The sequence below is a fragment of the Pinus tabuliformis genome, chromosome X (genome assembly GCF_031772625.1).
Source record: "Pinus tabuliformis cultivar Carrire ecotype Pingquan chromosome X, CPIR1, whole genome shotgun sequence".
Lineage (NCBI taxonomy): Eukaryota > Viridiplantae > Streptophyta > Pinopsida > Pinales > Pinaceae > Pinus > Pinus tabuliformis.
In genome coordinates this window covers 17,603,210-17,675,298 of record NC_142308.1, presented here as the reverse complement: position 1 = coordinate 17,675,298, position 72,089 = coordinate 17,603,210, and the positions used below count along the sequence as shown (strand labels likewise).

Genomic DNA, 72,089 nt, shown 5'->3' with positions numbered 1-72,089 from the left:
CCGCTATTGAACATAATTATTTTAGAGATTACAATTTACGATTTGTCGGTGTTTTCTTAGTGATCCATCCCCTGCTCCCTTGTTTTGAATAAGTCATTGCTAGAATAGCATGATAGAGATTGTATTTAGTTTGTGAATCATCATTCATAATCTGCCTTTCAATAGGTAGTGGTAGCCTTTCCAGTCTCAATAGGTATTAAATGGTACTAGATCTAAATTTATACACAGACAAATGCTAATTACATTCCATGGTTGCCATATATAAATTTACAGACATCCCTGTTTATACGCTTGGTGTTGTCCAAGGAATACAATTGGGAAAGTTATGAGAGAATCTTGCAAATCTGGATATAACTATTAGTTACGCATTGAATGTAAATATTTTTTTAGTTGGCCATTTTTAATGTTTTACGATGATTATTGTTAAATTTTATTATCTTTTGATAAGTTTTAAACATGGATAATGATGGTTCCAGGTTAATGCGAGAAAGAAAAGGATTTAGTTAGGCAATGAGAATCACATGCTTATTCACACATAAAATACCAACAAATACTCTTCTCCTGTGTGTCGAGTATACATTTGCTGTCAAGTTCAAAATTTATGTAAAGTGTTGTTACTAGGATTGAACTTAGAATAATAAATCCCTGGAAGCCACAACTAGCCTTCATGACAGGGTTTCTTTGATTTGTTTCTCTCAGCTTTAAGTCTAACAAGGCCATCTCAGTCACATGACTGGGTTTATTAAATAAATATCTATTTTCCTAGGAACGCGACAAAAGGTTGGGAAAACTTTAAAATCCAATGCTTGTTTGGATATCTTGGACCTCATGAACAAGTTAGAGGACAGAAAAGTGTTATCTATAAATGCTAATGTTCTCACTATTTCTATTATAGTAAACTTTTTGGCCGCTATTGAACATAATTATTTTAGAGGTTACAATTTACGATTTTCGATGTTTTCTTAGTGATCATCCCATGCTCCCCTATTTTGAATAAGTCAACATTGAAGAGGAATTTAGATTAAATCCGGTAGCAGTAATGCCATTTATGATCCGGCAACCTTAGATTATAATTTTTTCTTATAAAAGAATGTTTAGTCTGAGGTGAAAGCCATAGCCTCTTCTCGAGACTACCTTTAAATGATTTCTAGAAACTTCATAAACTCTATTTCACACTCGAATCACTCTATTTGAAAGAATCAGTGCTCTATTCAAACATTAAAATCTCCAAATGCTTGAATATTGGCCTTTTCGTTGCACCATTTTATTAGAATAACCACTTAGTTCAACATTCTCTCCCTGCACACAAATACCATGCATACTGGAAATACTATTATGAGGTTATGATTTAATAATGTTGCAATCACCGTTGGAAATGGATCTCAAAGTTTCATCTTCACCTTTTGTGTAGAAGATTTGCCTGTTGCTTTATTTCCTACTTGCACACTAGGGTTTTGACTTCTTTTTCGATTTTTATGTTTGGAGTGTTTTCCAATGCTTCTTGTATTTTCTGCCAATTGACTTCTCCGACCACTCTAACACATCTTTGTCTTTATACAAAATGTCTGAAATGGTGACTGTGCATTCTGGACCAACACAATGGTGGCATTTTTGCATTGTGCTTTTTTCATTTTTTCATTTAGTTGCACTAATTATCACTGTGTTCTGCACAAAAGTTGTACTCCACGTTGAGTGAAATGTTTCACAATTTTACATTTGACAAACCTGTTGCCCTTCTTTTATTTCCAATCTCCTCACCAAAATCAAGGCATCTATAAGCATAGCTTGATAGGAGTGAATCAAGTATGATATCTTTGACAAACCTGTTGCTCTTCTTTTATTTCCAATCTCCTCACTAAAGTCAAGGCATCTATAAGCATAGCTTGATAGGAGTGAATCAAGTATGATATACTTGGTTCTGTCCAATTCAATGAATGCAGTTGTAAGTTATGTTTCCCTTGCACAACAGTGAGGGACTTGGGGCCATAGTCACGTAATCTATCATCTGTCTCTTGTTTATTGAGTCCTTGCAATTCACCATACCTACATTTCATTGAAAATCTACGCTCAGAACATGCGCAATAATTTAGAAATAGACGTAATCAACAGTCTATGATAAAAGAAAAACAAGCAAAAGAAAGTCCAAGGCCAAAGTCCAAAAGTATTTTACATGCGCTCATTGAGTTGCCAAGCTATTATTACTGGAATAGATTGTTTCTTAGTATCTTCACTATATATTGTACTCCATGCCTTCGCCTGCTGACTCTCATTATGTATTATCACTGGTACCTGAACCAATTGCATTGAAATGTTCAAGCTTCAGTCTTGTTGCATGTCATGATAGAGTTTTTTTGTCTAAACTATGAAAACCAAATATAGAATCCTTTCAATAATACAGTCAGATTATATTATCCTATAATGTCGAGAGTAAAGGTCGAGACTAATGATACTCAATATTGGAATATGGAATATTGAGTCCATAGGTCTGATGATAATTAATTTTACGTTTAAAAAATTACACTGATCCAAAAACTTTCGGAATAAACTTACGCACGCCATAATTACAAATTCCATCATTATAACTTCCATGACCATTAATGAATGTTTTAAAAACAACCCTATGTATTCATCTTTATCTTTTATTTTCTATGGTATTTAGTTGTTGATTTTCCTACAATTTTCTCGGAAATATGTTGATATTTCCTATTGGAGTAATGGAAATACCAGATGTTGATTGAACTATGGAACCCAACCACTCTTTGCAGCAATGTACTCGATTTTTAATCTCCATTCAATCAACAATTGCTTCCCAATATTACCAAACAGTACTTGTAGAATTATAGAAACACTACTTTTTGCACCTGTAAATATGATTTCTCAGCTTCGTCCTGTCGGCACTTGCTTCCTATTAATGTTTTCATGGAACTATCAAACAATGCAACAATTTATATTAAATAGAAATGTTCATCTTTAACATTCAGTACTGCAATGACTTCAAAATGAGAAAAAGTAAGTGATGAATGGTTGAGGATCCCACTATCATATGGAACTATCAAACAATGCAACAATTTATATTAAATAGAAATGTTCATCTTTAACATTTAGTATTGCAATGACTTCAAAATGAGAAAAAGTAAGTGATGAATGGTTGAGGATCCCACTATCATATGGTCTAAATTTCTCGTGTGAATTTATTCATTCTTGAATGATTTCAAGGTCAAATTCTAATTCACCAAATTCAATAAATTTGTGTATACCTCTTGGGACCAATGCCCTGTATACATGAAGTTAACAATAGGCATTACCATGATGAATTTTGGAATGTCACTGATAAATGAAGCTATGAAGTTGTTTAGAAATTAACACCAAGTTATGCATGTTTTGGTAAATTTCAAGCCATAAAATGTTTCAACCAACTGTTTAAAATGCATTTAGTGCAACGTCAATGCCCTCGACAATGCGTCACAAAAAGAATTACTCACTGTTTGAATGGGGAAGAGGAAGTTGCATTTTCCCATTATTAACTAAATTATGATGACGAATCTTTCTTCTATTCAATGACTCGAGGTTTCCATGCAACATGAGAAATCACACAAGAGAAATTAGATGTAGGATAATTTATCATAGCACTACGCATAATTGTTTCAAGAATTCTTTTAACAAAGTTCAAAAAAAGAACATAAAAAACAAGCAGGGGACATTTTGTTTACGATGGGGAAGTTGCAATAATTTCAGCCTCAAATTAGCAAATAGACACACCATCAAAGTCATGTTAGAATTTAAGGCGTCAGGTCTCTTAACAAACCCTACATTTTGTGCAGTGACACACCTGGGGAAAAATATGTACAGGCTTAGCACCAAAAAAGGCACAAACTTCTAGTCCATTTCTAAGACCACTGTTAACTTAAACTTGACACTTGATTGAATGCCAAGGAATTGAAGCAAATGGGCTTCTAACAATAGCCTAAATGTTAACAATAATAAGGATAGGATTACAGGCTACAACAATGCCCAATAAATATGAATGAGAGGTCTTCCGAGATTGATACATTAAGCTCTGAGATCAGACAAACCATGGTTAAATAAAGGCAAAACGAAAATACTTTAGCTACATATTATGATCTGTGAAAATAAGGATAGCTTCTTAGATGGGTCTGGTATATGAGCAAAAATAGGGAGCTTTACATAACAGTGGTTAAGAAGCAAATATGCGAAATCAGGTTTGAAAGCACAAGCATTAGGAATGAAGCTTTAATTGCTGGAAATTTGATCCCTTTTCAGTATATTTTTAATCTTAAATCACCTTTAACTCTGAAATTTGAAAGATGGATGACTTCGAGGAGGTGGAGAAGACAATGGGAAGCTGCCAATCAAGCACAGTGTCTATTAAATGCTATTGGAATACAGAGAGACCCTTGTTCACTGTAGAAACCAAAGCTAAGGTTAAATGAAATCCTCTGGATCCCTAGCTTTGACAAAATGTCATTGGATGTAAAGACATAGCTGTGGTTCTTTTAGATTCCCAACCAACGTGTTCATATCACATGGTGGCTTTCTCCCGAATATTGACTCTAGACTCGAGTCTTTGTTTACCTTGAACAGTCTACAATGTTTGAGCAATCCAATGTTGCCATTTGTGAATTCATGAATTTAGTAAAAGATTGAGACATGTTTATTTATGGGAAAATTCTATGTTCCCTCTACTTATCCATCGACTAAAAAAACAGTGACCATGATCTCTGTCCTTTTCACACTGGCAACATCTTAGACCAACATATAAAATAGTGAGCCATGTCTGAACGCATTCCTAATGTCTTAAACAATGATCACTAACCAACTTGCAACAATAAAATATTTCTACTTGACTAACAAAATCTCAGTGAGCCCCATCAATCCACCAGTCATGGCCTACTGGAATATTGAATTGATATTCACCAACATCCATAATCCTGTACACTCACCCATGGGATGGGCCTCGAGATGAGGGATTCAAATTCCTCACATCTGCCAACATCCTTCTTGCTGTAGATTTCTCACATTATGTTTTTTGGGATGTGAGAGCCAAGTTCTTTAACATGTGGCAACGTTCACATTTTTGTACATTTTTCACATGATTCATGTTGGGATGTAACAAGAAGTGCTTGTACATGTCTCATGACCTGGAATACATTTTATTTCTTTTTTGGCAAATCTATGCCATTGCCTTATGGTGTTTCCTTTGCAACATATGGTGCAAATGCTAATATATTTTCTCTACCAAGAAAATTATATAATAACAATCTTTATCTACATGCAGTAATATATTTTCTTTACCAAGAAAAATATATGATCACAATCTTTATCTACATGCAGTAATATGTTTTCTTTACCAAGAAAAATATATAATAATCAATATTTATCTACATGCAGTAATATATTTTCTTTACCAAGAAAAATGTATTACTAATCAATCTTTATCTGCATGCAGTAATATATTTTCTTTACCAAGAAAAATATATAGTAATCAATCTTTATCTACATGCAGTAATATCTTTTCTTTACCAAGAAATATGTATTACTAATCAATCTTTATCTTCATGCAGTAATATATTTTCTTTACCAAGAAATATATGATAATCATGCACATAGATATGTGTATAGATAATCATTAACACAAAAGCAATTTTTCATTTCTTTACCAAGAAATATATGATAATCATGCACATATATATGTGTATATATAATCACTAACACAAAAGCAATTTTTCAAGTTGCGTATAAACTTGTTTTTACTTTTAAGAAAATCACATTAATTTCTACTATTTTATGCACAAGATGCAAATGTGATTTTTTTTAAGGAGCATGATCGCTTATCTGGGCAGTCGACTCTCATAGGAGAAAAACGAATGGTTCTGAGCCCTTTTCATATGCAACCATGGGATCCATGTCTAAAAATATGACCGTACTCTTGCATGAAGTTCCACCCTCTGGTTTGAACATTGGCTCCTTCCACACAGTGCCACTAATCTTCGTGGAGTCCAGCCGAGGAACAACTTTCCTTTATCCTTTGTTACAATCTCCACCAGAAACAAAGCTTCATAAAACAAGACAGTAACTCCATAGTCCTCAACGACTAAAAATATTATCCAAAACCTCTCAAAAATGATTATTCCTCTCCCTCCGAGCCCCGATTCGTTGTGAGATCAAAAATATAAAAGGGTAATTTCCAAGAAGTAGTTTAACTGTTTCTTCGTGATTTGGCATATGATAGCAACCATTGTCAGATGTAAAATACTGATACACCTATTCTCCTTATCTCAATATCATCCCTTCATGTAAAAAAAATGGTTACTCTCTGGTAGTTTCACCATACCGAACCCTAACTACCTCATGGTATCACAAATTGAGAGGTTATTTCATGTTAATAATTAGTTATGCAACGTATGCTAGCTGGAGATGTTACATACTCCCCCCTTAAAGAGAACACCGTCCACGGTGTTCTTCTCTCACTAGGACTTAATTTCTACTCATTATATAACAATCCAAACAACTCAAAATGAGATCCTCTCCCATCAAAATGAACAATTCCATATTCAAATTCGTCAAATACAAGACAAAATATCTATATCAACTTACCATTACTTACCAATTACTCTTGCAAATCTTGGTCACATTTTTTCAAGTTCTCTAAGAATGGTTTGACGATGCATCCTCACTCCATGGAAAGCACCTTGTAATATATGACTAACAAATTCGATCACATTAGTCACAACATTTTTAATCAAATGAAATACTTTTAACTATCAATCAATTATGCAATGTCAAGTGATATTTAAATCATAGTACTTTTACAAGTACTTAGAGAGCACTAACACTCTAATCATCAAAATGATAAATCATTGCACCACATGCACACTGTCTTAGCTCCCGCTAAAGACATCCACATAGTACTTATAAAAGTACCCAAAGAGCACCTAGCTCTCTAATAATCAAAATAGTCAATAACTGCACCAAGTGCAAATTGTCTTAGCCCCTACTAAGACGTTCACAAGATTGGTAATACAATAAAGGAACTAAAATTCCAATAACTCCTTATTGAGCACTAAGCTCCTTTCGTGTTAAGATGTGCATAACATCTTTACACAATTATATATAAAATTCATTTTAACACAACACATAATTAATTAATTAATTAATTTGTTCTCTTACAAGAACCATAGTGGCAAAAGAATGCTCTTCCCAACCCATGGGAACTGGTTTCCACAACCAGATCGAGTCATTTTCGCATCCAGACAGTTCTTTGACAGAGACCATACCAGGTCTAGTATGGAATTCCACTGGCCAACCAGCTCAAGAATTCCAATGACCACATAGGGTCCAATATAAGATTCCTCTTGGCAGCGTCCTGCCTATTCCTCTGCGTCCCGTTTATGAAGAATTTGGGGCCTCCTCCAATAGGCTCCAAATCAACAGAGTTGCCTCAGGATTTTTACCCTCTTCACTATCTTGGCCAAGTCTTTTCCCTTACTAAGATCATTTATCTCTAGGGAGAGGAAATCTGGTCAGGCAAGTTCCATCAACCCCTCCGGGTAGGCAACCGCCATCAACCCAAGGCCTTCTAGCCTTTCACAATTGTCGACAACTGTCTAGCATGTTAAATTTATCTTTTAGCACTTTTTCCCATAATAATATACATAATGAACCATATGCACATTAGCATTAACAAAAGAAACATTCATGTACACCATGGATTTATACTTAGCCCTCAACATGGGTCCACAATATCTAGATTGACAGGAAACATAACTGTCATACATGTTGTATGCATTTTGATTTTCCAAGTAACGTAATCATGCATATCATATAACATTATTCTTTCTCATTTATGATTGCAATTCACATTGCAACATTTTACTTTCATAGTCTTGCTTATTTCCCATCAACATTTAGTCATAAATAAGTATTCACTTTCAAAATCATTTTAGTTTCATGTGTACAACATTATCATGCATAAAAGTATATGAAAATATTCATTAATGTGTAAATGTCAATAATAGTTAAGGTAACAATTCAAACATTTGCAATTTCCCATAGTATATTGTTACCAATAGACCAACACATGAACTACCATAATCACTTATTCACAACTTGCAATAAGCTTAAATAAAATCCAATTCATGCATACAAGTTTTATTAGTTAGTCAGGCAACACTAACCAATCACTGCTACCAACCATCTTAATGCGTAGTGCATTGTAGCTTCAGTCATGTTCATTAGATGTATCCTTAATATTTCCATATTTGCAAAAGTTGGTAGTTGATTGTCACTTTCCTTAGTGAGTGTTCAAAATTATTCATAAGTGTGACAAAGGTTTTATTGTCTTTTATCCTCATCAAGATTCCAATGTCATGAACATAGTTTTGCAGCAGACTTTATTACTTACTACTCAATGCAGTTATAAACATGAATCACACATTTCATGTCAAAAGTAGTCTACTGTATATATATCGATATGTAGATTGTTAGACTCATACTTGAGCTAAGTCCACTGGTGGCATACCTCAATTTCTTTTCCACTTACCAATTCCCAAAGGCACCAATGCTGCAACCTTTTGCTCTGATACCACTTGTAACATACCCTGATAGCCTCACATGAAAATGCAGGGAGTTAGAAAAATTTTACACAAATTACCCACCGGTAATTATCCAAACCACTATTCCACATTCCTCATTAACCATTAAATAGAATGTTCATCAATACATAAAGTAACTTTAGTAGAGGAATAGTAAGTTTTGTAACCATTAACCACCACTCTTGTAGTATATTAACATAAACTGTATGATGTAATATTGCATCCATTTCATGATTCCATTAACCACATTAATTAATCACATACTTGACATTATCAACATCACATTATGCAAGGAATCACATCATCAAACTGACATAATAAGCAATCACATCATTGAACACCGATATACCCTGGAAACCCCGTAGGGTGAAAACCAACAAACGTTTAATTTTATTATTAAACACTCGTGAGGGTGTTCACCCCTCACTCAATGGCTTATAAGGGAGTCCATCCCTTAACCATTGTCACAAAATATTACAATGAAATATCAATTAAAATACAACATACCTAGCTAAAATCTATTACAATGATCATGAAACCATTTACCCACAAATGACCACTCTTTATATGTTTGTGGCATGATTGTCCCATCAGTGGACCATCCTACAACTCGTACTCATCAGCATGGACCATTAGTTCTTATCTGTCACAATTTTAAACATAATTTGTCTTATTCACAAATCACTATCCTTTCATGTCATTGATGTCGTCAACAATCTTTGGTAACATGATTAGATAAAGTATTAATCAATCAATAATCATTCTTTGAAAGCGATCTTTTAACATCTATTCATGTGCATACATGAGATGTAAATATAATATCACAACATGCTTCTTCTTACAACATTATGCGTGTATAAACAAATAATTATCAAGCATGTCAAAATAATTACCTCATTACTATGATGATTCTCGCACCAACACACATTCATATCCAAAGGAAACCACTGTAACCATCCATTTCACTTAAAGGATACTAGAAACTTATCTTTGTTTTTCATGCATGTAAGTAGATAAAAACTTATTCAAAGAGAGCTAGCCCCTTAGCTTCTTCTTTGTGCATGTAACTAAGTAATCTTTCCAATACAATAGATGTTCCCTTCTAAGGGGAAGCTAACATGATAGACCTTATTATCATGCATGGAAATGTAAGTCCCTTTTCGAAAAAACATCTTTTTCAAGATAGATATATTTACAAAATCTATTGTATGCACAAAGACATGCATTGTTCTAAACTAGAAGTAATGTGTTAGTCATTATTTCTTGCATGCGGATATATGTATTTTACAAAGGAAAGCTAGTACATTTATTCCAACTACTTGTTTTACTTTCCATAATACTTACTCTTTTCTGCACACAAATCCATATTTCTCTTTAAAATATCTAACAAAATAGTTCTACAAATCCATGTTTCTCTTTAAAATATCTAACACAATAGTTATATCTTCATACATGTAATCAACTATGGTAATCAACTATTGTTTCTATGCTTCTGCATATGTGCATATGTGTTCTTTTCACATAGTTATTTTCAAAAACCTAACATAGTTATATCTTCATACATGTAATCAACTATGGTAATCAACTATTGTTTCTATGCTTCTGCATATGTGCATATGTGTTCTTTTCACATAGTTATTTTCAAGAACCCAACATAGTTTCTCTATCATTTATGTACAAAGTTATTATGCATTTGTTCCCAAGAAAGTATCATAACAAAGTTCTCATGCATTTGTTTTCAAGAAAGTATCATAATCAACCTTTCTTTTGGGCATAAGAACTAAGATAATAATAATGGTAACCTTTATGCATTAAACCATGCAATTAAATCAAACTATCCAATATGCAACACACAAATCATTTACTTTTTTACTCACCAAAACATGTAACTTTTGCAAATCTTGCAAATGAATTAACACCATTAAATTATCTTTCATGCCCAAAGAAAACATATTCTTTCCAAAGAAGATTCATATGACTTATATTATCTCCGTGCATTTCATCTATGCATAGGTTATTATATTTTATCGTAACTAAGTATTCTTTTTCAAAAGAACTCTCTTACCCATGAGAATATTTCACAAACTACCCTCTTTAATCCATATTCACTTCCGGAAAAATGACCTATCTTTTTTTACATAAAAGACATATTCAATGTTATATAAAGACAAGAAAGGTTACTCATCGCAAATATATTTATAATAACAATCTTTTCTATATATATAGTAATAACAATCTTTATCTACATGTAGTAATATATTTTCTCTACCAAGAAAAATATACAGTAACAATCTTTATCTACATGCAGTAATATATTTTATTTACCAAGAAAAATATATGATCACAATCTTTATCTACATGTATTACTAATCAATCATATTTTCTTTACCAAAAAAAATATATGATCACAATCTTTATCTACATATTTTCTTTACCAAGAAAAATATATTACTAACCAATATTTTCTTTACCAAGAAATTTATGATAATCATGCACATATATATGTATATATAATCACTAACACAAAAAAAAAAATTCATTTCTTTACCAAGAAATATATGATAATCATGCACATATATATATGTGTATATATAATCATTAACACAAAAAAACAATTTTTCAATTTGTGTATAAACTTGTTTTTACTTTTAAGAAAATCACATTAATTTCTACTATTTTATGCACAAGATGCAAATGTGAATTTTTTTTAAGGGGCACGATCGCTTATCTAGGTAGTCAACTCTCATAGGAAAAAAACGAATGGTTGTGAGCCCTTTTCATACGCAAGCATGGGATCCATGTCTAAAAATACGACCGTACTCTTGCATGAAGTTCAACCCTCTGGTTTGAACATTGGTTGTGAGCCCTTTTCATACATAACCATGGGATCTATGTCTAAAAATATGGCCGTACTATTGCATGAAGTTCCACCCTCTAGTTTGAACATTGGCTCCTTTCACGTAGTGCCACTAATATCCATGGAGTCCAACGGAGGAACAACTTTCCTTTGTCCTTTGTTACCATGTCCACCAGAAACGAAGCTTCATAAAACAAGACAGGAACTCCATAGTCCTCAACGACTGAACATATTATCCAAAACCTCTCAAAAATGATTATTCCTCTCCCTCTGAGCACAAGCTCGATTCATTGTGAGATCAAATATATAAAAGGAAAATTTCCAAGAAGTAGTTTAATTGAGTTCGCATATGATAGCAACTGTTGTCAGAGCTAAGAGACTAATATGCCTATTCTCCTTATCTCAAGATCATTCTTTCTTGTAAAAGCAAATGGTTATTCTCTGGTAGTTTCCCCATACCGAACCCTAACTACCTCATGGTATCACAAATTGAGAGTTTAATGGCATAATCTATGTAAAATCTATAATCATGCAACCCCTAGTTTTAAATTAATAACTTATAACCCAATGGAGTTAACTCAATCTCACACCCATGGAGCATGATCTGCATAACAAGCTAATAATACACAATAATCTACAATCAATTTAGTCTTGTTATAAAAAGAAAAATAACTAAAATTAACACAAGTTGTTAATATCTTGCCAAAACTATCGAAAGGCTGATTGTTTTTGTTTAGCTTGTTTCCACTATTCATATATTCCAACAATATGAATTTGTAATTTCTCAACTTTGCTATTTTGATTAAAGATTTCGAAACTTGAGCTATTAACTTTAGAATTTATTTTTCTAAATATAAAATTTTATGGTTTGAAATTTGACACATTTTAGTGCAAAAAATATCAAATTTGTTTAAAAATATGCACAATTCTTCTGGTGTGCGGGGTTCGAATCCCTTACATTAATTTTCCGCACAATATTTTGCTGTGGATGAAGAAATCTGAATGAATAAAATAGTTCTAACAGCAAACAAACGGATGCTTTTCCACAGCTGTGGATCTATTGAAAAAACAATCATTCTAATCATTCTATTTTTCAATCTTTGTTTTTAAAAAACACATATATGTATAATCTCAATATTTCCAACACCAAAAACTCCAATTGACCACTCTACTTTTCATTATAATTCAATATCTACGTCATAAGATGGATGAAAAGATTCATGTTCTAATTTCTTCTCTTCATGAAAAAAAAAAAAAAAATAGCCAGGTAAAAGAATCGATAAATTAGAATGGATTCGAACCAATGGAATTGGAGAAGATAGATCAGTCCGTTCGGGAACGAACCGGAGTGGGGATAGAGGGACTTGAACCCTCACGGTCTATAAAGCCAACGAATTTTCCTCCTACTGCAATTTGCATTGTTGTTTACATTGACATGTAGAATTGGGCATTTACACCCACTGTATCAACACTTTGTGACCTGAGATGAAAAAACACCACACAATCTTTGTTTCAAGCGTGACTTGGTAGAACCCACAATGCTTTTCTTAGGCGTAAATGACTATTAAGGCAGGAAGAGAAGTAGGCGAACTCCCAATCTATTTCTTTATTGAAGCGATCACCCACTCGAACTATCATCGTAGATAATTCTTAATCATAATCTGGCTTTTCGTGGTTCCGATAGATTAATTACGTTTGTAATTTGTAAATTTGATAGAGAGGAGATTTTTTTTTTGTGAGGATAAGTGCATTTTAACTCTTTCAAAAATGGAATATTATAAAATATTAATAATTTTATTTTTACTTTTTTTGGTTAGTTAGTTTAGTTGTTGTGTAAGCTATATTGTAATGTGAGGAGATGTTATAGAATTTGTAAAGAGTGTAAACATTTAAATGTCATCTCAATAAAAATAATATAGAGAAAATGTGGTAGTGCTTATAAATGAGTGTAAACATTTATTTAATAAAAAATTATTTTCAAAATTATAGATAGATCACTAATTAAAAGTTATTTAATAAAACTAGTCTTAGATCTATTTCAACTTTGAATCTATTAAGGCAATCGAATCTCTCCACGTGTAAATCTCTTTTTGAATGCGAAACTTGAGGAAAGATTTAAACTTAAAGAAATTTAATCTCTCTCATTCTTTCATGGATGAGAATTAGATAAATCTAGACTGGTTTTTAATTAATCAATTTAATTAAAAAGAAGAAAAATAACATAAATATTTTGGAGATAAATTTAAACTTTTGATTTAGATATTATTATAACAAAATCTATTTATAAATTAAGAATCTTCCCAATAAAGTGGGATGAATCATCATAATTTAAAATCTTGTTATATATTTTTTAAATAAATATATGTTAATTTTTTTAAATTAATAATAACACTAATTCACAATAAAATAACAATAAAATTTGATTTATTTTCAAGATATTTTTAATTTTAACACCATAAATACTTTATTTTTTAATTTTATAACTCATAGGACATCAACGCTTCCCATTTATTTGCCCAACCCTAATCTGTTGGTAATTCAACGAAACCATGAAAATTCAAGTAAACACGTTTCTTTTTCGTTCAAAGTCCTTCCTCTGTATATCATTGTCATCACATTATTCCAGAATCGAAGGTTTGACTGGGCTGTCGGTTTGGTCCGTCAAAAAGTATGGGCTTAGGAATCTGTCCCCGGCTGTAATTGATTTATAGGAAGGAAGAGAGGACTCAATGAATATGATTGATTTTTTCTCAAATCTACTGCCTGATTCAATTATTAGCATTGGGAGTAGGTTTAGTTTATGTAATTTGGTTTGTTCTTTGTTTTTTTTTTTTTTTAATTTATTTAATTTAATTTTAATGTATATGTTTGGTTTATTTTAATAAGATTAAAAAGCAGATGTTTTTTGGGAAATATTTTTAACTTTTATTAATTCACAACCTATTAATATAACTAATTTTGAAATTGTTAAATATATTTTTGATGTTATAATTATAATCATTAAATTTAATCTTATATTTAACTCAAACTACTCTAACAATGTCAATTCATCTTATTATCATATTATATATATATATATATATATATATATATATAACATCTAACTCTCATCTTCATGTATATTTATAAACAACCATGATGTCTTTTTTGTTAGCCAATAAAAATTATATGTTATATGTTTTGAACATATAATATATCTTCTTATATGTACATTTAAGAATCTTGTTATATATTTTTCTAAATGAATATATGTTTATTTAGAATTAATAATAGCAATAATTTAAAATAAAATTATATTTAGTTAATTTTGAAGATTTTTTTAATTTTAACAATATGAGATATATAGGACATCACCGACTCACATTCATAGGACATCAATGACTCACATTCATTTTCCCAACCCTAATCCGTTAGTAATTCCTATCTCCTCGCACATTTGGCTCATTCATTGTTGTTTTTTCTTACTGGTGGCACAATGCTTCCCACGGCTCCTTCCGAGCACCTAGCCCTCGGCGCTGGCACAAATGCCATGATGCTCGGTAACCACAACCCTTTTCCAGGTATACTTGTTTACTCCTATGTTTTTTTTGTGATCAATGTTTTCTTCTAATTGTTGGGCAGAACATTTAACATTTTTAACCCCCGTCACTTGCCCGTACAGGTTCTTCTTCAACCACCAACCACCGGCGGGGTTTTCTCCACTCCCTCCAAGAGAAGCTCACAAATCCAGGGTTGAATGTTGTTACAATATATATATATATATATATATATATATATATATATGCAGCAAGGTAAGTTGATCTCGACTTCGAACCCTTAAGCCTTTCTTTTAATTTATTCCATTCATGGTTTTATACTTGTTTCTTGTTTAAGGGTGAAGTTGTTGGCATCTTTTGTAAGAACACCTGAACCACCAAGGATGACGACATGGTTTCTTGGATGTCGGGTCTCTGCTTGTTGTTGGACTGTGTACCTCTATCTACCAGATACGACATTTATTCCTTGCATACTAAGCAAGAAAGAGATTTTCGTTTATGTTCATTGTCTGGTTAGCGACAACTTTGAAATTGATTTTCTGAGGGTTTCATTCCTACTTCCCTATATCAACAGTCTGGGTTTCCCTTTCTTGTTTTACTTTTACCCTGTTTAGAGGCATGGGGTTTCTGACCTAACTCTTGTGCCCTCACCTGTCCATCTTGGGCGAATCAAAAAATGGTATAGACATGTTCCTCATTTTTTTATATATTTTTTCTTTTCATGGCTGAATAGAAAGTTACAGTCATTTAACGAGTTCGTTGGAACTTTGCCCTTCATCCCTCTCTAAGGACACTCTTCTCATTTTCCCTTCTCAAATTATCATTTCCCCCTCTACATTTAACTCTATGGTCCCATAACTAGGTTGGCATCAATTCTTTGCTTCCCCAGCACAACTTGGTGGTGGAATTCAAGATAGAAGGGTAGGCGTCCTGCTGCTCATGCAAGAAAGGGTGACCTCTCTTCTATGTCCATTCCCCATGATAGGTTGAAAGCGTATTTCCCTTTTGTTAAATTCTAGAAATCTATAGGTTGTCGTGTGGTGTTTTTTTTTTTTTTTTTTCGCGCGTCTCGTTCTACATTTAAAGGCATCTGTTTCCTTATTCACACACCCTCATTCGATTATGCCTATTTGTTTTTCCATGGCATCACAGGTGGCTTATTGGCTTAGCTCACTTTCCCTTTTGGCTTCTCTATTGATAGCATTACTTCTACATTTTTCCTCCCGAGCGTATTCCCAACACTGGGTTCAGTACTATTAACGTACAACGGGTTGTGATTACAACTTCTCTTTAATTTTATGTTGTCGCTATTCTCCAGTTACAAATCATGTAATACTTTTTCCTAAAGATGTTGTTTGCACTGATATGCTACTCGGTATAAGTAACAATTTCGTATAATGTTATGTAAGGTGTAAATATTTTGGTTAACGATTGCTGGGCTATTTTCTTCCCTTGTAAATTCCAGGACTATTGTGTAATGTTATAATCGTTGTACTTAACTGTCAATTTAAAGAATGCTTATGCTTTGACATGACTGGTTGAGTTGTTTATAATATATGATGCTTGGATTCATATTAGTAGCTCATGGACACACAGATAGACCTTCGTATACTAATTTAATTCTCGTTTTCTCTATATGTAATTGGTTTCCATTTTTGTTCTTATGATTTATGTTTTCACAAACCCTTCATGCACAGTTTAATGTTTATGTGCTTATTTTCACAAGTGGATGAGCTCTTACAAGGATACTGTAATCATGAATTAATATTTTTGTGTTGCTACCAAATCGAAAGGAATATTTCTTTTGTTGATACTTCTAAGTCAGTCACTAAATGGTTTTATTTAAAAACTTCATGAATGCGAGATACACTCCAATTTCCAATATTGTCTCTTTCTTAAGAAATTGGTAAAGCATAAGTAGTGATATCGATATTGTAATAGCAGGCTTAGAAATTTACTAATATATGTCTGTTGGTTTTAATTCCAGAATTTCAAGGTTTCACTTATTTCTAATATTCTCGAATTCTCTTGGTATTTCTAGACTGGTTTTTATATAAATATATATGTAATGTATTAATGTATGTCTTGATAATCCTCAAATGACATCTAATGCATACGCTCATATTCTACTACATGCATTGATATATATTAAATTACATATCGCAGCTCTAGGTTTACTGACTTTCCATTACCCTTCAGGGTTGTGCCACTCATATAAATGCAACTGCCTAATTTAACAACGACGGGTTTAGCTATTAGTGCACACACAAACGATTTACATAAGAGAAAAGATCTATGCTATCACATCTAAAATTATCCTGAGAAAAATGAGGTGCCTTTTACCCTCTAATGTAATGTTCTACAATGACTTTTACTTTAGACAGTTAGAAAGTAGTTAAGTAGTTTGACAGTTTTGGTAGTTACCAACTGTCTCATGATGTATAAAAAGAGGGAAAATTATAGAAGAAAGGTCTGAATTTTGAAGAACTTGAAGACTATACTATTTTGTACTTGATAGACTGATGATTAATGAAAGAATCAGGAGTTTTCCATACAGTGTTGGGTATGATTTTGTAATTTCTCTGTTATGTGTCATTATGTCTCTTCCTCTCTTTAAATATGGTAATGAAGCTGCAGGTATTTGTTTGCTTATGTGAATAAAGTTAAAATTCCTTAAAAGAGCGCTCCCATATTTAAAACTCCTTTCTCTATGCTTCTTCTAAGTTACAGATGATAGTTTCTATCAAACACAACATATTGTCTTTAATTTCTCAAAATATTATTCACACAGCATTTATATTCAGCATCACATGGCATCTTGAGATTTTCATATCAGCTAAATATTAAGGGTTTAAGGTCAGGTCCTTCAGATCCTTCAAAAGAAGATACATTATACAAATAAGTGACATGCATAATAAAATTTAATGTCTTAAGCACAATTTCTCCACAGCCTAGAAATTGGTTTCTTAAGGGACAACATTAATTGGTGCCATTGCAGGGGATCGAAGGCAAGAACAATTTTCCCTAGGTTTTTAATATTTTCCTCTGGTTGTGCAGTGAGGAGGAAATATTTGGTTGTATTGAATAAGAATATCAAATCTGGCTTCAAAAAGGCCTCATACGAGGTTAGATACCTCACAGCAAAAAGCTTAAGCCCTTTCGGATCCTGAGAGATTAGTTTCCAAGAGGGTTGGAAGGCCAAAAACTCCATTTACACCAAATCCTACACTGTCTACACCTGGCAGCAGTTCTACACATCTTTCATCTAAACATTCACCTTTTCTTGATCAAGAATTGCCTTTTACATCCACTTTATTTCAAGAACCGAACTGCCAAGAATAGTCTTTAGAGTCTATTTCTTTTTCAGTATTTAAAAATATATCTGCTATAGTTGTTCAACCTGAACCTATATCTACATTACCCCCTTTTCGTACTCCATTTACCCCTCAGACAGGTTCTACATCTGTTGGTACTGAAGGTTCAGTAAGTTCAGGTGCAAACATGGCAGCACCTGCATTCTTGTTGAATAGGTATGCACCTATTCAGTTGCCTCAACAATTGAATCCAATGCCTCAAGAATACCTAAAAATTCTTCCTCGTTTCTCAAGGGAAGATGAACAAACAGCGAAGAAGCATATAGCAGTGTTTTGTAATTTTGCAGAAAATCTCAATTTTAAACACCTGGATGTTGTTTTAAGACTTTTTGTGCAATCCTTAGATGGTGAGGCAAGAAAGTGGTTTAAAGGGCTTGCTAATAACTCTATTCCTACATGGGGAGAGATGGAGCGCCAGTTCACCCAGAGATGGGGAGAGAAGCGAGATCACAGGTATTCACTTACAGAGTTGAATTCTATTAAAAGAAAATTTGATGAAAGCGTTGTTGATTTTATCAAAAGGTTTAATAAACTTTACAACAGTCTTCCAATGGAGATCAAGCCCCCTCCTACTAGTGCAAAAATAACTTTTGCAGGGGCATTTGAATCAGATTTTGGGTTTACATTAAGGGAGAGAAGATCCACAACCCTTGATCAGATTCAAACTGATGCTCTAGAAATAGAAGCAAATCTGGTGGCTGCAGGCAAAGAACCAAAGGCGCAGCCTACCCAAGATAAGGGAAAGGCCAAAGAGGAATCCTCTCAAAGTCAAACATTAGAGGATATGAACAAGGTGATTAAAAATTTGTCTAGGAAATTGATTAAATTGGAATTGGAGAGTAAAAATTCTCAAAGGAAAGTATAGAAAAACATAAACTTTAATCCCCAATATAGAAGACAACCTCTGCAGATTTTGCAAAAGGAAAGAAAAGACCAAGATCAGGTTCAAGCACCACTTTACTTAGAGGCAGATCCTAGTGAAATATCAGAAGAGCATTCTAAAGATCATGATGATCATATTTCCACATTGTATGCAGGAGATGAAGATGAACTAGGCGTTGAAGGAGAAGAATATACTGAAACAGATGCCACTTATGATGAATACTGGAAGCAATTTATTGATTTTATGTAGGCGGAATTGCATAAGAAATATGACTTGAGATCAAGAAAAAGATCTAGAGTTCAAGAAAATGAAAGTGAGCAGTGAGTTCCTGCTCCCTTACAAAAGGAGACTCCACAGGAAGCACAACCTGCAAAATAGTTAAATAAAGGAAAGCAATAACAGAGTACAAATAGAAAAACTCAGATGCATCAAGGTGAGCCTTCCCAGGATAAAACTGATAAACATCCTTTAGAAAAAATCGTTTCCATTTCAGAAGAGATTCCAATTATGAGGAAAGGTGAAGAAGAAACATAAAAAAATACCAAACAGGTCCATGCATTTAGTCTCACTAAAGAATTGGAAAAAAATAAAATTCAAGTACCTGCCCGAACCTACAGCCCAACGTTTTCAGGGATAGTATTGGCGGGGATGGAACAAACAAGCCCCTTCACAGAGTTGGTTAAGACACTAGTTTATAAAAGGGAGATTACTGAGTTTATTAACTTGTCCCAGAATGTCAATATAAATGACACTGTGAATCTACAAGAAGATAAACTAGTAGTTGTTTTTGGCCCACATGTGGAGGAGGTAGATTCTTCAACACCTCCTTTCTACATTTCTTTATTGATTCATGACTTCATCTTGCATAATTGTATGCTTGATTCTGGAGCTTCACACAACCTTATGCCACTATCAGTAATGAAACAGTTGAATTTACAAGTTACTAAGCCTTACAGAGACCTATATTCTTTTGATTCAAATAAAGTCAAGTGTCTCGGTGTCATTAAGGATATGGTGGTGTCATTAGCCCAGATCCCAGCTAGAAGCTTAGTAATGGATGTAGTAGTACTAGATATCCCTTATAGGTTCGGAATGTTGCTATCTAGGTCATGGGGGACTAAGTTGGGGGGAGTTCTGAAGTTGGATTTTACTTATGCTATCATACCAGCTTTTGGTGGAGAAGAGAGAAGGTTGTACAGAGAAACAAGGTTTGTTAAAACAATTACAAAGAATGGAGCAAGTAATTCACCTGTGTACAACCAAGAAAAATATGACTTTTCTTGTTTCATGCTGCATGACAATGCAGAATTGGCTGAAGATAATCAGAGGCAACTCACTTTAGCTTGTGCAAATACATAGCTACAAACAGAAGGAGTATGGAAGTGCTTCTTTGATGGGACCTACTCTAAGGAAGGAACAAGTGCTAGTTTTCTATTAATTACACCTGGAGTTAACATGATCCCATTTTATTTTAAATTAGAGTTTGAAGCAACTAACAATGTGGCATAATATGAGTCCTTAATCATTGCTCTTCAAACAACAAAACAAATGGAGGTTCAGCCTATTTCTGTTTTTGGAGATTCAAAATTGATTATAAAGCAAATTAAAAATCATTGTCAAACAAAACACCCTAGGCTTAGGGCATATAGAAATGAAGTTTGGGATTTAGTTGAGAATTTCTTTTAGGCTTTCAACATACAATTCATTCCAAGAGATGGGAACAGGTTAGCAAACTCCTTGGCTGTGGCATCCAGTACCTTTAGGCCTCCTATAAATCCAAGACTGAGATATGAGGTCGAAATGAACCACAATCCATTTGCTCCAGATAACATAAAACACTGACAGGTTTTTAATGATGATCAGTAGATTAAGGAATTCTTGACAATGATTGAAGACTTTCAAGGCACCAAAATTGATCAAGATGGGGATGAAGTAACAGAAGGTGCAGAAGTAAGTGATTTTAAAAATTCTATAGTTAATCAAAAAATTATTCAATTGAAAGATAATATTCTGCCAAGAGGACTTGTCCCTCTTGAAAGACTTTTTAATTCTAATGATGTAGCTATTAGTTCAGAGAAAGTTTCACAGGATGAACAGATCCAAGATTACAACATTGGAACCCAGAAGGAGCCCAAGTTAGTCAAATTGTTTAAGGGAGTTCCATTTAATTATAAAGAAAGGTATATTGAGCTTTTTAAGAAGTACACTGATGTTTTTGCTTGGTCCTATGAGGATCTCAAGAAATATGATGTGAACATCATTCAGCACAAGATTCCCCTGAAAGAAGGGATTATCATACTAGAGGTTGGAAGTTCTATTATTGTTTTTATATGATACCTCGATAGAGAATTTATTAATGGTGGTGCAAAGGGTTGTAGTGAAATCATGGTAGGTGAGATCAATGTTATCGTTATATGTTAAGTAACCAAGGTTCCTCTTTAAATCTTGTAAGAAGAGGTCATTTTCATTCTTGTTAAAACGAATGTGCTTTTGACTTTCACCATTCTTTTGCACCTGGTTGGTGTGTATGTCAAGCTTGAGGGTGAGAGATAAGAGTTTATGGTCATAATCGTGCTTGTGGTCATTTAGGATGTTAAGATTTACTATACAGTTGAGGATATGGGTGTCAGATATCACACAATCAACAACACTACTTCCCAACCAATGAATGCAATTCATCTAGCTAGAGGTAGGCTATTTACTAATCCCATTACAAATAATCAGGTCTTGCGAACTACAAAGTTTGATAAGCTCGGTACCAAATATGTTCTCAGTGGTGTCTTCGGAGTATTCTTTGAATCTATTAGCTAGGTCACAATCTTCATCAAGCCATAGGGGCTAGGGTTAAAGTTATTTCTTAGGAGAATAGCCTGGCTACTAGCAGTTCTAGCATTGAGGTCCCCAAGAAAAAATATATCACCTTCGCTTCGAAGATTATGGATATCTTGTTCTAAATTGTTGAAGGAAAAATTCTTATCCAGATTGTTTTTCTTATAGGAGGTAGAGTTGATAGGAGCGAAATAACAGATTGCAAGAAAGATCTTATTGGTGCTAGAATAAAAAAATTCGATCCACATGCACTGATTGAGGGAGTCTATCTTATAAATTTGAACGTGAGGAGAAATATTATCTTTTATATAACACACTATACCACCAAAACCTCTATGAGAAAATTTCTTGTTCCAGGTTGACCAGAGAATGAATCCATCCATGCGGGGGACCCTAGATTCATCATGCTCCTAGGTTTCAACTAAGAAAATAAGATTGGTATCACTCGGGATCTAGCTTAACGTAGGTCCTTTATGCCATGGGAAGCCACAACACTTCCAGAAGAGGATCCAGAGTGTTCTTAATTCCTATTTATTACTGTTGTTTTGAATTCTCTCCCTAATAATAGCTTTTGTATTTCTAATGATTGCCCATTTCCCTTCCCTTCTTGTCTCCTTTACCTTTTGGACTTATTTTCTTAGTTAAACTTGATCTTTTAAGATGAGATCTTCATTTATAAAGATTCCTGATCTTTTCAAGCTTGGTTATTTACTGAGTATATCTACTTTATGTTCATTACAATTTACCTTGATACATGTTAGTCATTGCTTATGTTTAAGTATTTTTCCCACCCTTTGTGCTTATGTTAGATAGGTTGTTTGAATTTGTGACTTAGGTTTTAGTTGTTCTTTTACTACTTCTAAAGTGTCCACACCATTTTTCTCTTGTAATGCTCATGGTCTAGCTCAATTAGCTTGGTCATTTCTTGTTTGTCATGCTACTTTGGGCTGAGTTATTATTCAAATTTTCTTTTAATACTTTAATCTGGTCTCTCATGGAGTAGTTTTATTCCACCATTAATTGTTTTTTGTATTTAAATTCTTGCATCTTATCTTTCATTCCTTGGATTTCAATCTCAAATGCTATTATTTTATTTCTAAAAAATTGTGAGTTAATATTAATCTTTAGAAACCTTAATCTTAATCCATAGCAAAATAAACCTTAATCTTAATACATAGCAAAATATTGTGTGGAAATCTTAATCTAATAGATTCGAACCCAAGACCTATTATTGTTTTTTTAATGTTTGTTTTCTTAATATACTTTTATTCATATTTATTTTTTAATTAAAGGTTTTTTCCTAATATTTTATATAATTAATATAATTGGGTGATATTTTTCTTATAATTCAAAATATATATATTTTCAATCTCTGGTGGTGGTTCGTAGATCTCTCCAGTGGGTTTTCTGTGGTACACCCTCGTGCTTTGTGGGTTTGACGTGGTTCATAAATTTCTGCGTTGGCTTTCTACGGTGAACCTACCTTAATCTCTAGTCTATAGAGCTTTCCTTCATGCTATCACCAGCGACTGCTCTACAGTCTTCGTGTATTAAGACGTTCGTGCTATCACCATGCGGTCTTCGTACTAATCTCCTGCCGTGTTCTTCCAAGGGCATTCTTTCTTTTCTTTTTATCTTGTGTTTGTTTGTTTGTTTTTTTTTTTTTAAATTATGAGTAATGTGTCTCATATTTTTTTTCTTTTCTTTTGTCTTTTTTTGATTGATTTCTTTTAAATTATGGTAATGTTCTTCATATTTCCAAATCTCTCTCTAGAAAATGGAGGCTTAGTAAAATTACTTCAGAGAAATTTTTTTATTACATTGAATTTTGAAGGAAGAAAAGAGAAAGAATCACAATTTAAACAAAAATTATACAATTACATTGAATTTATAGAAAAAGAAAAAAAAGACAATTGAAACAAGAATTACATACAATTTTTGTAAAGCATAAGCTCGAATTATCTACAATATTTGACAAAGTTATAAATCTTTAGAAAATAAAATAAAAACATTTGAAACTGAAATCCAAAGAACTAAAGATAAAATGCAAGAATTTGAATACAAAAATTCTTGTATCTTATTTTTCATTCCTTAGATTTCAGTCTCAAATGTTATTATTTTATTTTCTAAAATTTTATATGGAAACCTTAATTTAATAGATTAAGATTAGATTAAAATAAAGATATTTAAAAAAACAACAAAATTTATAGAAAACCTAATCCGCGAAAAAAACAAATAATATTCCAACTTAAAAATCATATTAAAATAGAGGATGATGATGATGGTGGTGGTGGTGGTGATTAACGTCCACTGAGACCAAACTTTGGTCTATCGGACCTAAAGAAACAAATTATTTAGTGGAGAGAAGCCTCCCGAGCTCACTATAATTTTGATAGCCTAAATGGCTAGGAAAGTCAGTATTGCAACAAAGATTATGACACTGAGAGCTAATGTGGTTATACGTTGGGCACTCTAAGAGGAAGTGATTTTCATCTTAAATATTCCAACTTAAAATTCATATTAAGAACATAAAGATAAAAGTTAATAAATATATTTAAAAATAAAATAATATATATATATATATATAGATATATGTATAAAATTAAAAATAATAATAAGAAGAAAAAATTAAATTTAAAATCTCAATAATAAATAAAAGAATCAATTAATATTATTATATTTAATTTTTCCATATTGCAGATAAAATAATTTATTTTTGTTTAGTTTGTTATTTTCTTAATGTTAAATATTCTGGTATATTTTGATTAAACAAAATATAATATAAACTTATTTATTAATTTATTATTTAGATAATCAAATTAATAATAAATGTATGGTATTTCTCTAAATAATTAAATTAATACAACCATATAAACTAAATAAAGAATAAATGTTAATAAAAATCAATTTATAAAAAAAAATCAAAACATCTACTTTATAATAAGTTTCATATTACTAAAAACTATATAACTAACTGAAATATGCTTATTTTATTATTATTATTAAATAAATAATATATTTCATATTACTAAAAACCTTATAACTCTTATTATTATTAAATAAACTAATATATAAATTAAAGATATATAAAAAATATGTAACAATGTTTTTTATTTAATTTATATACACTATGATGAATGAAAAAACTAGAAAAGAAAACCAGTATAACGATTTTATAAATAAATCTCACTTTTTAATTTAAGTTAGGTAAACTATAATGAATATTCTAAACTAATGCATAGAAGTTAAATCCCTCTCATCATTATTAATAATTATTTTAAATTTTAAATTTTAAAAGTGTTATAAAACATTAATCTACAAATAAAAACTTGAGTATGTTCTTAAAAAAATATAATTTATTTTATAGAATTATATCGAATTCCAGAAATTCTATAAAAAAAAAAATTATAGAATTATATAAAACAGTAAAATTTTATATTGTAATTTATTTGTTCTACTTTCAAAGTTATCTCGATTGCAACTTGTAGTTGCATCTGACCAGCTAAAGAAAGTCCATGTAATCTTATACGTCTGGTTTCATTCCAGAACGTCCACGAAACACATATTTGATTGTCTGGTTCTACGTGAGTCAAAATAAGAATGCATCTCTCAAGTGAACATCAACCATGAATTCTGGCTCCGCGTTTTGTTGGGTCAATAAGTACGGCATTGCGAGGAAGCTGATGATAAGGAAAAGTTAAGTTGTTCAGGTTCAATGATACCAATATATTCTTCAATAAACAATCACAACCGCTCAAATCTTGCCACACCATACCTGATAATCCTCGCAAGTCAATCCAGACAAAATAGCGGGTTTCTTTCCGCCTTCTGTTGACAAAATAGAGTTGCAGGGATCTATTTATCGAAATCTTTGGCTCCGGTTGTGGCTGCACACGGCAACGATCATGGCGGTTTCCATTCTGAAGTTCTTCGTCTGTCTTCTACTTTGTTTGGTGAATTTCTATGGAGAGGATGCAAGGAATGCTGTAGCAGCGGAAGATGGGAGGAGGGCAATTAATATAGGCGTCATACTAGACAAGGATTGGTACGGAATAGTGGCAAGAACGGCCTTTGAATTAGCTGCAGAAGACGTAAATAAGGAGAATAAGCTCCCCAACTCCAGTCGCTTAGCGCTCCAGTTTCGCTTTTCAGATTCTGATGGACAAAACGCAGTCATGGCCGCCTTTGCTGGTATTTATTAAATCCAATAATCACGGTTTAAAATTAGAATTGACTTTGATGGGATTTTATTTTCATAGCTTTTATATATCCATGTCCTTTGAATTTACATAAAAACATTTTATTATTTAAAAAAGAAGAAGTTGTTTGTCCCAAATTTTATACAACCGGTACAAAATTGCAAAATATGTGAGAGGAGTAGAATTCTTCTCAGGTGCGGGGTTCGAATCCCTTAGATTAAGATTTCTCGGATTCGAATATATTAGATTAAGGTTTCCACACAATATTTTGGTATGGTCATTTTCTACAAAACAGAAAGTGCATGCCAAAGCCTCGGATGCAAGAAATCTGAATGAGTAAAATAGCTCTAATAGCAAAATAAACTGCTTTTCTACAGCTGTGGATCTATTGAAAAAGCATGAAGTGGTGGCGATAATAGGACCACAAACATCGCAAGAAGCGGGCTTCGTAATAGATCTGTGTAATGCTTCAACGGTGCCAATGATTTCATTCTCTGTAACGGATCCCCTGCTATCTGCCCACCGCTCCCCATATTTCATCCGTTTGCCTCATAGCGACGCTGTCCAGGCCGACGCAATTGCAGCGCTGGTTGAATACTACGGCTGGAGAAAAGTCGTGGCCGTCTACGCTGACAATGATTACGGCACCGGCATGCTGCCCTTCTTGACTGATTCTCTCAGTAACGTGGGATGCGAAATCGCTTACAGATCAGCCATTCCAGCGAAAGCAAATAGAAGTGCTACAAGAGCGAAGCTTTCCGAGCTGAAGGACATGCAGATCACTAGAGTTTTCGTTGTTCACATGACTTTCGAACTGGACACTCATTTCTTCTCAGAAGCTCGGAACATGGGGATGATGAACAATAGTGAATATGCATGGATTATTACAGAGGGGTTGAGCGCCGTTCTCGACGTCATGAACGAATCAAGCATCGCGTCCATGGAAGGTGTTCTAGGAACCAGAAGTTATATTCCAAACTCTATTCAGTTGCTTGATTTTGATCGCAGGTGGAAACAACGGTTCATAGCCGAGAATCTCACTAAAGGAAAGCCGGCAAAGCTCAACATATACGGTTACTATGCCTACGATGCCGTTTGGATGATCGCTAAGGCTCTCAAACGTTATGGTAATGACGAATTTATTTTCTCGCAATCCCCAATTAACCCAAATTCACAGTTGTCGAATCTTCCAGTTTTCAAACAAGGGGAACGATTGCTACACCTACTCAGGAACACCAATTTCAGCGGTTTAAGCGGGCAATTGGAAATAAGTGAAGGGGAGGTTACAGGTGCCACATATGAAATACTCAACGTCTTGGGCAAAGGCAAAGGCTACCGCCCAATTGGGTGCTGGAGATCAACTGGGACTTCTAATTCCTCAGGGGTAATGAGTGAGCTTGAAAATGTTAATTGGCCAGGAGGGTCCACAAATATACCCCGCGGCTGGGCAACGCCTACCCAGCCGTTGAGAATCGCGGTCCCGATTAAACGCGGATTCCTCGAGTTTCTCCGTGTCGACAAAAATGCATCCGGCGGGCTAGTAGTCTCTAAGGATAAGCCGGGTTTTGTAATTGAAATATTTAGAGCCGTTCTCAAAAACCTTTCCTATGATGTTCCGCACGAATTCATTCCTTACAATCAGAACGGGTCAGAATTGCCGGGTTACTATGATGACCTAATCCAGCAAGTCTCCTTATCAAAGGTCAGCTGTTAAAAGATTTCTTCCTCTCTTTCTCCATTATCCAGTTCCAGCTATATAAGTGCCTCTTTTTTTCAACCAATCTAATTTGGAGTGTTTTTTTAATGCCCTGATCAGGAGTTCGATGCAGCTGTGGGGGATTTTACCATCCTTGCAAACCGCAGCATATATGTGGATTTCACTCATCCCTATTTTGAGTCAGGGCTGGTGATGGTAGTGCCAATAAAGGCAGCCAATTCGAGCAATGCTTGGACATTTCTCCGTCCTTTTACAGGAGCCATGTGGGGTACAACCGGAGCATTCTTCGTGTTTACAGGATTAGTTGTTTGGCTGCTTGAACATAAGGTCAACGATACTTTCAGAGGAAAGCCCAAAGAACAAGTTACAACCTTTCTATGGTAATCATCTCTTTCCAATTTATTTCCATCGTTAATGCATTTTCATTTATGATTTTTTCAAATTAAATGTAAAAAAACTATGTTGATAGCTTTGGTGTTAACTCATGTTTGCAGGTTCTCATTTTCCACGCTCTTTTTCTCTCAGAGTAAGTGTGTTCTTTACCTTCAATTTTTATTATATCATTAATGCTTTGATGAATTTCCTGCCCCAAAGTAAGTAGATCCCACATTAAAAATGTATTGTATATTAGACATTGAACTACTACATTGACATTTCATAGGATTAAAATTGTAATCGTTTTATTAATGATTCAAAGAATTGCAAATGGTTCGTATTATACAGGAGAGAAAGTTGTTAGCAGTTTGGCTCGAGGAGTCATAATAATCTGGCTTTTCGTGGTTCTGATACTGCAATCTAGCTACACAGCAAACCTCACTGCAATATTAACAGCCCAACAAATGCAACCCACCATTCAAGACGTGGACACTCTGAAATCCAGCGGACAGCCCGTGGGTTACCCGGCCGGATCTTTTATAGGTGAATACCTGGTAGAGCACCTGGGGATAGATCGCAACAAGCTCCAGGGATATTCATCAGTACAAGAATATGCAAACGCACTGTCAAACGGATCAGTGGCTGCCATTTTTGGCGAAATCCCTTATATTTGCGTTTTCCTGTCAAATCAAAGCGGCTTCACAATAGTTGGCGAGACATATAGAACCGGGGGCTTAGGCTTCGTATGTTTCCATGACATTCATTCTATTTATTGCTATTAGGGTTAAGACTAATAAAATTGCACTCATTTTTGGTGTTCGAAATATACTGTGACTTGATTTTATCTATAAACAGGCATTTCCGAAGGGATCTCCGCTCGTATCGGACATGTCAACGTCGGTGCTGGAGGTTGCAGAGGGCCCGGAAAATCAGCAACTTCGGGCGATATATTTCAACAACAAGACGGATTGCAACAACGGAGGGCCTCCAGAAAATTCGAATAGGCTAAGCATGGAGTGCTTCTGGGGTCTCTTCCTCATTACCGGCTCCGCTTCAGCGATGGGTTTGCTAATATATTTGGGCCATCTCATTTACACATATGTTCGCCATCGCCTTCCACAGGAGCAACAGCACTTCCCCTCCACAAAACATTTAATCTCAAGCCGCTTGAAGAGCTTCCTGAATTACATAGTCGAGAAAGAGGAACCCGGCAATTCTAAAGAAACCAGTCGAGAAAGTGATGAAAATCTCCCTGACGCCCCCAATTTTGGTACCAGTATTTCTACTCCGCCGGCATGGGAAAGTCCAGTAATCGTAAACACCGGCGGTCACATTGAAGAAGAAGGCGGCTATGAATACACCGGTGGTCACATAGAAGGAGGCGGCGGCTATGAAGATAGCGGTGGTCACATTGAAGGAGGCGGCGCCGCAACCACCGATGAAGGTCCCATAGAAGAAGACGACGACTATGAAGACACCACCTCCTCCGCCTTGTCGTCGCGCTCTTCTTCATTCCTTTGGCTACCAGGGGCAACATCTTAATGGTCAGGATCTTAACGCTTAATAGTCAAGGTTCTTATCATATTTGTGCTTAAAAATCTTTAGCTTAATCACGTCCGAAATTTGTAAAATTTCTGGATACCAGTCGTGTAGAATATTCGTTGGCTGTTCAATAATCACAGCTGTAACTTCTAAATTTGGTTTATATTATATTTTTTTATTAGTAATTCATAATTGTCAAACTACGGTTGGGATCATTATGTAGCTGTTATGTCTTAATGCATTTTTTATTTATGAGGAAAATTATCCTAATTGGAATATTGGGTTGGCAGTCATTATAAAGCATATTTTCACACACTACAATGTTTTTTATATTTTAGATTATTAATTTATTTCTTTATATTTAAAAATGATAAATTTATAACCAATCTAATTTATATATTAAACCATTTCAATTTATAATATTAATTGATATAAGAGTTCGTATTATAATTTATGATATTAATTGTTATAAGAGTGGTAGAATATTTGTTGGGTATTCAGTAATCACAATTATAACTTGTAAAAGTGGTTTGTATATTACTTGTCTGTTAGATATTGGCCTCTCATTTTTGGAAACTTACTGAGACCAAATTTCATATGGGTTTTCGGATTTCTATGTAATGTTGTTTCATAAATTCTCTTTTAAAATATATTACATTTATATAAAGTAAATATTACTTTGGAATTGGAATTATAGTATATAATCGAACTAGTTATAATGAAAATTAAGAAAAAGAATTAATGAATTTTATTCATAGAAAATATAATTATATATGATAAATTTTATATGGCTGAAATAATATATGAGTGAATTTAGAGAGACGTGAATATGCATTAAAGAACACTAACATCTAATTTGAGTTAATTGATCAAGGAGTCATCACTTAATTGTCATGCATTTAAATTCGTAAAACTCATACATATACTTGTGAAGTGTCCTCTTGGTAACAATACAATAACAAGGTTGTCATGCATGACTTCACTCCATTAGTTTAATTGAAGTGCAACTTAATGTATATAACATCTCTAATACTCCTCCAAAACACTACAAAATAGAACACAATGATTGGTTCTGAGCAAGAAGCCATGTAAGGTATTCATTTTTTGTAAGCTTAGCACAACTACATTTTCAACATGTCCAATACATCACCCCGATCCGTACGAGAAATTGAACTAGTGACTTCACATCAAGGAGTGCTTTAATAAAGCATTTAAATATTTATGCTTTAAAGACACTTGCTTAATCACGTCCGAAATTTGTAAAATTTCTGGATACCAGACTTGTAGAATATTCGTTGGTTGTTCTATAATCACAGCTGTAACTTCTAAATTTGGTTTATATTATATTTTTTTAATTAGTAAGTAGGAAAACCTTCATAATTGTCAAACTAGGGTGGCGATAATTATGTAGCTGTTATGTCTTAATGCATTTTTTATTTATGAGGAAAATTATCCTAATTGGAATAATGGGTGGGCAGTCATTATAAAGCAGATTTTCACACTCTACAATGTTTTTTTTTATATTTTAGGTTATTAATCTATTACTTTATATTTAAAATGATAAATTTATAACCAATCTAATTTATATATTAAACCATTTTAATTTATAATATTAATTGATATAAGAGTTAGTATTATAATTTATGACATTAATTGTTATAAGAGTTGGGTATTCAGTAATCACAATTATAACTTGTAAAAGTGGTTTGTATATTATTTGTCTTTAGATATTGGCCTTTCATCTTTGGAAACTTAAGCGAGACCAAATTTCATATGGGTTTTCGGATTTCTATGTAATGTTGTTTCCTAAATTCTCTTTTAAAATATATTATATTTATATAAAGTGAATATTACTTTGGAATTATAGTATATAATCGAACTAGCTATAACGAAAATTAAGAAAAAGAATTAATGAATTTTATTTATAGAAAATATAATTATATATGATAAATTTTATATGGCTGAAATAATATATGAGTGAAACTAGAGAGATGTGAATATGCATTAAAGAACACTAACATCTAATTTGAGTTAATTGATCAAGGAGTCGTCACTTAATTGTCATGCATTTACATTTGTAAAACTCATATATATACTTGTGAGGTGTCCTCTTGGTAACAATACAATAACAAGGTTGTCATGCATGACTTCACTCCATTAGTTTAATTGAAGTGCAACTTATTGTATATAATATCTCCGATACTCCCCCAAAACACTACAAAATAGAACACAATGATTGGTTCTGAGCAAGAAGCAATGTAAGGTATTCATTTTTTTTGTAAGCTTGGCACAACTACATTTTCAACATGTCCAATACATCACCCCAATTGGGACGAGGAATTGAACGAGTGACTTTACATCAAGGAGTACCTTAATAGAGCACCCAATCACCGTGTATCCAAGACCCCATGGAGATGTAAGGTATTCATTTTACAATGCATCTAAGTAAAATATAATAGTGGAAACAAGAGGAAAGAGGGAAAACCATATGGAAAAGACCGCCCACATCCAACTTCAAACTAAAATGTTGGGAAAGAAATACATATGTCAAGCAATTGTGTCCTTCACCCAAATACAATTTTGCAAATGATGAAACTTCTACTTAGTGAAAGTCTTCATGAAGATGTCGACAATTTGTTCAGAAGTGGGATATTATTGTAAATTGATGACTCAATCATGTCATTATGGGAACTTGGAGGTCTAAAATTGAATTTTTAAAGGAAATGAAATAAAAAATTTTAATAGTATTTTTTAGTTCTCTCCTTATAAGATTCTTCAAATTTTAGTATTTTGATCACTCGTTTGATGCAGTATTAGATTCAAAATCCAACAAGTACCCACCATGCATACTTTTGAGTAGATCCTCACCAGAAGAAAAAAAAAATGAAAATAGATGAAAACATGTGTTTTTTTTCGACAAAACATGTTTTTTTATATGTATTTTCAATTTTTTTCAATGTGAATCTACTTAAAAGCATGTGAGGTGGGTACTAGTTGGTATGAAATCTAATTCTACATTCAACGAGTGCCTACACTTGAATTTTGAGTAAACTTATAAGGACATAAGTTGAAAATTCAATTAAAAAGTAGTTTTATTCTTTTCCCTCCAAAAGAAATTACTCTTGGGGATGACATCATCATATTCAATCCTATTGGTTCTTTTAAAGTTAATTATGATAGTACATTTTTCATTTTGATTCTTTTTTTCACTCAAATTTCCCTAATGATCAATCCTCAGATATAGTGTAAGTGGATCTCGATGTATGTTGTTTGTTTATGTTGCACTAGTGTTGACGATGCTGGAAATATATCAACCAAGGGAGTCTCCCTCGCATGAAGTCCCAATTAGACCTCACACTATTTTGAGTGGGAGCTCCAACCAGAAATATGGTCGGTTGCCATCGCTCTTAGGAATCTTCCTTGGATGCAATTATTAACATAAGAGATTGATCTGAAATTGGAGGAGAACTTCTCCTTCCTACAAAGTGATTGTCCTCTGACGCTTTGCAAGTAAAAATGGGTCTTATGAAAACACAAGTTTTAAAGGTCTCTTCAAGGTTAATGAGTTAGTTTACATGTGAACTTCTAAATAAGAACATATCATCATTTAACTCATAAAGGCATTCAAGAAGAGAAAAAACACAAAATTTGGTGATGGAGTTCACCCCTCCTAGGCTACATCTCTAGGCCTGCTAACACAACTAGACTGCTCCATATATTCAGTGAAGAAGAGTACATAAAGTTTGCTAACAATATGAGTGGCTAGTTTCCCCTTCAAGGAAATGTTCTCCTGCAAAGAACTCTCACTCTAAAAAGCATGAAAACCTACAGTCAGTCATGAAACAATCAATAAGAAAAGGGTTCTCCTACAAAGATCTTGTACTCCATCTGAAAATGAGCATACAAGTACTACAATTCCACATTGAAGTACAAAAAGAGAGCTTTCCTCAACAAGACATAGTGATAAAAGACAAACATGAGTTGTACCATACAAGTCACAGTTGTTGCAGTAAACATCTGAAGGCTAGAAAACCCCTACAAGGTCCTCTCCATGCTCAAAATCCTTCAATAATTGCTCCAAAACAATGATTGATCATAACACCCATGGACTCAAACCTACAAGAAGACTTTTCATATATGCTTCAATCAGTAAACAAATATCTCCATTAGATCCAGAATGTCCAAAAACCCCTACCTAGACTCTTCTTGAGCTCCAAAAGGCTAAACACTTTTCAAGTTATGACTCTCCTAATATTTTGTTGTTATTTTTCCTCCAAATTGAATGAATAGGTTAACATAGCAACAAATCCGCCCTAATTTCCGCTCGGAAGGCGAAAATTTCAACCGCCAAAGGTGAAAATTGTGGAATCTTTTACATTCCCAATAACCCTTAACACAATACCAGGGCCACATGGGTGCCATAGGTCCAAGGGCTGGGCCAATGACCCGCCCCCGCCGGCTTAATCCCCTTTACCATTGGGCTTATGGTCACGTCGGCTTTAATGTGGCGGAGCCCTCTCCTCCTTGGCACTTGGTCTTGTTGGCTCCCATGTGCCCAAGACTGGGGCTTAACTCCCGTTGGTGCTCTATTTACCACCGCTTATAGTCATGTGTGTGAGCTTAATACCAAACCCCTCTTTATTGTGCATCGTGGTTCTGCTAGGTAGCAAGTGATCGAGGATCGAGGCTGGTCCCTGAGCCCTCTCCCTTTTGTGTTGAGGTCTTATGGATTATATATGACAAGGGGCCGAGGATGACCACTCGACCCCTCCTCCAAACATGCGCCCAGTGAAAACTTAAATTGAATTGGTGCCCTTAAGGGGTAAGAAACACCGTACAGAGGAGATTGTAAGGCGTGGAATTTGTACGAAGGAGGTCACAGGTTCAAGCCCGCTCAAGGCTATCCGAGCCCTTAAAAAAAGTTTAGCCAACCACGATGTGCCACATGGCGGCCTCTGGTTAGGCCACGTGACATCCTCTCATTGGACCACCACAACCAACTGCAACCAATCAGAATGCACCATCTTGTAGTACGAGGCTGCCACTTGGCAGGCCAAGATTGGTCTGTATGTGCCCAGTAGGCTTGCTGACATCATCGGTACGACTTCCCAGTTAGTAGCCCAGTCAACAACCTACAAAAGTTTTAGTTGTTAAGCCAAATGATCATAACATCATAACTTTGTCATATGACATCAGATTGAGGCAAAACAAGTGTTGTTGAAATCAGAACGATGAACACTATGAATTAACGTGATTTTGAAAGATTCTAGGCACTTTCATTTTTTAGCTAAATTTTAATCACCGAATCATACCTCCCCACTAGGAACTTTTGGACTCCAAAAGTTAGCTTCTCCTAGTAAATAAAATGAGGTAAAAACTCAAAAATTTCCCAAAAACTCAATCCTTAATGTTTTGTTTTTAATTGGTGCATTCAAGCTCTAATCAAGGTACTCCACCTATCCTCTATGTGAAGACCTTACCGTCCTATCAAGAATTCAACCACAATTCTTATCACCATGCAGGAACAAAACATTGATGAGTGGAATCTAAAAATTATCTAAAAACTTATCTTTCACGGCTCAAACAACTTCATCTTGAAGTTCTATTTTTGAAAACAAACATGACTTTCCATCTTGGAAATCAGAAGTAATTCAATGCCTCCCATGCACTGATTCAAAATTTTCTTTACTTGTCCTCAAACTGAGCTTGTATGCAAAAGTACTCTCGCTGCAAAAATTCAATGACACATTTGGCTTTGTCCACAAAAACATATTCATTTCTTTGTACAATCTTTAACAAAGATTCAATTTACAACAAGTTTCATCTTGAACACTTGTGTCTTGAAAACAATTTTAATTATTTTCGTTCAAATCTTTGTAAAACTGTTGTTGGTTTTGCTCCCATGGTTTAGATTTTAAAAATAATTAAAATTATTTTCAATTTCAAAGTTATGTGCATAATTTATATAAAGTTTTTCCAAATCAAAATTTTTTAAATATTCTTTTGTGCCAGCATATAGGAAGATAAATGAACATAAGTGACCTTTCCTCCTAGCTCAACTCCTTCTGTCAATTTTTTGCGTGAATTTCATTTTTATCTCTATATAATTATCCCATAAGGAAGAAATATCTTTTTCTAGCATTGGAAACTCCATCCTCCTCTTTACCTCATTATTGGGGGGTCAGAAATCAATGAGATAGTGATAGTTGTAAAAAGCAGTAAATGTGAAACAAATTTTCAAAAATGGCCATGTTAAAAGTCGAATAGTCAACCCCCAAACCATTGATTTAGTATTTCACACATATCGAGGTATTTAAATTACGGTGGTTTAATGTGTGAAGTGTAGGGTGGGACATAAACTTAATAATTATAAAGAGGAAAATTGTACAAGAAGAGAGAATTTGGATAAATTGTTATCCAAATATTTTACAGAAGTAAAAAGGGAAAGTAAAAGATATTTTACCAATCATGGTAAAACTAGACATGGTTTTCAAAACCATGGGGAAGCAAAACAATAGACGGGTTTCACAGGAAAAGGAGGATTATTTATAAAGTTTCATTTATTCGTAAGTAAACCAAAAGTGGGAAAAACTAAATATGAAAACAATGAATGATTTTGGGTAAATGTTTGTAAATTTAATTCGTGAAATTCATAAACAAATAGTGCTACAATGGAGAAGTATTATAGGACATTGTTTTCTTTGTGCATGTAACTAAGTAATCTTTCCAATACAATAGATGTTCCCTTCTAAGGGGAAGCAAACATGACAGACCTTATTATCATGCATGCAAATGTAAGTCCCTTTTCGAAAAAACATCTTTTCCAAGATAGATATATTTACAAAATCTATTGTATGCACAAAGACATGCATTGTTCTAAACCAGAAGTAATGTGTTAGTCATTATTTCTTGCATGCGGATATATGTATTTTACAAAGGAAAGCTAGTACGTTTATTCCAACTACTTGTTTTACTTTCCATAATACTTACTCTTTTCTGCACACAAATCCATATTTCTCTTTAAAATATCTAACACAATAGTTCTACAAATCCATGTTTCTCTTTAAATATCTAACACAATAGTTATATCTTCATACATGTAATCAACTATTGTTTCTATGCTTCTGCATATGTGCATATGTGTTCTTTTCACATAGTTATTTTCAAGAACCCAACATAGTTATATCTTCATACATGTAATCAACTATGGTAATCAACTATTGTTTCTATGCTTCTACATATGTGCATATGTGTTCTTTTCATGTAGTTATTTTCAAGAACCCAACATAGTTTCTCTATCATTTATGTACAAAGTTATTATGCATTTGTTCCCAAGAAAGTACCATAATCAACCTTTCTTTTGGGCATAAGAACTAAGATAATAATAATGGTAACCTTTATGCATTAAACCATGCAATTAAATCAAACTATCCAATATGCAACACACAAATCATTTACTTTTTTTACTCACCAAAACATGTAACTTTTGCAAATGTTGCAAATGAATTAACACCATTAAATTATCTTTCATGCCCAAGGAAAACATATTCTTTCCAAAGAAGATTCATAGGACTTATATTATCTCCGTGCATTTCATCTATGCATAGGTTATTATATTTTCTCATAACTAAGTATTCTTTTTCAAAAGAACTCTCCTACCCATGAGAATATTTCACAAATTACCCTCTTTAATCTATATTCACTTTCAGAAAAAGTGACCTATCTTTTTTTACATAAAAGACATATTCAATGTTATATAAAGACAAGAAATGTTACTCATCGCAAATATATTTATAATAACAATCTTTTCTTATAGTAATAACAATCTTTATCTACATGTAGTAATATATTTTCTCTACCAAGCAAAATATATAGTAACAATCTTTATCTACATGCAGTAATATATTTTCTTTACCAAGAAAAATATATTGCTAACCAATGTTTTCTTTACCAAGAAAAATATATTGCTAACCAATATTTTCTTTACCAAGAAATTTATGATAATCATGCACATATATATGTATATATAGTCACTAACACAAAACAATTTTTCATTTTTTTACGAAGAAATATATGATAATCATGCACATATATATGTATATATATAATCACTAACACAAAAAACAATTTTTCAAATTGTGTATAAACTTGTTTTTAATTTTAAGAAAATCACATCAATTTCTACTATTTTATGCACAAGATGCAAATGTGAATTTTTTTTAAGGGGCACGATCGCTTATCTAGGTAGCCGACTCTCATAGGAAAAAAACGAATGGTTGTGAACCCTTTTCATACGCAAGCATGTGATCCATGTCTAAAAATACGTCTGTGCTCTTGAATGGAGTTCGACCCTCTGGTTTGAACATTGGTTGTGAGCCCTTTTCATACATAACCATGGGATCTATGTCTAAAAATATGGTTGTACTATTGCATGAAGTTCCACCCTCTGGTTTGAACATTGGCTCCTTTCACGTAGTGCCACTAATATCCATGGAGTCCAACGGAGGAACAACTTTCCTTTGTCCTTTGTTACCATGTCCAGCAGAGGAACAACTTTCCTTTGTCTTTTGTTACCATGTCCAGCAGAGGAACAACTTTCATTTGTCTTTTGTTACCATGTCCACCAGAAACGAAGCTTCATAAAACAAGACAAGAACTCCATAGTCCTCAACGACTGAACATATTATCCAAAACCTCTCAAAAACGATTATTCCTCTCCCTCTGAGCACGAGCCCGATTCATTGTGAGATAAAAAATATAAAAGGAAAATTTCCAAGAAGTAGTTTAATTGAGTTGGCATATGATAGCAACTGTTATCAGAGCTAAGAGAGTGATATGCCTATTCTCCTTATCTCAAGATCATTCTTTCATGTAAAAACAAATGGTTATTCTATGGTAGTTTCACCATACCGAACCCTAACTACCTCATGGTATCACAAATTGAGAGTTTAATGGCATAATCTATGTAAAATCTATAATCATGCAACCCCTAGTTTTAAATTAATAAATTATAATCCAATGGAGTTAATTCAATCTCACACCCATGGAGAATGACCTGCATAACAAGCTAATAATACACAATAATCTACAAACAATTTAGTCTTGTTATAAAAAGAAAAGTAACTAGAATTAACACAAATTGTTAATATCTTGCCAAAACTATCGAAACGCTGAATTGTTTTTGTTTAGCTTGTTTCCACTATTCATATATTCCAACAATATGAATTTGTAATTTCTCAACTTTGCTATTTTGATTAAAGATTTCGAAACTTGAGCTATTAACTTTAGAGTTTATTTTTCTAAATATAAAATTGTATGGTTTAGATTTCGAAACTTGAGCTATTAACTTTAGAGTTTATTTTTCTAAATATAAAATTGTATGGTTTGAAATTTGACACATTTTAGTGCAAAAAAGTATCAAATTTGTTTAAAAATATGCACAATTCTTCTGGTGTGCGGGGTTCGAATCCCTTACATTAATTTTCCGCACAGCAAAATCTGAATGAATAAAATAGTTCTAACAGCAAACAAAGTGCTGCTTTTCCACAGCTGTGGATCTATTGAAAAAACAATCATTCTAATCCTTCTATTTTCCAATCTTTGTTTTAAAAAAACACATATATGTATAATCTCAATATTTCATTATAATTCAATATCTACGTACATAATTCTTAATCATAATCTGGCTTTTCGTGGTTCTGATAGATTAATTACGTTTGTAATTTGTAAATTTGATAGATAGGGGACTTTTTTTTTGTGAGGATAGGTGCATTTTAACTCTTTAAAAAATAGAATATTATAAAATATTAATAATTTTATTTTTATTTTTTTTGTTAGTTAGTTTAGGTGTTGTGTAAGCTATATTGTAATGTGAGGAGATGTTATAGAATCTGTAAAGAATGTAAACATTTAAATGTCATCTCAATAAAAATGTAATATAGAGAAAATGTGGTAGTGCTTATAAATGAGTGTAAACATTTATTTAATAAAAAATTATTTTCAAAATTATAGATAGATCACACATTAAAAGTTATTTAATAAAACTAGTCTTAGATCTATCTCAATTTTGAATCTATTAAGGCAATCAAATCTCTCCACGTGTAAATCTCTTTTTGAGTGCAAAACTTGAGGAAAGATTTACACCTAAAGAAATTTAATCTCTCTCATTTTTTGATGGATGAGAATTAAATAGATCTAGACTGGTTTTTAATTAATCAATTAAATTAAAAAGAAGAAAAATAACATAAATATTTTGGAGATAAATTTAAACTTTTGATTTAAATATTATTATAACAAAATCTATTTATAAATTAGGAATCTTTCAAATAAAGTGAGATGAATCATTATAATTTAAAATCTTGTTATATATTTTTTAAATAAATATATGTTAATTTTTTTAAAATTAATAATAACAATAATTTAATTTTTTTTAAATTAATAATAACAATAATTTAAAATAAAATTATATTTGATTTATTTTCGAGATATTTTTAATTTTAACACTATAAATACTTTATTTTTTAATTTTATAACTCATAGGAGATGAACGCTTCCCATTTATTTGCCCAGCCCTAATCTGTTGGTAATTCAACGAAACCATGAAAATTCAAGTAAACACGTTTCTTTTTCGTTCCAAGTCCTCCCTGTGTATATCATTGTCATCACATTATTCCAGAATTCCAGAATCGAAGGTTTGACTGGGTTGTCGGTCTGGTCCGTCAAAAAGTATGGGCTTAGGAATCTGTCCCCGGCTGTAATTGATTTATAGGAAGGAAGAGAGTTCTCAATGAATATGATTGATTTTTTCTCAAATCTACTGCCTGATTCAATTATTAGCATTGGGAGTAGGTTTAGTTTATGTAATTTGGTTTGTTCTTTGTTGTTTTTTTTAAATTTAATTTTAAAGTATATGTTTGGTTTATTTTAATAAGATTAAAAAGCAGATGTTTTTAAGGAAATATTTTTAACTTTTATTAAGTCATAAATTATTAATATAACTCATTTGGAAATTGTTAAATATATTTTTGACGTTATAATTATAATTATCAAATTTAATCTTATATTTAATTCAAACTACTCTAACAATGTCAATTTACTTTATTATCATATTTTATATATATATATATATATATATATATATATATATATAAAACATCTATTATCATATGATATATATATAAAACATCTAACTCTCATCCTCGTGTATATTTATAAACAAGGATGCTGTCTTTTTTTGTTAGCCAATAAAAATTATATGTTATATGTTTTGAACATATAATATATCTTTTTATATGTACATTTAAGAATCTTGTTATATATTTTTCTAAATGAATATATGTTTAAGGTATATTAATTCTTTTTAAAATTAATAATACCAGTAATTTAAAATAAAATTATATTTAGTTAATTTTGAAGATTCTTTTTAATTTTAACAATATGAGATATGATTTTTTTAATTTTAACAATATGAGATATTGTTTAGATAATCTTCGGCAAAATCACATAACCAATCTTTTGTCGACGCGTTTCGAACCAACCAGTGTGGTTCATCGTCAGGACAAGTTGAAGAACCAATCCGGCTTAGCGTGATTAAATAGAGTGTGCAGAGACTCCAACAGCTATAATGCTAACGACTAATTTTGACCTAATGATCCTGGTCAAACCACTAAAATAGGCACCTCGGGCAAAAAGCCTTCCTTAGGGCCAAGAAGTAGCCTTCCATCCGAAGGATTCCTAAGGATCATATCATGGGTGTGAACCTTCCTTACATCCAAGGAACCACGGACAGGATTGCGAGGATTCTGAGGAAGTATGATGTGCCCGCAACTTTTAGACCTCTCAATACTATCCGTGGATCCCTCAGGTCTGTGAAAGACCCGATTGACCCTAAGGACATGAAGGGCGTCTATGTCATTCCCTGTTCCTGTGGGACCCCTTATATTGGTGAGACTGGTCGCTCTATCAATCAGCGGATTAGCGAGCATTCGGCTGACTTAAGACATGGGAGGACCAAGTCCTCGGCCCTGGCTGAGCATGCGGGAAAGACTATGCATCATGTATGTATAGAGGAGGCTCAAGTCATTGCCAAAATTGCGCAGTTTCACCATCGCAAATTTAGAGAGGCCCTGGAGATTGAGAAAAGGCCGAACAATCTTAATAGGGATGATGGCTGGAAGATTAGCAGTTGCTGGGTCCCAGCCTTGTCTTCCTAGCCTCCTCATTCCTTTTTTAGGTCTTAGGGTTTCTGTTTCCCCCTCCTTTATTTTTTCTTTTGGCAGATTTGTCCTATTATTATGGGGTGTTTGGGTCTTTAATAAGTTATGTATTGGTTTCGGGCTAATTATTGTATTAACCTTACCTGTTTATGACACTATTGGGCATATGATAATTAGATTTGATTTTCTCCATAATTTCATTATTTATACATTTAAAAAAAAAAAATTATATTAACCTTAGAATTAAGTTTCCCTTTATCTAATGTCTAAAAAAAGACCCGTTTTAAACCTTATAAATAATAATGGCATAGTTAACTTTAATATTTTTGGAATAAATAAATATTGAATAAATATTGATTATTATTAGAAATTTGACCATTAAGTTTAAAGGATAAATTATGGTATATCAACCCTAAATTATGATATTCATCTTGTAAGTATTAATATATTTACCTAAGGTCTTAGTTACCTTTAATAATTTATTGGAATAAATAAATATTGGTCTAATATTGATTATTTGACCTTAGGTTTAAAGGAGTAGTTATGATATTAGTTATACTATTATTAATAGACCTAGCTTTAACAACCCTAGATTATGGATTTACCTAATGTAACTAAATTCTAGGAATAATAATAGTTGAACAATTTGTTTGGTATTATTAATTATTAGTAGGTATAGATTATTTAATAAACAGATATTATTTTATATAACTTATCATTTTAATGGACCATTACATTTAAATAATAAATATGATATATTCTAAAGAACAAGTTCTAACTTACCAAGGACCATTAAATAATTATTACACAATTACCTAGTATAACTAAATTCTAAAAATAATAGTAATTGATTACCTTTACTTGTATTTTATAATTAAATATAGATTAATTAATATATATTATTAATGACCATTATAATTAAAATATTATTATTATACTATGATTTTTCTTATTATTTGGGATAATAATAATAATATACCTATTTATTTTTAATTGACATATGAATTCCTTTATTTACCTAATTTAGCTTTTTCGAGAAATATTAGTTATCTATTTTAGTGGTTTGACCAGGATCATTAGGTCAAAATTAGCCGTTAGCATTATAGCTGTTGGAGTCTCTGCACACTCTATTTAATCACGCTAAGCCGGATTGGTTCTTCAACTTCTCCTGACGATGAACCACACTGGTTGGTTCGAAACGTGTCGACAAAAGATTGGTTATGTGATTTTGCCGAAGATTATCTAAACAATGTAATGGATCACAGAAGTCTAAATTCCTTAATATGAGATATATAGGACATCACCAACTCACATTCATAGGACATCAATGACTCACATTCATTTTCCCAACCCTAATCCATTAGTAATTCCTATCTCCTCGCACATTTGGCTCATTCATTGTTGTTTTTTCTTACTGGTGGCACAATGCTTCCCACGGCTCCTTCCAAGCACCTATCCCTTGGCGCTGGCACAAATGCCATGATGCTCGATAACCACAACCCTTTTCCAGGTGTACTTGTTTACTCCTATGTTTTTTTTGTGATCAATGTTTTCTTCTAATTGTTGGGCAGAACATTTAACATTTTTAACCCTCGTCACTTGCCTGTACAAGTTCTTCTTCAACCACCAACCACCGGCGGGGCTTTCTCCACTCCCTCCAAGAGAAGCTCACAAATCCAGGGTTGAATGTTGTTACAATATATATATATACATAGCAGGGTAAGTTGATCTCGGCTTCCAACCCTTAGACCCTTCTTTTAATTTATTCCATTCATGGTTTTATACTTGTTTCTTGTTTAAGAGTGAAGTTGTTGGCATCTTTTGTAAGAACACCTGAACCACCAAGGATGACGACATGGTTTCTTGGATGCCGGGTCTCCGCTTGTTGTTGGACTGTGTACCTCTATTTACCAAATACGACATTTATTCCTTGCATACTAAGCAAGAAAGAGATTTTTGTTTATGTTCATTGTCTGGTTAGCGACAACTTTGAAATGGATTTTCTAAGGGTTTCATTCCTACTTCACTATATCAATAATCTGGGTTTCCCTTTCTTGTTTTACTTTTACCTTGTTTAGAGGCATGGGGTTTCCGACCTAACTCCTGTGTCCTCACCTGTCCATCTTGGGCGAATCAAAAAATGGTATAGTCGTGTTCCTCATTTTTTTATATATTTTTTCTTTTCATGGCTGAATGGAAAGTTACAGTCATTTAACGAGTTCGTTGGGGTTTTACCCTGGCAACTTTCCCCTTCATGCCTCTCTAAGGACACTCTTTTTATTTTCCCTTCTCAAATTAGCATTTCCCCCTCTACATTTAACTCTATGGTCCCATAACTAGGTTGGCATCAATTCTCTGCTTCCCCAGCACAACTTGGTGGTGGAATTCAAGATAGAAGGGTAGGCATCCTGCTGCTCATGCAAGCAGGGGTGACCTCTCTTCTATGTCAATTCCCCATGATAGGTTGAAAGCGTATTTCCCATTTGTTAAATTCTAGAAATCTATAGGTTGTCGTGTGGGCTTTTTTTTTTCGTGTCTCGTTCTACATTTTCTTATATGTTGGCTATTTTTTAAAGGCCTCTGTTTCCTTATGCACACACCCTCATTCGATTATGCCTATTTGTTTTTCCATGGCATCATAGGTGGCTTATTGACTTGGCTCACTTTCCCTTCTGGCTTCTCTATTGATAACATTACTTCTACATTGTTCCTCCCGGGCGTATTCCCAACACTAGGTTCAGCACTATTAACGTACAACGGGTTGTGATTACAACTTCTCTTTAATTTTATGTTGTCACTATTCTCCAGTTACAAATCATGTAATAATTTTTCCTAAAGATGTTGTTTGCACTAATATGCTACTCGGTATAAGTAACAATTTCGTATAATGTTATGTAAGGTGTAAATATTTTGGTTAACGATTGCTGGGATATTTTCTTCCCTTGTAAATTCCAGGACTATTGTGTAATGTTATAATAGTTGTACTCAACGCTGTCAATTTAATGAATGCTTATGATTTGACATGACTGGTTGAGTTGTTTATAATATATGATGCTTGGATTCATATTAGTAGCTCACGGACACACAGATAGACCTTTGTATACTAATTTAATTCTCATTTTCTCTATATGTAGTCGGTTTCCATTTTTGTTCTTATGATTTATGTTTTCACAAACCCTTCATGCACAGTTTAATGTTTATGTGCTTATTTTCACAAGTGGATGAGCTCTTACAAGGATACTGTGATCATGAATTAATATTTTTGTGTTGCTACCAAATCGAAAGGAATATTTCCTTTGTTGATACTTCTATTTCAGTCACTAAATGGTTTTATTTAAAAACTTCATGAATGCAAGATACGCTCCAATTTCCAATATTGTCTCTTTCTTAAGAAATTGGTAAAGCATAAGTAGTGATATTGATATTGTAATAGCAGGCTTAGAAATTTACTAATATATGTCTGTTGGTTTTAATTCCAGAATTTCAAGATTTCACTTATTTCTAATATTCCCGAATTCTCTTGGTATTTCTAGACTGGTTTTTATATAAATATATATGTAATGTATTAATGTATGTCTTGATAATCCTCAAATGACATCTAATGCATACGCTCATATTCTACTACATGCATTGATATATATTAAATTACATATCGCAACTCTAGGTTTACTGACTTTCCATTACCCTTCAGGGTTGTGCCACTCATATAAACGCCACTGCCTAATTTAACAACGACGGGTTTAGCTATTAGTCCACACACAAACGATTTACATAAGAAACCAAGATATATGCTATCACATCTAAAATTATCCTGAGAAAAATGAAGTGCCTTTTACCCTCTAATGTAATGTTCTGTAATGACTTTTACTTTAGATAGTTAGAAAGTAGTTAAGTAGTTTGACAGTTTTGGTAGTTACCAACTGTCTCATGATGTATAAAAAGAGGGAAAATTATGGAAGAAAGGTCTGAATTTTGAAGAACTTGAAGACTATACTATTTTTTACTTAATAGACTGATGATTAATGAAAGAATCAGGAGTTTTCCATATAGTGTTGGGTATGATTTTGTAATTTCTCTATTATGTGTCATTATGTCTCTTCCTCTCTTTAAATATGGTAATGAAGCTACAGGTCTTTGTTTGCTTATGTGAATAAAGTTAAAATTCCTTAAAAGAGCGCTCCCATATTTAAAACTCCTTTCTCTATGTTTCTTCTAAGTTACAGATGATAGTTTCTGTCAAACACAACATATTGTCTTTAATTTCTCAAAATATTCTTGACACAACATTTATATTCAGCATCATATGGCATCTTGAAATTTTCATATTAGCTAAATATTAAGGGTTTAAGGTAAGGTCCTTCAGATCCTTCAAAAGAAGATACATTATACAAATAAGTGACATGCATAATAAAATTTAATGTCTTAAGCACAATTTCTCCATAGCCTAGAAATTGGTTTCTTAAGGGACAACATTAATTGGTGTCGTTGTAAGGGATCGAAGGCAAGAATGATTTTCCCTGGGTTTTTAATATTTTCCTCTGGTTGTGTAGTGAGGAGAAAATATTTGGTTGTACTAAATAAGAATATCAACTTTGGCTTCAAAAAGGCCTCATACAAGGTCAGATACCTCACAGCAAAAAACTCAAGCCCTTTCGGATCCTGAGAGATTTGTTTCCAAGAGGGTTGGAAGGCCAAAAACTCCATTTACACCAAATCCTACATTGTCTACACCTGGCAGCAGTTCTGCACATCTTTCATCCAAACATTCACCTTTTCTTGATCAAGAATTACCTTTTACATCCACTTTATTTCAAGAACCCAACTGCCAAGAATAGTCTTTAGAGTCTGTTTCTTTTTTCAGTATTTAAAAATATATCTGCTATAGTTGTTCAACCTGAACCTATATCTACATTACCCCCTTTTCATACTCCATTTACCCCTCAGACAGGTTCTACATCTATTAGTACTCAAGGTTCAGTAAGTTCAGGTGCAAACATGGCAGCACCTGCATTCTTGTTGAATAGGTATGCACCTATTCAGTTGCCACAACAATTGAATCCAATGCCTCAAGAATACCTAAAAATTCTTCCTCATTTCTCAGGGGAAGATGAACAAACAACAAAGAAGCATATAACAGTGTTTTGTAATTTTGCAGAAAATCTCAATGTTGAACACCTGGATGTTGTTTTAAGACTTTTTGTGCAATCCTTAGATGGTGAGGCAAGAAAGTGGTTTAAAGGGCTTTCTAATAACTCTATTCCTACATGGGGAGAGATGGAGCACCAGTTCACCTAGAGATGGGGAGAGAAGCGAGATCACGGGTATTCACTTACAGAGTTCAATTTTATTAAAAGAAAATCTGATGAAAGCGTTGTTGATTTTATGAGAAGGTTTAATAAACTTTACAACAGTCTTCCAGTGGAGGTCAAGCCCCCTCCTACTGGTGCAAAAATAACTTTTGTAGGGGAATTTGAATCAGATTTTGGGTTTACATTAAGGGAGAGAAGATCCACAACCCTTGATCAGATTCAAATTGATGCTCTAGAAATAGAAGCAAACCTGGTGGCTACAGGAAAAGAACCAGAGGAACAACCTACCCAAGATAAGGGAAAGGCCAAAGAGGAATCCTCTCAAAGTCAAACATTAGAGGATATGAACAAGGTGATTAAAAATTTGTCTAGGAAATTGATTAAATTGGAATTGGAGAGTAAAAATTCCCAAAAGAAAGTACAGAAAAATAGAAACTTTAATCCCTAACATAGAAGACAACCTTTGCAGATTTTGTAAAAGGAAAGAAAAGACCAAGATCAGGTTCAAGCACCACTTTAGTTAGAGGCAGATCCTAGTGAAATATCAGTAGAGAATTCTAAAGATCATGATGATCATATTTCCACATTGTATGTAGGAGATGAAGATGAACTAGGTGTTGAAGGAGAAGAATATACTAAAACAGATGCCCCTTATGATGAATACTGGAAGCAATTTATTGATTTTATGTAGGCAGAATTGCATAAGAAATATGACTTGAGATCAAGAAAAAGATCTAGAGTTCAAGAAAATGAAAGTGAGCAGTGAGTTCCTGCTCCCTTACAAAAGGAGACTCCACAGGAAGCACAGCCTGCAAAACAGTTAAATAAAGGAAAGCAATAGCAGTGTACAAATAGAAAAACTCAAATGCATCAAGGTGAGCCTTCCCAAGATAAAACTGATAAAATTCCTTTAGAAAAAAATCGTTTCCATTTTAGAAGAGATTCCAGTTATGAGGAAGAGTGAAAAAGAAACAGGACAAAAAAAAAAAAAATACCAAATAGGTCCATGCATTTAGTCTCACTAAAGAATTGGAAAGAAAAAAAAATCAGGTACCTCTCACAGAGTTGGTTAAGGCACTAGTTTATAAAAGGGATATTACTGAGTTTATTAACTTGTCCTAGAATGTCAATATAAATGACACTGTGAATCTACAAGAAGATAAAATTTTGGCCCACATGTGGAGGAGGTAGATTCTTCAACACCTCCTTTCTACATTTCTTAATTGATTCATGACTTCATCTTGCATAATTGTATGCTTGATTCTGGAGCTTCACACAACATTATGCCACTATTAGTAATGAAACAGTTGAATTTACAAGTTACTAAGCCTTACAGAGACCTGTATTCTTTTGATTCAAATAAAGTCAAGTGTCTCGGTGTCATTAAGGATATGGTGGTGTCATTAGCCCAGATCCCAGCTAGAAGCTTAGTAATGGATGTAGTAGTAGCAGATATCCCTGCTAGGTTTGGAATGTTGCTATCTAGGTCATGGGGGGCTAAATTGGGGGGAGTCCTGAAGTTGGATTTTACTTATGCTATCATACCAGTTTTTGGTGGAGAAGAGAGAAGGTTGTACAGAGAAACAAGGTTTGTTAAAACAATCACAAAGAATGGAGCAAGTAATTCACCTGTGTACAACCAAGAAAAATATGACTTTTCTTGTTTCATGCTGCATGATAATGCAGAATTGGCTGAAGATAATCAGAGGCAACTCACTTCAACTTGTGTAAATACATAGCTGCAAACAGAAGGAGTATGGAAGTGCTTCTTTGATGGGGCCTACTCTAAGGGAGGAACAGGTGCTGGTTTTCTATTAATTACACCTAGAGGTAACATGATCCCATTTTCTTTTAAATTAGAGTTTGAAGCAACTAACAATGTGGCAGAATATGAGTCCTTAATCATTGCTCTTCAAACAACAAAACAAATGGGGGTTCAGTCTATTTCTGTTTTTGGAGATTCAAAATTGATTATAAAGCAAATTAAAAATCACTGTCAAACAAAACACCCTAGGCTTAGGGCATATAGAAATGAAGTTTGGGATTTAGTTGAGAATTTCTTTGAGGCTTTCAACATACAATTCATTCCAAGAGATGGGAACAGGTTAGCAGACTCCTTGGCTGTGGCAGCCAATACCTTTAGGCCTCCTATAATTCCAAGACTGAGATATGAGGTCGAAATGAACCACAAGCCATTTGCTCCATATAACATAAAACATTGGCAGGTTTTTAACGATTATCACCAGATTAAGGAATTCTTGACAATGATTGAAGACTTTCAAGGCACCGAAATTGATCAAGATGGGGATGAAGTAACGGAAGGTGCAGAAGTAAGTGATTTTAAAAATTCTATAGTTAATCAGAAAATTATTCAATTGAAAAATAATATTCTGCCAAGAGGACTTGTCGCTCTTGAAAGACTTTTTAATTCTAATGATGTAGTTGTTAGTTCAGAGAAAGTTTCACAGGATGAACAGATCCAAGATTACAACATTAGAACCCAAAAGGAGCCCAAGTTAGTGAGATTGTTTAAGGGAGTTCCAATTAATTATAAAGAAAGGTATATTGAGCTTTTTAAGAAGTACACTGATGTTTTTGCTTGGTCCTATGAAGATCTCAAGACATATGATGTGAACATCATTCAGCACAAGATTCCCCTGAAGGAAGGGATTATCATACCAGAGGTTGGAAGTTCTATTGTTGTTTTTATATGATACCTCGATAGAGAATTTATTAATGGTGGTGGAAAGGGTTGTAGTAAGATCATGGTAGGTGAGATCAATGTTATCGTTATATGTTAGGTAACCAAGGTTCCTCTTTAAATCTTGTAAGAAGAGGTAATTTTCATTCTTGTTAAAATGAATGTGCTTTTGAATTTCACCATTCTTTTGCACCTGGTTGGTGTGTATGTCAAGCTTGAGGGTGAGACATAAGAGTCTATGGTCATAATCGTGCTTGTGGTCATTTAGGATGTTAAGATTTACTATACAGTTGAGGATATAGGTGTCAGATATCACATAATCAACAACACTACTTCCCAACCGATGAATGCAAGTCATCTAGCTAGAGGTAGGCCATTTACTAATCCCATTACAAATAATCAGGTCTTGCAAACTACAAAGTTCGATAAGCTCGGTACCAAATATGTTCTTAGTGGTGTCTTCAGAGTATTCGTTGAATCTATTAGCTAGGTCACAATCTTCATCAAGCCATAGGGGCTAGGGTTAGAGTTATTTCTTAGGAGAATAGCCTGGTTACTAGCAGTTCTAGCGTTGAAGTCCCCAAGAAAAATATATCACATTCGCTTCAAATATTATGGATATCTTGTTCTAAATTGTTGAAGGAAAAATTCTTATCCAGATTGTTTTTCTTATAGGAGGTAGAGTTGATAGGGGCGCAATAACATATTGCAAGAAAGATCTTATTGGTGCTAGAATAAAAAAATTCGATCCACATGCACTGATTGAGGGAGTCTATCTTATGAAGTCGAACATGAGGAGAAATATTATCTTTTCTATAACACACTATACAACCAAAACCTCTACGAGAAGATTTCTTGTTCCAGGTTGACGAGAGAATGAATCCATCCATGCAGGGGACCCTAGATTCATCATGCTCCTAGGTTTCAACTAAGAAAATAAGATCGATATCACTCAGGATCTAGCTTAACTTAGGTCCTTTATGCCATGGGAAGCCACAACACTTCCAGAAGAGGATCCAGAGTGTTCTTAATTCCTATTTATTACTGTTGTTTTAAATTCTCTCCCTAATAATAGCTTTTGTATTTCTAATGATTGCCCATTTCTCTTCCCTTCTTGTGTCCTTTACCTTTTGGACTTATTTTCTTAGTTCAACTTGATCTTTTAGGATGAGATCTTCATTTATAAAGATTCTTGATCTTTTCAAGCTTGGTTATTTATTGAGTATATCTACTTTATGTTCATTACAATTTACCTTGATACATGTTAGCCAATGCTTATGTTTAAGTATTTTTCCCACCCTTTGTGCTTCTGTTAGATAGGTTGTTTGAATTTGTGACTTAGATTTTAGTTGTTCTTTTACTACTTCTAAAGTGTCTGCACCATTTTTCTCTTGTAATGCTCATGGTCCACTTCAATTAGCTTAGTCATTTCTTGTTTGTCGTGCTACTTTGGGCTGAGTTATTATTCAAATTTTCTTTTGATATCTCTCATGGAGTAGTTTTATTCCACCATTAGTTAATTTTTGTATTTAAATTCTTACATCTTATCTTTCATTCTTTGGATTTCAATCTCAAATGGTATTATTTTATTTCTAAAAAATTGTGAGATTAAAATTCTTAATATTAATCTTTAAAAACATAATCTTAATCCATAGCAAAATATTGCGTGGAAATCTTAATCTAATAGATTCGAACCCAAGACCTATTATTGTTTTTTTATGTTTGTTTTCTTAATATACTTTTATTCATATTTATTTTTTAATTAAAGGTGTTTTCCTAATATTTTATATAATTAATATAATTGGGTGATATTTTTCTTATAATTCAAAATCTATATATTTTCGATCTCTGGTGGTGGTTCGTAGATCTCTCGAGTGGGTTTTCTGTGATACACCCTCGTGCTTTGTGGGTTTGACGTGGTTCATAAATTTGTGCGTTGGGTTTCTACGGTGAACCTACCCTAATCTCTAGTCTATAGAGCTTTCCTTCATGCTATCACCTGCGATTGCTCTACAGTCTTCGTGTATTAAGACGGTCGTGCTATCACCTACGGCCTTCGGAATATAATCCGAGCTATCACTATGCGGTCTTCGTACTAATCTCCTGCCGTGTTCTTCCAAGCGCATTCTTTCTTTTCTTTTTATCGTTGTTTGTTTTTTTGTTTTTGTTTTTTTATTTAAATTAGGAGTAATGTTTCTCATATTTCTTTCTTTTCTTTTTATCGTTTTTTGGTTGATTTCTTTTAAATTATGAGTAATGTTCCTAGTATTTCTAAATCTCTCTCTAGAAAATGGAGGCTTAGTAGAAAATGGAGGCTTAGTAAAATTGCTTCATAGAATTTTTCCGACTACATTGAATTTTTGAAGGAAGAAAAGAGAAAGAATCACAACTTAAACAAAAATTATACAATTACGTTGAATTTGTAGAGAGAAAAAAAAAAAAAAAAAGACAATTGAAACAAGAATTACACACAATTTTTGTAAAGCATAAGCTCGAATTATCTACAATATTTAACAAAGTTATAAATCTTTAGAAAATAAAATAAAAACACTTGAAACCGAAATCCAAAGAACTAAAGATAAAATGCAAGAATTTGAATACAAAAATTCTTGTATCTTATTTTTCATTCCTTAGATTTCAGTCTCAAATGTTATTATTTTATTTTCTAAAATTTTGTATGGAAACCTTGATTTAATAGATTAAGATTAGATTAAAACAAAGATATTTAAAAAAGCAACAAAATTTATAGAAAACTTAATCCGGGAAATAATATTCCAACTTAAAAATCATATTGAAACAGAGGGTGTTGGTGGTGGTGGTGGTTAACGTCCACTAAGACCAAACTTTGGTCTATGGGACCTAAAAAAACGAATTATTTAGTGGAGAGAAGCCTCCTGAGCTCACTATAATTTTGACACTCTAAAAGGCTAGGAAAGTCAGTGTTGCAACAAAGATTATGCCATTGAGATCTAATGTGGTTATAGGTTGGGCACTCTAAGAAGAAGTGATTTTCATCTTCGATATTCCAACTTAAAAATCATATTAAAAACAAAAAAATAAAATTTAATAAATATATTTAAAAATAATATATATATATGAAAAAATAAAAATAATAATAATAGGAAAAAATTAAAATTAAAATCTCAATAATAATTAATAAATGTGGATAAAGATTAATTTATAAAAAATTTTCAAAACATCTACTTTATAATATGTTTCATATTACTAAAAACTATATAACTAACTAAACTATGTTTATTTTATTATTATTATTAAATAAATAATATATTTCATATTACTTAAAAACCGTATAACTCCTATTATTATTATTAAATACATTAATATATAAATTAAAGGTATATAAAAAATATGTAACAATGTTTTTTATTTAATTTATATACACTATGATGAATGGAAAAACTAAAAAAGAAAACCAGTATAATGATTTTATAAATAAATCTCAATTTTTAATTTAAGTTATGTAAACTATAATGAATATTCTAAACTAATGCATAAAAGTTAAATCCCTATCATAATTATTAATAATTAATTTAAATTTTAAAAGTGTTATAAAACATTAATCTACAAATAAAAACTTGAGTATGTTCTTAAAAAAAAATAATTTATTTTATAGAATTATATCGAATTCCAGAAATTCTATAAATTTTTTTTTATAGAATTATATAAAACATGTTAAATTTGTAATTTCAACGCAGTTGTACTGCGCTCCCCAAAACCACCGAACAAAACCACAAACCGCCCAGAGGATATCGCACCACCTTCCAGCGAAAAGCTGTTTCCGTATTCTTGGCTCCGATACGATTTGGTGAAGACATGTGGCTCTCACCTGACGTCAGCATCTCTGACATATCGGGAGGTAAAGCTCAGCATTAAACTGCCTTCCGATATCTTTCTCCACCGTCGAATCTACTCCCGTGTTTTCCGCCGTTGATCGATTGAACCTGCATACGACCAGCATTAAATCAAAGTTGCGTGGAGTGTTTTTTGGTTGACCGCCGTAGGTGAAAGTGTCATGGAATTTAATGTTGCTACGTAGATTTAGGTGGCCCTTTTTAATATGAGTATGGGCACGTTTTAGTATATGTTTTTTATATATTTTTTTATATACGGCATGTATTAAAATTTAAAATCGTATGTAATAAGTTTATGTTTGAGTGTTGACTTTTATTATTATGTGTATGGCACACGGGAGGAAAATATAGTGTGTGTGTTCGCAGCAGCGAGAGAGAACCAGAGATGTATGCACAGCAGTGCACATGATATACTTGGTAAAGTTCTGTTTTGACTTTTGTAATGGAACGGTGGTGAAATGAGAATGTTTTGTGTGCTGAAGGTGTTGTAATATCCATGAGCGCATTTGTTTTGGATGTAAATGTAATTTGTTTTTGATTTACAGCAGCGTGTAAAAAGAGTTTTACACCAGTGAATGTAAATGGAGGTTTTACAGCAGTAAATGTTAATGGGAATTTTTTCCAGCAGTGTAAATTCTCATATGGAGACAGAGTAAATGTTTTTTTTGTTTTAATGAATAGAAATCTTTCATGGTGGTGAAATACTCTGTTCCTCAGTGAAATTTTTTTAAGCTTCTCTGTGCACAAGAGGATCCTGTGGAGGTAAAACAGAGCATTGCCTCTGTGTGTTTGAATGTTTGGTTTTTGGTATTTTTCCCATCAAAAATACCCAACAGTGGTATCAAAGCAGGACCAGGCTCTTTAAAAAAGTTAAAGAAGCTGAAGGGAGAAGGTTGTTGCTGCAGCAAAACTTCTCAGGCAGTTAGAAGACTCAGACAGCGAAGGATTTAGGTATTCTTCAAAGCTTTCTTGTTTGTTACTAAAGAGACAGTCAGTTTTTAAAAATACACACTCAAGGAATGGCTAGCACAAGCAATGGTATGGGTATGTTTAATACCCAGCTCCCACAGTTTAATGGGAAGAACTATGACTACTGGTCAATAACTATGAAAGCCTTGCTTGCTTCCCAAGACTTATGGGAAGTAGTTGAAGATGGTTTTGAAGAACCAGCAGATGAAACTGAGTTCAATGCATTAACTCAGGGAGAGAAGGATCTGCTGAAGAGCAATAGGAAGAAGGATTCAAAAGCCCGTGTGTTGTTGTATCTAGTAGTAGACCAGAGTATATTTCCAAGGTTAGCAGCAGCTAAGACAGCAAATGAAGCATGGGAAACCCTTAAGACAGCCTATCAAGGCATGGAGAGAGTGAAGACAGCAAAACTACAATTGCTGAGAAACGATTTTGAGAATCTGTGCATGAAGGAGTCAGATAACATTGACTCATTCTTCACTCATGTGATTGGTGTAATCACACAAATGAGAACTCATGGAGAAACCATTGAAGACAGAAGGATTGTGGAGAAAATATTGAGGGTCTTACCCTCAAGGTTTGATGCCATAGTCACCACCATTGAAGAGACAAAGGATCTCTCAAACTATTCAGTTGATGAGCTACATGCATCACTGATAACACATGAGCAGAGGTTGAGTAGGAATGCAAACTCATCTCTTGAGCAAGCCTTCAAGACCCAGATGTCCTTTGGAAGAGGAAGAGGTCAAGGAAGAGGAAACAAGAGAGGAAGAGGCAGAAGCCAGAACAGAGGTGGAAGGAACAGCCCATCAAATGCACAAGGAAGAGGCAGCAATCCAAATCAGAACCAAGGTCAAGGCAGCAGCCAACAAAGAGAACAGTATCATGCTCAAGGACAAAGGTATGATAAATCTAATGTTCAATGCTATTATTGCAAAAAGTATGGACATTATGCTAGTGATTGTAGAAAGAAACAGCATGATAAGAATAGCAGACAAAATGCAAATGTTACAAGAGAAAACAGCAGTCAAGAAAATGTCCTGTTAGCTTGTAACATGGCTGAAACACTTAGCGAGGACATATGGTTTTTAGACTCAGGTTGCAGCAACCATATGACCGGAAACATAGCCTTCTTTTCTGCCCTAGATAAAAATGTGAAATCAGAAGTCACATTAGGAACTGATAGCAAAGTCTCTGTTATGGGAAAAGGGGAGGTAAAAATATTTACAAAGCAAGGAGAAAAGAAAACCATAGCAGATGTCTACTATGTCCCCGGAATGAGATGTAACCTCTTGAGTATTGGACAGCTTGTCCATAAGGGGTACAATGTTTTCTTTAAAAATGATGTGTGCACCATCATGGATATAACACCCAGCAAACGATGCATTGCTGAAGTAAAAATGACAAGGAACAGGATGTTCCCTCTCCGAATAAGGGCAGATTTGAAAAACAAAGGAGAAATTGCAGCAGTCACCCAAGAGGCCTTCCAAAGCGTGCCAAAGGATGAGAACTGGTTATGGCACTTGAGATTCGGGCATCTAAATTTTGGAGGCCTAAACTTATTGAGCAGAAAAGGAATGGTAAAGGGATTACCATTGATAGAGAAACCGGACAGCCTATGTGAAGGCTGCATTTTGGGAAAACAACACAGAGAAAGTTTTCCATCAGGGAAGAGCATAAGGGCAAAGACACCCTTAGAGATTATCCACTCAGATTTGTGTGGACCAATGCAAGCTCCATCATTAGCTGACAGCCTATATTTCTTGACATTCATTGATGATTTTACAAGAAAGACTTGGATATATTTCCTCAAGAACAAAAGTGAAGTCTTTGAGAAATTCCAAAATTTCAAAGCACTTGTGGAGAACCAAAGCGGGCTGCACATAAAAGTATTGAGAACTGATAGAGGAGGTGAGTATATCTCAAATGAATTCCTAAAGTTTTGTAGAGAAAATGGTATACATAAACAGTTTACAGCAAGGTACACCCCACAACAAAATGGAGTTGCTGAAAGGAAGAATAGGACCATCATGGATATGGCGAGGAGCATGTTGAAGGCAAAGCATTTGCCAAATGAGTATTGGGCTGAAGCTGTACATTGTGCAGTTTATATATTGAACAGGTGTCCTACAAAAGCAGTCTTGAACAAAGTGCCAGAAGAGGCATGGAGTGGGAGAAAGCAAGGAGTCACCCACATGAGAGTTTTTGGATGTGTGCCCTATGCACACATTCCAGATCAGCTAAGGAGGAAGTTGGACAGCAAAGGGGAGAAATGTATCCTTGTTGGATACAGTGATGAATCCAAAGCCTACAGGTTGTATATCCCATCTACCAAGAAGTTTTTTGTCAGCAGAGATGTTCAATTCATTGAAGAGGAAGCTTGGGATGGAAGCATAGAGAAAACAATCAATGTCAAGAACTGTTTGTCTCATGATGAAGATGAAGAGGAGGTGGCTGAAATGCATCCCCAAACAGCAGCGCCAACACAAGAACAGCAAGGTACACCATTGAGGATAAATGAAAGTGCTTCTCCAAGCACACCACAAGGAGGAAATTCAAGTGCATCTTCAAGCACTTGCACACCAAGTGAAAGAGGTAAGAAATTTAGAAATCTAAGTGATATTTATGATGAAGGAATGAATTCCTTATTTGCCTTGTATTGTCATGTTGATGATCCTATTCATTTCGAGGATGCAATTAAAGATAGGAAATGGATAGAAGCTATGGATGAGGAGATGAATGCCATAGAGAGAAACAAAACATGGGATTTGGTTGAGCTACCGAAAGGCAAATAAGTCATTGGTGTGAAATGGGTCTACAAGACCAAGAGCAATGCTGAAGGCAAGATTGAAAGGCATAAAGCAAGGCTGGTTGTCAAAGGCTACAAGCAGTAGTATGGAAGAGATTATGAGGAGACTTTCGCCCCGGTTGCAAGAATGGAAACCGTGAGAGCAGTGCTGTCTATAGCAGCACAAAACAAATGGAAAGTCTACCAAATGGATGTGAAATCAGCATTCCTAAATGGAGTGTTAATGGAAGAGGTCTATGTGGAACAACCTCTCGGATATGAGAAGAAAGGTGAAGAGCACAAAGTGTGCAAATTGAAGAAAGCTCTTTATGGGCTGAAGCAAGCGCCAAGAGCATGGTACAGCAGGATAGATTCATATCTATTAGATAATGAATTTGACAAATGTGAAGGAGAACCCACAGTCTACATCAAGGAAAAGGATGGTAAAATTTTAATTGCTGTCTTGTATGTAGATGATGTTATTTTCACTGGAAATGATATTTATCTTATTGAGAATTTTAAATCAGTCATGAAGGATGAATTTGAAATGACTGACATGGGTTTGTTGAGATACTTCTTAGGCATAGAAGTAGATCAAAATGAAAAAGGAATTTTTATATCTCAAGCAAGATATGTAAATCAAGTTCTGGGCAGATTTAACATGCAAGAGTGCAAGGCAGCGATCACTCCCACAGTAATGGGATTAAAACTCAGCAGAGAGGACAGCAGCAAGGATTTTGATCCTAGCTTGTATAAAAGCATTGTGGGCAGCCTTATGTATTTAACAGCAACTAGGCCTGATTTAATGTATGCTGTTAGTTTGATTTCCAGATTCATGGAGAGGCCAAAGGAGGCACATTAGCAGGCAGCAAAAAGAATTTTGAGGTATGTCAAAGGTACTAAAATGTTTGGCATATTATATAGTGTCTCAGAAAGTTCAGATTTAATTGGATACACTGACAGTGATTGGGCTGGAAGTGTAGATGATCGGAAAAGCACTTCCGGTTATGTGTTTCATATGGGTTCAGGAGCCATTTCATGGGCTTCTAAGAAACAGTCCATTGTAGCATTGTCTACAGCAGAGGCTGAATATGTGGCAGCTACAGCAGCAGCATGTCAAGCAGTGTGGATGAGAAGAATGTTGAGAAGCTTAGGCCAAGAGCAGGCAAAAGCGACAGTGATTTTTTGTGACAATAGCTCAGCTATTGCATTGTCAAAGAATTCAGTGTTTCATAAAAGAACGAAACACATTGATACAAGGTTTCACTACATCAGAGAATTGGTGAATAATGGAGAAATTGTCCTAGAACATTGCAGGACTCAAGAACAGATTGTAGACATCTTGACAAAGCCACTTGATCAGAAAAGCTTTGAATTTTTGAGGAAATGTCTCGGTATGACCGAATGCCCAGCTGTTGAAATTAAAGGGGAGTGTTAAATTTGTAATTTCAACGCAGCTGTACTGCGCTCCCCAAAACCACCGAACAAAACCACAAACCGCCCGGAGGATATCGCACCACCTTCCAGCGAAAAGTTGTTTCCGTATTCTTGGCTCCGATACGATTTGGTGAAGACATGTGGCTCTCACCTGACGTCAGCATCTCTGACATATCGGGAGGTAAAGCTCAGCATTAAACTGCCTTCCGATATCTTTCTCCACCATCGGATCTACTCCCGTGTTTTCCGCCGTTGATTGATTGAACCTGCATACGACCAGCATTAAATCAAAGTTGCGTGGAGTGTTTTTTGGTTGACCGCCGTAGGTGAAAGTGTCATGGAATTTAATGTTGCTACGTAGATTTAGGTGGCCCTTTTTAATATGAGTATGGGCACGTTTTAGTATATGTTTTTTATATATTTTTTTATATACGGCATGTATTAAAATTTAAAATCGTATGTAATAAGTTTATGTTTGAGTGTTGACTTTTATTATTATGTGTATGGCACACGGGAGGAAAATATAGTGTGTGTGTTCGCAGCAGCGAGAGAGAACCAGAGATGTATGCACAGCAGTGCACATGATATACTTGGTAAAGTTCTGTTTTGACTTTTGTAATGGAACGGTGGTGAAATGAGAATGTTTTGTGTGCTGAAGGTGTTGTAATATCCATGAGCGCATTTGTTTTGGATGTAAATGTAATTTGTTTTTTATTTACAACAGCGTGTAAAAAGAGTTTTACACCAGTGAATGTAAATGGAGGTTTTACAGCAGTAAATGTTAATGGGAATTTTTCCCAGCAGTGTAAATTCTCATATGGAGACAGAGTAAATGTTTTTTTTGTTTTAATGAATAGAAATCTTTCATGGTGGTGAAATACTCTGTTCCTCAATGAAATTTTTTTAACCTTCTCTGTGCACAAGAGGATCCTGTGGAGGTAAAACAGAGCATTGCCTCTGTGTGTTTGAATGTTTGGTTTTTGGTATTTTTTTCCATCAAAAATACCCAACAAAACAGTAAAATTTTATATTATAATTTATTTGTTCTACTTTCAAAGTTATCTCGATTTCAACTTGTAGTTGCATCTAACCAACTAAAGAAAGTCCATGGAATCTTATAGCTTTTGTTTCATTCCAGAACGTCCACGAAACACATATTTGATTGTCTGGTTCTACATGAATCGAAATAAGAATGCATCTCTCAAGTCAACATCAACAATGAATTCTGGCTCCGCGTTTTGTTGGGTCAATGAGTACGGCATTGCGAGGAAGCTGATAATAAGGAAAAGTTAAGTTGTTCAATGTTGAATTGTTCAGGTTCGATGATACCAATATATTCTTCAATAAACAATCGGCTCAAATCTTGCCACACCATACCTGATAATCCTCGCAAGTCAATCCAGACAAAATAGCGGGTTTCTTTCCGCCTTCTGTTGACAAAATAGAGTTGCAGGGATCTATTTATCGAAATCTTTGGCTCCGGTTGTGGCTGCACACGGCAACGATCATGGCGGTTTCCATTCTGAAGTTCTTCGTCTGTCTTCTACTTTGTTTGGTGAATTTCTATGGAGAGGATGCAAGGAATGCTGTAGCAGCAGAAGATGGGAGGAGGGCAATTAATATAGGCGTCATACTAGACAAGGATTGGTACGTAATAGTGGCAAGAACGGCCTTTGAATTAGCTGCAGAAGACGTAAATAAGGAGAATAAGCTCCCCAACTCCAGTCGCTTAGCGCTCCAGTTTCGCCTTTCAGATTCGGATGGACAAAACGCAGTCATGGCCGCCTTTGCTGGTATTTATTAAATCCAATAATCACAGTTTAAAATTAGAATTGACTTTGATGGCTTTTATTTTCTATTCACGATTCAACTGTATTGAATAGATAAATCAAAATGCATAAATTATTATGGGATTTTATTTTCATAGCTTTTATATATCCATGTACTTTGAATTTACATAAAAACATTTTATTATTTAAGAAAGAAGAAGTTGTTTGTCCCAAATTTTATACAACCGGGACAAAATATGTGAGAGGAGAGATTAAGATTTCCCGGGTTCGAATCTATTAGATTAAGGTTTCCACACAATATTTTGGTATGGTCATTTTCTACGCAACATTTTCTACAAATCAGAAAGTGTTAAGCGTAGGATGCAAGAAATCTGAATGAGTAAAATAGCTCTAATAGCAAAATAAACTGCTTTTCTACAGCTGTGGATCTATTGAAAAAGCATGAAGTGGTAGCGATAATAGGACCACAAACATCGCAAGAAGCCGGGTTCATGATAGATCTGTGTACTGCTTCAAAGGTGCCAATGATTTCATTCTCTGTAACGGATCCCCTGCTCTCTACCCGCCGGTCCCCATATTTCATCCGTTTGCCTCATAGCGACGCTGTTCAGGCCGACGCAATTGCAGCGCTGGTTGAATACTACGGCTGGAGAAAAATCGTGGCCGTCTACGCTGACAATGATTACGGCACCGGCATGCTGCCCTTCTTGACTGATTCTCTCAGTAACGTGGGATGCGAAATCGCTTACAGATCGGCCATTCCAGCGAAAGAAAATAGAAGTGCTACAAGAGCGAAGTTTTCCGAGCTGAAGGACATGCAGATCACTAGAGTTTTCGTTGTTCACATGACTTTCGAATTGGGCACTCTTTTCTTCTCAGAAGCTCGGAACATGGGGATGATGAACAATAGTGAATATGCATGGATTATTACAGAGGGGTTGAGCGCCATTCTCGACGTCATGAACGAATCAACCATCGCGTCCATGGGAGGTGTTCTAGGAACCAGAAGTTATATTCCAAACTCTATTGATTTTGATCGCAGGTGGAAACAACGGTTCATAGCCGAGAATTCCCGGGAAGGAAAGCCAGCAAAGCTCAACATATACGGTTACTATGCCTACGATGCCGTTTGGATGATCGCTCAGGCTATCAAACGTTTTGGTAATGCCGAATTTAATTTCTCTCCATCCCCAATTAACCCAAATGAGTCGTTCAATTCACAGCTGTCGAATCTTCCAGTTTTCAAACAAGGGGAACGATTGCTACACCTACTCAGGAACACCAATTTCAAAGGTTTAAGTGGGCAATTGAAAATAAGTGAAGGGGAGGTTACAGGTGCCACATATGAAATACTCAATGTCTTGGGCAAAGACAAAGTCCGCTACCGCCCAATTGGCTGCTGGAGATCAAATGGAGCTTCTGATTCCTCAGGGACAATGAGTGAGCTTGAAAATGTTACTTGGCCAGGAGTGTCCACAAAAAGACCCCGCGGCTGGGTAACGCCTACCAAGCCGTTGAGAATTGCGGTCCCAATTAAAGACGGATTCCAAGAGTTTGTCCGTGTCGAGAAAAATGCAACCGGCGGGCTAGTAGTCTCTCAGGATAAGCCCGGTTTTGTAATTGAAACATTTACAGCCGTTCTCAAAAACCTTTCATATAATGTTACGCCCTATTTCATTCCTTACAATCAGACCGGGTCAGAATTGCCGGGTTACTATGATGACCTAATCCAGCAAGTCTCCTTATCAAAGGTCAGTTGTTAAAAAATTTCTTCCTCTCTTTCTCCATTATCCAGTTCCAGGTATATAAGTGCCTCTTTTTTTCAACCAATCTAATTTGGAGTTTTTCTTTTTAATGCCCTGATCAGGAGTTCGATGCAGCTGTGGGGGATTTTACCGTCCTTGCAAACCGCAGCATATATGTGGATTTCACTCAGCCCTATTTTGAGTCAAGGCTGGTGATGATAGTGCCAATAAAAGCAGCCAATCCGAGCGATGCTTGGACATTTCTCCGTCCTTTCACACAAGCTATGTGGGGTACAACCGGAGCATTCTTCGTGTTTACAGGATTAGTTGTTTGGCTGCTTGAACATAAGGTCAACGATACTTTCAGAGGAAAGCCCAAAGAACAGGTTACAACCTTCCTATGGTAATCTTCATTTTCCAATTTCTTTCATAGGGTATGGGTATTTTCATTTAAGAAGTTTTTAGATCGAGTATAAAAAACCGTGTACTAATGTTTTGCAGGTTCTCGTTTTCCACGCTCTTTTTCTCTCAGAGTAAGTCTGTTATTTACTTTCAATTTTTTATTATATCATTTATCTTTGATAAAAAATCTGCCGCAAGTAGATTCTACATTAAAAATGCATTGAATAATAGACTTTGAATCACTAATTTGAAATTTCATAGGACTAATTTTCATGAAGGCAAAATATGTTTATTTTTCTGTGCATTGCTTTCGGTATCGAAACATTTAAATGATGTTACAAAAATTTCAGTCTCTTTCGAATTTATTATATTCTACACAGCATGAGATTTCATAGAAATATATTTCATATGAAAAAAACAAGCTGGGATTTCATATGAAAAAAGCAATGGAACTTTATATGTTTCGTCTTCAGTATCAAAAAATTTAAATGATATTAAAAATTATAAATGTCACCAGTGATCAAATTTGAAGGTCTATTCTTAATTTCATTTGGAAGGGCATATATTCATCTAATTCTTCAAGGATGAAAGGTTATAAAAAAATTTCACTTCCACTGAAAAGTATATATTAAATAAACCCCTCTAAAAATTTCATAATGAAATAGTGTCATTCTAAATCTTTAAAATATTTAAAATTTAAAGAGTAGCTTCAATAAAACACTTTAAAATCTCAATATAACTAGTAAATAAAGAAAACAAATCTCAAATTCCATTAAAAAAAGGTAAACACATGTTTCTTCTATTCCTTATAAAATACTATAAAATCTCAATATAACTAGTAAATAAACAAAAAAAATATCAAATTCCATTAAAAAACATAAACATATATTTATTTTATTCATTCGATGATCTTAAAAAGTATTTGGACTTACATAATTGAAAATATAAATATATTTTCCCAATGGAAATGGATTTCTAGTTTTCATTTATTTCCATACATCATAAGTAGCATTCCAATCTACCTCATTTAGAGCATGATGTGCACTTAGAGATAGAAACATTAACATATCTAGTGTCTCCAATGAAATTCTTTATCTATCATCATTTTTTATTGTGTTTAATTTTCAGAAGCCTCTTTCACACACTGATGTGGTTGTTGGGATAATAAGAATAGCTTTCCATAATTGCATCAAATATAGAAAGTATTCAAACCATTCATGTTCATCTCCACATGGGTCTCATGCCATACATATGCTTTTTAGGGCATGATTTACAATTAGCACAAATAAATTCATTCATTTCACCCAAACATCTAGCAATATCCACAATAGATGATTCCCGAAGGCTAATTTTTTTCTCATAAACATTTGAACTATCTTTTTGTTGGACAATCTATATCATTCACTTCTTCATTAAAATGTTGAGAAGTGAAAAACTTAGCCACATTAAATAAATGTAAATCTATGAATCTCCTATCTAAAGATTTAATCACCTTTACAATAAAACATTTTCCCACAAGAATACAATCATATAGTAGGCCCGAATATTTTCATCTTTGGAAAACTTTCGAACCTAAATGGATGTAAATGCACCATACCTATGCTATCTTCAAATTCAAGGGTTCCTCTTTATGCTTTAACTAAAAAAGAAGACATATGCACTGCATCTACACCATGCTAATAGAAACATCTAAAGTAGTGTCAATATATGTAATATCAACATGATCCTCTTCGAAATTTTGATTCAAATTATTTAATTCAATGACCATGTCTGCAAGTATATGGATGCAAATTTTCACTTGAAATATTGTTGCCAACTCATACATTTTTTTCTCCCCTAACTCCCAATCCTAAAAAATAATGCATGAGTTTAACAAGTCTTTCCATGACCTTTCCTCTTGAAAGACGCCTAATTTTATGAATTTGTAAGACCACTAACTTAGAGATTTGAAATGTATACATTAGCTCTCTCAATTTTCCATGTCCTATAGTTGATTTTCCAAGCCATGAATAGACTTAGTTTCAAATTTGTTAATATATTGCAACTCTGGAAAATGAGATGAAGCATCATTAATTGTTAATGCTTCCCTATGAGTTATGCAATGGATAACTAATAAATCAGGAGCATACAAAGTTTAGGAGATAAACCTTCATGAATACCCCTCATGGAAGATGCACCATCTGAACCAAAACCAACAAACTTCATCAAATATAAATCCATTTATGCTAAAAGAGTTCTCACTAGATCATACATACAGTGAGCTATTCCATCCTTTATTTGAAGTAAACATATAAAAAAATTTAAACATTGACCTCTTCCTCCATTCGTCAAATATGTAATATAAACAATCAATTGGTGTTCCATAATTTGATCAGTTCTTTCATCAACTGAAATTGAGTAAAATGACCTATGTAAAATCTTCTCTTTTGGATTGTTCCAATACACCTCTTTAGCAACTTGAAGAAAATATTTTCTTTGTATAGTATTTGTGTATGCAGAAAATCCATCTGTTAGAAGCACGCGTGGAGTGCATTTATACCAATTCAAGTCACATATTGACTTATACATTTCTAAAGATAAATCATGTAGCAACAAAATACATGTTTTCAATCATTGATATAATTTTCTCCTCCCCAACATTTACCATTAGTTCTACATGTTTAGTGATTGGAATATTTCTTCAATGGCTTTTTCCCTCCAAAAGTTGTAAAACAAAAATTGAACTTTTGATTTTGCATGGCCACTTATACCACTAACTTGAAGAGTGGTAGTTCCCTCTTTTTAAAATGGAGTCTCACTTTTAAATTTAACACGTCAAGAACATTTTATCCTTTCATTACCATTAAATGTTTTGAAACATAAGCCCATGGAAACCTTGTATTCCATTTAGATTTGAATATTATTTTGTGTTTCTTTGATGGGTTTATATTTCAACAAGCTCTACACTATTTGATTCATCATATTCATGTATATGAGCGTCAATTTCATTTTGAATATTACATGGTTGATTAGAATGTTGTGTAAGACCAAATGATTCAACAATTGATTGTTGCATTTTATCCTTCTTAGGACGACCAACATGAGACATTTTTCAAGATTTACACTATTAAATAAATAAATAAAAATAGAATAAGTAAATACATAAATTAAAAATCCCTTAGCAAGATTGAGATAGAAAAAATTCAACCTTAGCAAGATGCCCTAGGATTTGACTATAGATTTCTTGATAGGTTATTCATTGATTTGTTGAACTATGTTTTGTAACATTCAAGGAAACTTGTAGCTTTATGATAGAGAACAAACACTTCATGAAAAATGGTACTTGGATAAGAAATCTGTATGGATTTAAGAAACGAAGAAAAATAAGAAAGAGTTTGAATGAGAGCGTTATAGTTGTGGAGTCCAATACCCTCGATATAAGATAGATATTATTTTCATAGTTGGTAGATTCATATAATTATGACAATAAAAATTTGCACCATTAACAATGTAGAAAACAACTCGACCACCCATGCCTGGAATGGAAGGATGGCAAGTAGTTGCATTCAGGGTATCTAGCCACAATGTTGATTTCCTAGGTTGTGGATTCTATGGTGCCCAGGATACATTGTGTGACCACGTTACTTCAAGGAGTGTTGCATTAAAGAATCCATAGAATGAAAAACCAAATGTTAATGAAGATATGAGGAGGATAATGAAAAATACCTTATAGTCTAGCATCAAACGATAACTTTCCTTCTCTGGATGATGGGTTGCAATTCAAATGAAAACGGAAAAAATAGATGCAGGGAAAGAGCACTCAAGGATAATCACGAAGGAACGAGGGCTCTGCCGCCTTGTGCTAGGTGTAATAGTACCATGATTGTTGCATGTCTTATTGTTGCAAGTTGCATCATGTTGGCATAAGTTGGGGGCCTCAGGAAATGTCCCCAAATCATGACATAACTATTAAATTCTATGAGGTCATTTGGACTTTGACTGTTCTCTTCTACAAAACTATCACTAGTGAGAGTGATTTCTGCACTAATATAGACTCGAAATTATCGTAAACTTAAAAAAGAATTGACAAGTTATTAAAAACATTTCCCTTCTTTTGAAATATAACAATTTAATCTAACCTTTGTAATTGACTAGTGATTTTCATATTTTAAATTTTTATCGAAGTGTAATTTTTTTTTAGCCCTTCTAAGAAAGCCCAGAAGCCTAAAAAAGGGCTAGGAAGGGTTCAATTTTGAACGCTGAATGCCACTCTTATTTATTATAATCTTACCCCAGCATGGTTAAGAGGGACGCAAAAGGTTAATTTTCGCTGGTCTTCCATGTGGGGAGGGAATTCTTTTATCAAAACAGTACATTCGGACCATATTTATAAAGCGATCGTTCTGTGAAGTTGTAAACAGACAATCAGGCAGATTAAAAATTCCTATTGAAATTCATGTCTATTTTTCTTATATGTACTCTTTGAAGCTATCTTATTTCTACTATTTGGAGGTATCTCCGCTATTCTTAGGGAAAACGCCCTTATTCTTTTTATCAAAACACTTTCAGACGATATTTTGAAGCAACCTTCCTGTGAAGTTGTACACAGCCAATGACAGATTAAAAATTTCTATTGAAACTCATGTCTGTTATTCTTATATTTACTCTTTGCAGGTATCCCTCTTATTCTCAACTTTATTGAATAGGGAATATGTACAATTAGATTAAATCCGATTTAATTTCTCATGGGATTAAATCTCTCCCAGTAATGAAAACAGTTTGCATAGTCCCTGTTAGCTTTTTGATCATTAATGAACATATTCATTAAAATTGTATTGTTTTAACAAATATTTAAATATCCAATCTATAGTTTAAATCGTATGGTATAATTGTGAATTAGAATATCGACTTTTTCTGATAAATTTTTATAATTAAAATGAAGTGATTATACTATTGGAAATTTTCGACTGTATATTCTATGCTTCAACCATATGCTATAATTTGTATCCTATGTTTCGACCATATGCTCCAATTTGAACTACAAAATTAGAGTAAAATTGTCATCAAACATAGTTATAGAAACTAGGAATCAAAAGCCCAAAAACACTATTTCAAATATGCAATATTTCCAACCTCAAAAATCCTGATTGAATACAATATTTCCAACGCCAAAATGTACTAACAGCAATATTTCCAACATCAAAAATCCTGATTGAATACAATATTACCAACGCCAAAATGTACTAAACTTTTCATTATAATTTCAATATCTGCGTAGATAATTCTCCATCACAGCTCTGTAAAATTGTAATCGTTTTATTAATTAATGATTCAAAGAATTGCAAATGGTTCGTATTATACAGGAGAGAAAGTTGTGAGCAGTTTGGCTCGAGGAGTCATAATAATCTGGCTTTTCGTGGTTCTGATACTGCAATCTAGCTACACAGCAAACCTCACTGCAATATTAACAGCCCAACAATTGCAACCCACCATTCAAGACGTGGAGACTCTGAAATCCAGCGGACAGCCCGTGGGTTACCAGGCCGGATCTTTTGTAGGTGAATACCTGGTAGAGCACCTGGGGATAGATCGCAACAAGCTCCAGGGATATTCATCACCACAAGAATATGCAAACGCACTGTCAAACGGATCAGTGGCTGCCATATTTGACGAACTCCCTTATATTTGCGTTTTCCTGTCAAACCATAGCGGCTTCACAATAGTTGGCGAGACATATAGAACCGGGGGCTTAGGCTTCGTATGTTTCCATCACATTCATTCTATTTATTGCTATTAGGATTAAGACTAGTAAAATTGCACTCGTTTTTGGTGTTCGAAATATACTGTGACTTGATTTTATCTATAAACAGGCATTTCCGAAGGGATCTCCGCTCGTATCGGACATGTCAACGTCGGTGCTGGAGGTTGCAGAGGGCCCAGAAAATCAGCAACTTCGGGCGAAATATTTCAACAACCAGACGGACTGCAGCAACGGAGGGCCTACAGAAAATTCGAATAGGCTAAGCATGAAGAGCTTCTGGGGCCTCTTCGTCATTACGGGCTCCGCTTCAGCAATGGGTTTGCTCATATATTTGGGCCATCACATTTACACATATGTTCGCCATCGCCTTCCACAGGAGCAACAGCGCTTCCCCTCCACAAAACGTTTAATCTCAAGCCGCTGGAAAAGCTTCCTGAATTACATAGTCGAGAAAGAGGAACCCGGCAATTCTAAAGAAACCAGTCGAGAAAGTGATGAAAATCTCCCTGACGTCCCCAATTTTGGACCAGTATTTCTACTCCGCCGGCGAGGGAAAGTCCAGTGAGCGAAACCACTGTTGGTCACATAGAAGAAGAAGAAGGCGGCTATGAAGACACCGATGGTCACATAGAAGGAGGCGGCTATGAAGACACTGGTGGTCACATAGAAGGAGGCGGCGGCGTAACCACCGATAGAGGTCCCATAGAAGGAGACGACGACTATGAAGACACCGGTGGTCACATAGAAGGAGGGGGCGAAACCACCGGTGGACGTCCCATAGAAGAAGAGGACGGCTAGGTTTTTATCTTTCCCATCGAAGGTTGGATCTTGGATCTTCACATGACTTTGCCTGAAGCATACCAGGCTCAGCTCTTCCAGGTAGTGTCTCAGCTCTTCCAGGTAGTGTCTGGAGTTAATGAGTTTTGAACTCATGACCTTTCAGTATGCGAGGACCGGGAGAGCAGATTTTAATAGTGGTTCTTATCATATTTGTGCTTCAAAAAATACTCCTAGTTTAATTGACTGTTCAATAATTACAGCTGTAACATGTAAAATTTGTCTGTATATTATTTTTTAATTAAGCATTGAAACCATTTATGATTTCATAAATATAAGAAAAACAGACATGAATTATAAATTATAAAACAGACCAGTTATGTTAGGTTAAATAACTTTATATTATGAACTAAATAGTTACAGAAATATGTTAGGTTATATTTTATATATTAAAGTATAATATATAGTTATGTGATGTTATATTTAAATAAAAGTTAAATATAATTATATATAGTTAAATATTATATATAATTAAGTTGAATGTTTTGTTAGCGTGACTCTCCTGATTATAAAATAAACAAATTATGTTATGCTAAATAATTTTATGTTATGAATTAAATAATTATAAAATTATGTTATGTTATATTTTATATATAGAATTATAACATATAGTTATATGATGTTATATTTAAATAATAATTAAATATAATTATGTTAGGTTATAGTTATTATATAGGGTCGATGTGAAGAGTAAATGTTTAACAAATTTAATTTAGTGTTAATGTCGACCCTAATTAAAAATGGGTATAATTTTATGTCTAAAATAAAATATAAATTTAAGTAGAATTGGTACCATGGCAATGATGAGTGGAATTTTGTTTGTAGAAAGGGTGAAATAATTAAAGTAAAATAGTTAATTTAACATTTGTGGACTCTAGATTTTGAATTTAATATTTTTGTTTTAAAATATAATATAATATTTTTTTATTTTTTAATAAAATTTCTCATTTTTTATTTGGCTGTGAGGTGCACTCCAACACAAGATGTTAGAGATGTGTAACATTAAAGTAAACATTCCGACTTGACAAAAATAAAAATAAAATATTGTAGAGATGTGTAAATTAATGTAACATAATATAATGTAAACATTTTAACTCGGTGAAAAGAAAAATAACCACATAAAATTTATTAATAAAAAAATGAAAAATGACCCATGGTTTTAAGAATCCATAGTATTGACCCATGGTATTCATGTGGAATATAACCTATTCAAGGGGAAATTAAACTAGCCTAAATCTATCCTAGTTTGATGTTATATTTACATACATAATTAGTTGTAGAAAATGACGGTGTTGAATCAATGTAGCCTGTAAAGGTAAAACTTTTTCATGGATATGTTCACACTTGGAATTTGTATGGATATGTTTGGTGGCCCTATGTCTTTTTGTATGTTTTGTTTCTATCGTTGAATGGATGAATACATAATGTGTATATATATGTAGAAGCTTTAGAGCTTTCTGGACACTCTTGGGTGATTCAAGGTGTTTTTAAGAAGTGTAAGGTTAAAGAGGATTGCACAAAGTACAAAACAATAGTTGCATTTTCATTCTAATGGTTTCTTTGAGAATGTAAACATTTTGACTCGGAAAAATAAAAATAAAATATAGTAGAGAAGTGTAACTTAATGTGTGGAAGTATATTGTAAACATTTTAACTCAGTGAAAATAAAATAAAAATAACCTTATAAAAATTAATAATAATAAAAAAATGACACATGGTATTAAGAATCCATAGTATCAACCCATGGTATTGACCCATGAAATTCATGTGGAATATAACTTATTTAAGGTAAAAATTAAACTAGCCTAGATCCATTTTAGTTTGATGCTATATTCAGATACATAATTAGCAGGAGAAAATGATGGCGTTGATTCCATGTAGCCTATAAAGGTAAAACATTTTTATGGATATGTTCGCACTTCGGCATAGTGCATTTTTATGGATATGTTCCGTGGCCCTATTCTTTTTTCATATTTTTATTTTTATCGTTGAATGGATGAATACATAATGTGTATATATGTATATAAGCTTTACAGAGGCTATTGGATACTTGAGGAAGGTGTTTTTAGTAAGTGTAAGGTTAAACAAGATTGACAAAGTACATAACAATAGTTTTTTCTTCATTCTAATGGCTTCTTTGGTAATCATTTTAATATAATATATGTAATATATTCTCCTAATTTGTGTAATATAATATATGTAATATATTCTCTTAATAGAGATGATAGATCTAGGATCGTAAATTTAGAAATGAATAAACTTAACTAAGAAAGCGACCTGGGGTTAGGGGAGAAGGTGGGAGAAATATTATGTAAAATGTAATTATTAGATTTTATCTAATATTTAGGTCTACCTTATTA

At 33.7% G+C, this 72,089-nt stretch overlaps 2 protein-coding genes across 2 annotated transcripts; both read left to right on the top strand.

Moving 5' to 3' along the window:
• The first annotated feature begins 25,876 nt into the window (after positions 1-25,876).
• LOC149138105 (glutamate receptor 3.2-like) lies at positions 25,877-30,129 on the top strand. Its single transcript, XM_089447426.1, has 6 exons — positions 25,877-26,282; positions 26,668-27,992; positions 28,107-28,387; positions 28,502-28,533; positions 28,731-29,125; positions 29,238-30,129. The coding sequence occupies exons 1-6, from the start codon at positions 25,997-25,999 to the stop codon at positions 29,922-29,924; spliced, it is 3,006 nt and encodes a 1,001-aa protein (XP_089303552.1). The 5' UTR covers positions 25,877-25,996; the 3' UTR covers positions 29,925-30,129.
• Positions 30,130-60,722: 30,593 nt separating this feature from the next.
• On the top strand, positions 60,723-69,690 carry LOC149138104 (glutamate receptor 2.7-like). Its single transcript, XM_089450252.1, has 7 exons — positions 60,723-61,008; positions 61,426-62,756; positions 62,873-63,153; positions 63,252-63,283; positions 68,495-68,889; positions 69,002-69,276; positions 69,423-69,690. Exons 1-7 carry the CDS (start codon positions 60,723-60,725, stop codon positions 69,688-69,690), a joined length of 2,868 nt encoding a protein of 955 aa, XP_089306378.1.
• The last annotated feature ends 2,399 nt before the right edge of the window (positions 69,691-72,089 follow it).

What these genes read in the sequence shown, in the direction of transcription:
- LOC149138105 (XM_089447426.1), top strand. Translation starts at nt 25,997, where the DNA reads ATGGCGGTTTCCATTCTGAAGTTCTTCGTCTGTCTTCTACTTTGTTTG. An exon ending in AGTCATGGCCGCCTTTGCTG is followed by an intron (nt 26,283 to 26,667) that starts GTATTTATTAAA and finishes GCTTTTCTACAG; the next exon opens with CTGTGGATCTATTGAAAAAG. An exon ending in CAAGTTACAACCTTTCTATG is followed by an intron (nt 28,388 to 28,501) that starts GTAATCATCTCT and finishes TCATGTTTGCAG; the next exon opens with GTTCTCATTTTCCACGCTCT.
- LOC149138104 (XM_089450252.1), top strand. Translation starts at nt 60,723, where the DNA reads ATGGCGGTTTCCATTCTGAAGTTCTTCGTCTGTCTTCTACTTTGTTTG. An exon ending in CAGGTTACAACCTTCCTATG is followed by an intron (nt 63,154 to 63,251) that starts GTAATCTTCATT and finishes AATGTTTTGCAG; the next exon opens with GTTCTCGTTTTCCACGCTCT. An exon ending in CACGCTCTTTTTCTCTCAGA is followed by an intron (nt 63,284 to 68,494) that starts GTAAGTCTGTTA and finishes CGTATTATACAG; the next exon opens with GAGAGAAAGTTGTGAGCAGT.